This window comes from Macaca mulatta, chromosome X (assembly GCF_049350105.2).
Source record: "Macaca mulatta isolate MMU2019108-1 chromosome X, T2T-MMU8v2.0, whole genome shotgun sequence".
Lineage (NCBI taxonomy): Eukaryota > Metazoa > Chordata > Mammalia > Primates > Cercopithecidae > Macaca > Macaca mulatta.
Window position 1 is genome coordinate 48,162,107 of NC_133426.1, and position 71,208 is coordinate 48,233,314.

The 71,208-nt window shown below is 44.1% G+C and overlaps 2 protein-coding genes and 3 pseudogenes across 5 annotated transcripts; 3 read left to right on the plus strand and 2 right to left on the minus strand.

Moving 5' to 3' along the window:
• Positions 1–3,963: 3,963 nt before the first annotated feature.
• On the plus strand, positions 3,964–4,281 carry LOC708846 (protein S100-A11 pseudogene; annotated as a pseudogene).
• A 17,793-nt stretch (positions 4,282–22,074) lies between these two features.
• Positions 22,075–29,770, minus strand: LOC100424446 (protein SSX3-like). 4 transcript variants are annotated; one of them, XM_015127350.3, is made up of 7 exons: positions 29,702–29,770; positions 29,150–29,265; positions 28,526–28,620; positions 26,636–26,685; positions 24,526–24,661; positions 22,917–23,021; positions 22,075–22,175 (listed from the first exon to the last, which is right to left on the minus strand). In XM_015127350.3, exons 1-7 carry the CDS (start codon positions 29,768–29,770, stop codon positions 22,075–22,077), a joined length of 672 nt encoding a protein of 223 aa, XP_014982836.3. The 4 variants fall into 4 exon arrangements, with proteins under 4 accessions (XP_014982836.3, XP_002806264.3, XP_002806265.3 ...); XM_002806219.4 differs by having other exon boundaries at positions 22,116–22,175; positions 22,876–23,021; XM_002806218.3 differs by lacking the exon at positions 22,917–23,021.
• Positions 29,771–30,203: 433 nt separating this feature from the next.
• Positions 30,204–31,853, plus strand: LOC100430536 (ornithine aminotransferase, mitochondrial-like; annotated as a pseudogene).
• Positions 31,854–42,539: 10,686 nt separating this feature from the next.
• On the plus strand, positions 42,540–54,122 carry LOC708657 (putative protein SSX6). The gene is made up of 7 exons (XM_077988674.1): positions 42,540–42,610; positions 44,679–44,767; positions 45,205–45,319; positions 47,459–47,554; positions 49,623–49,672; positions 51,647–51,782; positions 54,022–54,122. Exons 2-7 carry the CDS (start codon positions 44,699–44,701, stop codon positions 54,120–54,122), a joined length of 567 nt encoding a protein of 188 aa, XP_077844800.1. The 5' UTR covers positions 42,540–42,610; positions 44,679–44,698.
• Positions 54,123–65,709: 11,587 nt separating this feature from the next.
• On the minus strand, positions 65,710–66,010 carry LOC100430635 (protein S100-A11 pseudogene; annotated as a pseudogene).
• Between the last annotated feature and the right edge of the window lie 5,198 nt (positions 66,011–71,208).

Here is a 71,208-nt window from a genome sequence, read left to right on the forward strand (position 1 = left end):
GATGAGCCTTGGGAAGGGAGTCTTATACATGATGAGATTGGTTGGGATTGAAAAGAAATTGTTTATCAGTTTTTCTAAAAATTGAACATTAGTGTCAAGGGTGCACTGAAGCAGGGCGAGTCTGCTCCTCTAGGTTTGAAATGGGTTTTCTTAACATGTTGATCTGTTTTTCTTTACCTTTTAAATAATCAGTCTATAAAAACAGAGATTTCGCATTTTAAGAAAGGTTCTTAACTGTGTTTATTAAGTTTTTGTTTTTGTTTTTGTTTTCTAAGATGGAGTCTCGCTCTGTTGCCCAGGCTGGAGTGCAGTGGTGTGATCCAGCCAGTGCAGTGAGCAAGGTTGCTCACTGCAACCTCCACCTCCCTGGTTCAAGTGATTTTCCTGTCTCAGACCCCCGAGTAGCTGGGACTACAGGCGCCCAACACCACACCCGGCTGATTTTTGTCTTTTTAGTAGAGACGGGGTTTCACCATGTTGGCCAGGCTTGTCTTGAACTCCTGTCCTCAAGTGATCCGCCCTCCTTGGCACCCCAAAATGCTGGGATTACTGACATGAGCCACTGCACCCAGCTATAATTAGCAATAGTATAATAAATTTGGTTTGTACAATGGTTTTGAACCAAGATCCCAAGCCTAGAGGCCACCAGCTAAACAAATCAAAAGACTGTGGGGGAAGTGAATGAGGCCTCTTGTAGTCTTTCAGTAGCATTTTAGGACTGGGTTGAATTAAAGCAGAGTGCCAACTCTATAAAAGGGACCACTAGGTGAATCAAAGGATTTGGGGGTCAGGTTCTGTCAAGTGAAAAATATAGACATTCAGGGGGTAAGAGTCTCATTATGATATGAAAACTTATTCTGATGTCTTCGCAAAAGCTGTCTACATTGTGGAAATATCATCTCCTCACCCTGATTTGTCGTTCAAATGTCTCTGATTATGGCATTGGACAGTTTGGTGAACTTTTTATGTGGTCCATACATCAGGCACGAGACTTCTTGTTTAAAATTTATGCACTTTTGTTTTATAGGACTTGTAAATCAAAAATAAAATCCCAAGCCCCCTGCCCCCAACCATCTGAATGTACTTCCTCCTAAGCCAGGGCTCTTTTAAAATTTAACCTAAGAGACGGTTTCAGGCCATGACAGGAAGTGGGGGTCAGACATGCCTCTCTGGCATCAACATCAACACAGACTTGAAGTCTGATAAGAAACATATTACAGCTGGGCACGGTGGCTCACAACTGTAATCCTAGCACTTTGGGAGGCCAAGGCAGGTGGATCACCTGAAGTCAAGAGTTCGAGACCAGCCTGACCAATATGTTGACACCTCGTCTCTACTAAAACTACAAAAATTAGCCAGATGCGGTGGTGGGCACCTGTAATCCCAGTTACTCAGGAGGCTGAGACAGGCGAATCACTTGAACCCGGGAGGCGGAGGTTGCAGTGAGCTGAGATCACGCCACCGTACTCCAGCCTGAGCAACAGAGTGACACTCCTTCTGATGAAAAAAAAAAAAAAAAAAAAAAGAAAAAAAGAAACATGTTACAACCTATTTTCTCTGTAGCCTAGTACCTGAAGGCTTCCTCTGCAAATAAGAACTTGGGTCTCCACAGTCCTTTATCTTAACTCTGACATTCCTTTCTGTTGATCCTGGGATTTTGTTTTGTTTTGTTTTTGTTTTGAGACAGCGTGTCTCTCTGTCGCCCAGGCTGGCGTGCAATGGCACGATCTCGGCTCACTGCAACCTCCATCTCCTGGGTTCAAGCAATTTTCCTGCCTTGGAGTAGCTGGGACCGCAGGCACAGGCCACAGCACACAGCTAATTATTTTGTCCTTTTAATAGAGACGGGGTTTCACCATGTTGACCAGGCTGGTCTCGAACTCCTGACCTCAAGTGATCTGCCCACCTTGGCATCCCAAGTGCTAGGATTACAGGAATGAGCCACTGCACCCAGCTATAATTAGCAATAGTACAATAAATTTAGTTTGTACAATGGTTTTGAACCAAGATCGCAAGCCTAAGGGCCAACAGCTAAACAAGTCAAAAGACTGTGGAGGAACTGAATGAGGCCTCTTGTAGTCTTTGAGTAGCATTTTAGGACTGGGTTGAATTAAAGCCGAGTGCCAACTCTATAAAAGGGACCACTAGGTGAAGGAAAGGATTTGGGGGTCAGGTTCTGTCAAGTGAAAAATGTAGATATTAAGGGGGTAAGAGTCTCATGATATGAAGACTCATTCTGACGTCTTGGGAAAAGCTGTCTACAGTGTGGAAATATCATCTCCTCAGGCTGATTTGTCGTTCGAATGTCTCTGGTTATGGCATTGGACACTTTGGTGAACTTTTTGTGTGGTCCATACACCAGGCGTGAGACTTGTTCTTTAAAATTTATGCACTTTGATCGTATAGGACTTGTAAATCAAAAATAAAATCCTAACCCCCACTACCCCGCAACCATCTGAATGGATTTCCTCCTCAGCCAGGGCTCTTTTAAAATTTAACCTGAGAGACGGTTTCAGGCCACGACAGGAAACGGGGGTCAGACATGCCTTATTATACTTCTCTGACATCAACATCAACACAGACTTGAAGTCTGACAAGAAACATGTTACAACCTATTCTCTCTGAAGCCTAGTACCTGAAGGCTTCCTCTGCTTATATGAACTTGTGTCTCCACAATCCTTTATCTTAACCCAGGCATTCCTTTCTGTCGAGCCTGGGGTTTTGTTTTGTTTTGTTTTTCTTTTGAGACGGAGTCTCTCTTTCGCCCAGGCTGGAGTGCAACGGCGTGATCTCGGCTCACTGCAACTTCTGTCTTCTGGGTTCAAGCAATTCTCATTCCTCAGAATACCTGGAACCACAGGCGCAGGCCACCACGCACAGCTAATGTTTTGTCCTTTTAATAGAGAAGAGGTTTTACCATGTTGCTCAGGCTGATCTTGAATTCCTGGCCTCAAGTCATCCGCCTGCCTCGGCCTCCCAAAGTGCTGGGATCCCTGGCTTGAACCAATCATCATCATTCTGTTTTTTCACCTACAGTGCTGATTCTTCTCTAAAGGCGTATAGAATCAGAGTCATAAAAAAGATTCTAACAATTACTGTTGAATATAGATTTCTAATAAATTTCAGATCAATGAACTAAATAATTTTTTTTCAAAACTCAAACAGAAACTGATGGGTTCATGCAACTGATCAACAAGATCAAGCAGAACAAAAATTAATTACATGAGGCTAAATAACTGATAAAGCTAATGTATTTTTGACCTTTATTTAAAACTTTATTTGTTCTTGGGCTGGGAGCAGTGGCTCACATCTGTAATCCCAGCACTTTGGGAGGCTAAGACAGGAGGATCCCTTGAGTGCAGGAGTTCAAAACCAACCTGGCAAACATAGTTGACCCATTTCTAAAAAAAAATTAAGAAAATAAAAACTTTGTTTTTTACTTAAATGTTTTGTTTTCCACATATAAGAACATTTTCTAGTGGAATGTGGTGGCTCACTTTGGAAGGCCAAATGGGAGGATCGCTTGAGTCTAGAAGTTCAAGACCACTCTGGGCAATATGGCAAAACCCTGTCTCTAAAAAAAATACAAAATTTAGCTGGGCATGGTAGTGCATGCCTGTGGTCCCAGCTACTTGGGAGGCCGAGGTGGGATGATCAGTTGAGCCAGGAGGCAGCAATTGCAGGGAGCCGTGTTTGCACCACTGCACTCCAACCTGTGCAACAGAGCACAACCCTTTCTCAAAAAGATGAAAAAAAAAAGAGAAAATTTTCTCTGTTAAACTATCTATAGTTTATAACAATTTGGTTAAGTATACTTTTGTAAACTAAGATGGAAGTGTTCAGTTTTTCTTTCTACTCGATTCCTCCAGATTTCGAAAACTATTTGTAAACATTCTTATGGCAATATGGTTATTTACACAGGTCCAGTAAAAACCTGCTCTTGATGCCTCAGTCAACTCCAACATGGCGAAAATCTCCAGCCCTACAGAGACAGAGCAGTGCATCAAGTCCCTGATTGCTATTTTCCAGAAACAGGCTTGAAAGGATAGTTACAACAGCATTCACCCCAAGATGGAGTTCCCAAGCTTCATGAATAGAGAACTGGATGCCTTCACAAAGAACCAGAAGGACCCCAGTGTCCTTGACCACATGATGAAGAAACTGGACCTCACTAGTGATGGGCAACTAGATTTCCAAGAATTTCTGCATCTGATGGATGGCATGACTGTGGCTTACCATGACTCTTTTCTCAAGGCTGCCCATTCCAAGAAGCGGGTCTGAGGATCCCCTGGGCCTGGTTTCCAAGCCACCCCATTTCCTTCCAGCCTCGCCATCACCATCTCCTCACAGCCCACACATCCCCTGGGCCCAGCACACCTACCACCTCAGGCAGGCCCTGCCTGCAGGTAGTAATAAAACCATACTTCTCTTCTCTTCTTTTCTCTTCTCTTTTCCTTTGTTTTTGTTTGTTTGTTTGTTGTTGTTTGATTTTTTTTTTGAGATGGGGGTCTCATTATGTTGGTCAGGCTGGTCCTGAACTCCTGGGCTCAAGTGGCCTCCCAAATTCTGGGAATACAGGTGTGAGGCATTGAAGCTGGCCCACTTTATTTTTTAAGCACAAAAACCAAAAACAAACAAACAAAAAAACACCTCTGCTCTCTGGATCTCACTCCTGGTTCTTTTTCTTATTGGTCAAAATTTACTCTACAGGCACAAACTCCCCCACACTTCTAGATTGCATCATCTGACCCTTTGACAGCTGTCTGGGAAGCCAGATCCCACACTTTGAAGTGTAGTGTTTCATACAATCCAAAAGTGGTAGCAGAGGCCGGGTGCGGTGGCTCACTCCTGTAATCCCATCACTTTGGGAGGCCAAGGCAGGCGATCATGAGGTCAGCCATTCGAGACGAGCTTGGCGAGCATGGTGAAACTCCGTCTCTACTAAAAATACAAAAATTAGCCCAGCATGGTGGCACGCACCTGTAATCCTAACTACTCGGGAGGCTGAGGCAGGAGAATCACTTGACCCCGGGAGGCAGAAGTTATAGTCAGCTGAGACCATACCAGCACTTCAGCCTGGGCGACAGAGCAAGACTCCGCCTCACAAACATACAAAACAAACAAACAATCAAAAAAGTGGTAGCAGAAACCAGAAAGTCCAGATATGTAGCTAACTGGCCTGGTTGTACAGCAGCAGCCAAGGGTGAAAACTACTCCCAGGCAAGTCCTAAGTTCACCGAGTAACTGGAGTACCCATCTGTGTTAGTTAATTGCCTTTATCCAAAGGAAAAATAAAACTCACATCTCTATGACAAGCAGGTGCTTACAGCTTGGAGCAAGTCACCTAGGCTGAACTCCCCTGGTGACAGGGAGACAGGGACATCATCTTCCTCAACGTTCACATTTCAAAGAGATGGCTCCAAGGCCCTGAAGAAAGACATTTCTAGGGACCGGGCATGGTGGCTCACACCTGTTATCCCAACACTTTGGGAGGCTGAGACTGGAGGATCACTTGAGGCCTGGAGTTCCAGTTCAAGACATTCCTGGGTTCTAGGGTAGACAGAGGCTTACAGATCAAAGGAAGAATTTACAAATACAATTTTTCTCAAGGAAATGCTGTAAGGAAAGTGAAATGGGGAAAGGTCTCTTCTTGGCCTTTTGGCAACAGGAAAAACTCAATTTTATGTTTAGTTACCCTTACAATTTCCTCCTGTTGTTATTCTTTTATAGTAACACTGCAATTTTCTAATTGTCTCCACTGCATTTCTATCTTTCTCTGGGTAGTTTACAGCCACCTAGATATCCAACAAGTCCATAGTAAGATGCAAAGCAAAGCAATTATCAAGATTATAATAGAATAATTTTTGGGGGGGTGACGGAGTCGCACTCTTGTTGCCCAGGCTGCAGTGCGATGGTGTGATGTCGGCTCACTGCAATCTCTGTCTCCTGAGTTCGAGTGATTCTCCTGCCTGAGCCTCCCGAGTGGCTGGGATTACAAGCATGGGCCACCTTGCCCAGCTAATTTTGTATTTTTTATAGAGATGGGGTTTCACCATGTTAGCCAGGCTGGTCTTGAACTCCTCATCCCAGGTGATCCACCCACCTTGGCTTCCCAAAGTGTTAGGATTACAGATGTGAGCCACCATGCCCGTCCTAGAATGAGTTTTTAAATTCAGTATAATACTCACCTTGTCTGAGGGCGGGGCGACCTTTAAACACATCATACTGGTTGATTGTGTCAAAGTCAAAATAAATTCTAGAGACAAATCCCTAAATCAAATGCTGTATTCGGGAATTACAAAATTGCAATTCAGAGCATACACACGGACTAGGGTGGTCTTCAATATGTGCAACAAACAAAGAGAAGTTGGAAGTTTTATTAGAAAGAAAAATGTTACATATTGTTTTGAAATGAGGCTCATTGGCCCTGGAGAAGTTGGTTCATTCTCACAATCAGCTTTCACATTCCCTCTTTTGATCAACATCTTTCTTTGAAAACCTCACTGATCAGCCATCTTAAAGTGAGGCTTCATTGTCACTCCTTGCCAGGATGGACCTGGGCCGGTTGTCTTTGTCCCATGTCAAGGGAAAGGTAAGGGAGTCAATATCAGGGACATGGGCCACATATGAGCCACAAAGAGGCCAGAAGGAAAAAAAATCAGGCATGTTTGTCTGGAGTTCAGTATCAAGTTCCATCTTGTTAGTTTCATCTGTATTAGCAATCATCTTGACACCCTGGGCTATCAGTATCCTGTTGGGAGAACTGGCTTAACAAATATTAGACAGGCAACAAGAACGGAGCTCAAAGATCATAATACCAAAATAATTAGCAATTGTTTTATTTTATTTTATTTTATTTTATTTTATTGCGATGGATTCTTGCTCTGTCATCCAGGATGAAGTGCAGTGGCGTGATCCCGGCTCACTGCAACCTCCACCTCCTTGGTTCAAGAGAATCTCCTGCCTCAGCCTCTTAAGTAGCAGAGATTACAGGGGCTTACCATCACGTCCGGCTCATTTTTGTATTTTCAGTGGAGACAGGATTTCACCATGTCGGCCAGGTTGGTTTCTAACTCCTGACCTTAAGTGATCTGCCCGCCTTGCCATCCCAAAGTGCTGGGATTACAGGCGTGAGCTATTGCACCCAGCTATAATTAGCAGTAGGATAATAAATTTAGTTTGTACAATGGTTTTGAACCAAGATCCCAAGACAAATCAAAACACTATGGGGGAATTGAATGAGACCTCTTGTAGTCTTTGAGTAGCCTTTTAGGACTGGGTTGAATTAAAGCAGAGTGCCAGCTCTGTAAAAGAGACCACTAGATGAATCAAAGTATTTGGGGTTCAGGTTCTCTCAAGTGAAAAATGTAGACATTAAGGGGGTAAGAGTCTCATTATGATATGAAGAATTATTCCGACGTCTTGGGAAAAGCTGTCCACAGTGTGGAAACATCAACTTCTCATCCTGATTTGTCGTTGGAATGTCTCTGGTTATGGCATTGGACAGTCTGGTGAACTTTTTGTGTGGTTCATACCTCAGGCACGAGAGTTGTTCCTTAAAATTTATGCACTTTGGCTGGGCGCAGTGGTTCATGCCTGTAATCCCAGCACTTTTGGATGCCAGGGTGGGCGGATCACGAGGTCAAGAGGTCCAGACTGTCCTGGGTAACACAATGAAACCCTGCCTCTACTAAAAACACAACAAATTAACTGGGGATGGCGTCACATGCCTGTGGTCCCAGCTACTCGGGAGGTTGAAGCAGAAGAATCGTGTGAACCCGGGAAGCGGAGGTTGCAGTGAGCCAAGATCTTGCCACTGCACTCCAGCCTTGGCAACAGAGCAAGACTCTGTCTCAAAAAAATAAAATAAAATAAAATAAAATGCAGTTTTATCTTACTGTATTTGTAAACTAAAAATAACATCCTAAGCACCCCCACTCCCCCTTAACCATCTGAATGGACTTCCTCCTCAGCCAGAGTTCTTTTAAAATTAACCTGAGAGACTGTTTTAGGCCATGACAGCACTTGTGGGTCAGACATGCCTCATTATACTTCTCTGGCATCAACATCAACACAGACTTAAATCTCATAAGAAACATGTTACAACCTATTCTCTCTGAAACCTAGTCCCTGAAGGCTTCCTCTGCAAATAAGAACTTAGGTCACCACAATCCTTTGTCTTAACCCAGGCATTCCTTTCTGTTGATGCTAGACAATTTTGTTTGTTTGTTTTTTTTGTTTTTGTTTTGAGGCAGAGTCTAGATCTGTTGCCCAGGCTGGAGTGCAATGGTGCGTTCTTGGCTCACTGTAACCTCTACTGCCCGGATTCAAGGAATTCTCCTGTCTCAGCCTCCTGAGTAGCTGGGATTATAGGCGCCCACCACCACACCTGGCTAATTTTTTTGTATCTTTAATAGAGACGGGGTGTCACCATGTTGGCCAGGCTGGTCTCAAACTCCTGACTTCAGGTGATTCACCGGCCTCAGCCTCCCAAAGTGCTGACATTACAGGCGTGAGCCACCGTGCCCGGCCCATCCTAGGCTTTTAGATAAACCCAACCAACTGTCAACCAGAAAAATGTTTAAATCTACCTATACACTGGTAGCTCCTGCTTTGAGTTGTCCTGCCTTTCTAGACCAAACCAAAGTATTACTTAAAAGTACTTGATTGAGTCTCCATAAAATGTATAAAACCAAGCTGCACCCCGACCTCCTTGGGCAACTCAGGACCTCCTGAGGCCACATCATGGGTCATGGTCACTCCTATTTGGCTCAGGGTAAATCTCTTCAAATGTTTTCCAGAGTTTGACTTTTTTCATCAACAGACTTCAGGAACAGCGCAGTTTCTGTTTTTAATAATTTTATTGAAAAAAATGGATCTAGTCTAGTCTATATGTAGATAACAACAACTCAGTCGGGCAGAGTGGCTCACACCTGTAACCCCACCACTTTGGGAGGCTGAGGTGAGTGGATCACAAGGTCAAGAGATCGAGATCATCTTGGCCAAAGTGGTGAAATACCGTCTCTACTAAAAATACAAAAATTAGCTGAGCATGGTGGAATGCACCTGTTGTCCCAGCTACTCGGGAGGCTGAGGCAGGAAAATCGCTTGAACCCGGGAGACAGAGGTTGCAGCGAGCTGAGATCCTGCCACTGCACTCCTGCCTGCTGACAGAGCCAGACTCTGTCAAACACACACACACACACACACACACACACACACACACACACGCAAAACAAGCAAACAAAAAAACAAGAACTAGAAAAATGCAGAGAGCTACAATCTAATAACTGGTCCGTTAGAGCTTTTCTTTAACAACATAATTTTTCTCTATATATTGATCACTTAGGTATCTCAGATTTAAAAACCTCTTGAGGATAGAAAGTGAAACCAAGGCTGACTTTAGATTTCACCTACATTCTCAAGGTTCCTTGGCCTGCCAGAAAGTGACCATTTTAATTCACCCACTGTAAAGCTAAAAACACTTGAGTCAGGCATTCCATGCATTTTGATGAAAGCCTTGGTAATATAATGTTTTTTTTTTTCTTTTTGAGACAGGGTCTTACTCTGTCACCCAGGCTGGTATGCACTGGTGAGATGTCAGCTCACTGCAGCCTCCACCTCCTGGGTTCAAGCAATTTTCCTGCATCAGCCTCCTGAGTAGCCAGGATTATAGATGTGCGCCACCACACCATGCTACATTTTTAAATATTTTTAGTAGAGATGTGGTTTCACCATGTTGGCCAGGCTGGTCTCAAACTCCTGACCTCAGATGACCCACACGCCTCACCCTCCCAAAGTGCTGGGATTACAGGTGTGAGCCACCATGCCTGGCCCTATAACCAATGTTTTTAATTGTATCCATCTATAAAGAGACAGCAGATTTTTTTTTCTTGTTGAAAAAAAAAATGGGCCTGGTGCAGTGGCTCACACCTATAATCCCAGAACTTTGGGAGACCACTTGAGACCAGGAGTTCAAAGTCAGCCTGGGCAACATAACTAGACTCCCATCTCTGGAAAAAGAAAAGAAGAAAAAGAAAGAGAGAGAGAGAGAGAGAGAAAGAAAGAAAGAAAGAAAGAAAGAAAGAAAGAAAGAAAGAGAAAAGAAGTATGATTTTATTACTACCCGCATGAGGTGGTAGGTGTGCTTGAGAGAATAGAAGAAAGGAAAGGAGGGGAGGAGAGGGGAGGGCAGGGGAGGGGAGTGGGAGGAGGCACAGGGGGCAGAGGGAGTGGGGAGCTGCAGGCAGGAGGGAATGGTCTTATTACTACCCGCAGGCAGGGCCTGCATGAGGTGGTGGATGTGCTGGGCCCAGGGTATGTGTGGGCTGTGAGGAGCTGGTGATGGCAACGCTGGAGGAAATGCGGTGGCTTTGGAAACCAGGCCCAAGGGATCCTCAGATCTACTTCTTGCAATGGGCAGCCTTGAGAAAAGAGTCATGGTAAGCCACAGTCATGCCATCTATCAGATGCAGAAATTCTTGGAAATCTAGCTGCCCATCACTAGTGAGGTCCAGTTGCTTCATCATGTGGTCAAGGACACTGGGGCCCTCTGGTTCTTTGTGAAGGCATCCAGTTCTCTATTCATGAAGCTTAGGAACTCCGTCTTGGAGTGAATGCTATTGTAACCATCCTTTCCAGCCTATTTCTGGAAAACAGCAATCAGGGACTCTCTGTAGGGCTGGAGATTTTTGCCATGTTGGAGTTGAATTAGGCACCAAGAGCAGGTTATTACTGGACCTATGTAAATAACCATATTGTCATAAGAATATTTCCAAACAGTTTTCGAATTCTGGAGGAATTGAGCAGAAAGAAAAAGCAAACCTTTCCATCTTAGTTTACAAAAGTATACTTTACCAAATTGTTATATACTATAGATAGTTTAACAGAGATAATTTTCTCTTTTTTTTTCATCTTTTTGAGAAAGGGTTGTGCCTTGTTGCACGGGCTGATGGCAGTTGTGCAAACACAGCTCCCTGCAACTTCTGCCTCCTGGCTCAAGTGATCCTCCCACCTCGGCCTCCCAAATAGCTGGGACCACAGGTGCATGCCACCATGCCCAGCTAACTTTTCTGTATTTCTTTTTTGGTAGAGACAGGGTTTTGCCATGTTCCCCAGACTGGTCTTGAACTCCTGGGCTCAAGCAATCCTCCTGCCTTGGCTTCCAAAGTGAGCCACCACACCCCACCAGAACATTTTATTAAATATGGAAAACCAAACATTTAAGTAAAAATCAAAGTTTTTTTTTTCTTAATTTCTTTTAGAAACCAGGTCTCCTATGGTGCCCAGGTTGGTCTTGAACTCCTGCACCCCAGGGATCCTCCTGTCTCAGCCTCCGAGAGCACTGGGATTACAGGTGTAAGCCACTGTGTCCAGCCCAAGAATAAATAAAGTTTTAAATAAAGGTCATAAAAACATTATCAGTTATTTAGCCTCATGTAATTAATTTTAGTTCTGCTTGATCTTGATCATCAGTTGCATGAAACCATCAGTTTTCATTAGAGTTTTGAAAAATAATTTATTTAGTTCATGGATCTGAATGTTATTACAAATCTATATTCCAAAGTACTTGTTAAAATGTTTTTTATGAATCTGATTCTGGATGCTTTTAGAGAAGAATCAGCACTGTAGATGATATAGCTTAGAATAGTAATGATTAAGATCTGATGAAAGGTCCAAATTGTGAAAAAATTCAGTTATTTCTATTATATAGAGCATTTTAAGATAACAACCAGAATCATGACTGATAGCATCACACCAGGACCATCAGACCTCTGTAAATTTTATAGGATCTTCAGAACATTAACATCAATAACATATCTATATGAATGTAAACAGCAATTAGTGTTATTGTATTATTTGACATTGCTTTTCATATAATCTAACATATCAAATAAGCCTAATGAGAGACACATTCACTGAGGCTCTCCAGGGGCCTCACTGGTAAATCTCAAAGTCAATTTCATGTTAAAAAGACTTAAATTAGAATTTGATTAGTTCGTTCAACAGCAATAGATAAATTTGAAAAGAATTGGATTTGGGGAAAGTTTGTCAAAGACATTAAAAGGCTCAAAACATTTGTTCAAAACAGGATCATGGGTCACCGTGGAAATAAGTCACTCATTTAACCAGAATGATAGTCAACAGACTTCAAAAGCAATACAGAAAGTTACATGGACTTAAAAACTTAACCCGTCCTCAGAAATAATACCACACATCTACAGCCATCTGATCTTTGACAAACCTGAGAGAAACAAGAAATGGGGAAAGGATTCCCTATTTAATAAATGGTGCTGGGAAAATTGGCTAGCCATAAGTAGAAAGCTGAAACTGGATCCTTTCCTTACTCCTTATACGAAAATTAATTCAAGATGGATTAGAGACTTAAATGTTAGACCTAATACCATAAAAATCCTAGAGGAAAACCTAGGTAGTACCATTCAGGACATAGGCATGGGCAAAGACTTCATGTCTAAAACACCAAAAGCAACGGCAGCAAAAGCCAAAATTGACAAATGGGATCTCATTAAACTAAAGAGCTTCTGCACAGCAAAAGAAACTACCATCAGAGTGAACAGGCAACCTACAGAATGGGAGAAAATTTTTTCAATCTACTCATCTGACAAAGGGCTAATATCCAGAACCTACAAAGAACTCAAACACATTTACAAGAAAAAAACAAACAACCCCATCAAAAAGTGGGCAAAGGATATGAACAGACATTTCTCAAAAGAAGACATTCATACAGCCAACAGACACATGAAAAAATGCTCATCATCACTGGCCATCAGAGAAATGCAAATCAAAACCACAATGAGATACCATCTCACACCAGTTAGAATGGCGATCATTCAAAAGTCAGGAAACAACAGGTGCTGGAGAGGATGTGGAGAAATAGGAACACTTTTACACTGTTGGTGGGATTGTAAACTAGTTCAACCATTATGGAAAACAGTATGGCGATTCCTCAAGGATCTAGAACTAGATGTACCATATGACCCAGCCATCCCATTACTGGGTATATACCCAAAGGATTATAAATTATGCTGCTATAAAGACACATGCACTCGTATGTTTATTGCAGCACTATTCACAATAGCAAAGACTTGGAATCAACCCAAATGTCCATCAGTGACAGATTGGATTAAGAAAATGTGGCACATATACACCATGGAATACTATGCAGCCATAAAAAAGGATGAGTTTGTGTCCTTTGTAGGGACATGGATGCAGCTGGAAACCATCATTCTTAGCAATCTATCACAAGAACAGAAAACCAAACACCACATGTTCTCACTCATAGGTGGGAACTGAACAATGAGATCACTTGGACTCAGGAAGGGGAACATCACACACAGGGGCCTGTCATGGGGAGGGGGGAGGGGGGAGGGATTGCATTGGGAGTTATACCTGATGTAAATGACAAGTTGATGGGTGCAGCACACCAACATGGCACAAGTATACATATGTAACAAACCTGCACGTTATGCACATGTACCCTAGAACTTAAAGTATAATAATAATGAATAAATTAAAAAAAAAAAGAAAAAAAAAACAGTAACAAAAATAAAATAAAGATACAAAAAACAAAAAAAACAAAAAAAACAAAAAAAACTTAACCCGTTCAAAGCTCAGTTCTCCTTAGGAAGAAGAAACCTAATTAGTAGGCCAGGCACGTTGGCTCACGCCTGGAATCCCAGCACTTTGGGAGGCCGAGGCAGATGGGTCACCAGGCCAGAAGTACAAGACCAGGCTGAGCAACATGGCAAAACTCCTCTAAAAAAAGGACATAAAATTAACTGGGCCTGGTGTCCCGCGCCTGTGGTCCCAGCTACTGGAGGCACAAGAATTGATTGATCCCGGGAGACGGAGGTTGCAGTGAAACCGAGATCCTGCCCATTGCACTCCAGCCTAGGCGACACAGGGAAACTCTGTCTCAAAACAAAAACAAAACAAAACAAAACCCTAGGATCAACAGAAAGGAATGTCAGGGTTAAGATAAAGGATTGTGAAAACCCAAGTTCTTACTTGCAGAGGAAGCCTTCAGGTATTAGGCTACAGAGAGATTAGGTTGTAACACGTTTCTTTTTTTTTTCTTTTTTCTTCAGATGGAGCCTTGCTCTGCTGCCCAGGCCAGAGTGCAGTGGCGCGATCTCAGGTCGCTGCAACCTCTGCCTCCCGGGTTCAAGTGATTCTCCTGTCTCAGCCTCCTGAGTAGCTTGGATTACAGGCGCCTGCCACCGCACCCAGCTAACTTTTGTATTTTTAGTAGAGACGGAGTGTCACCACATTGGTCAGGCTGGTCTCGTACTCCTGACTTCAGGTAATCAACTGCCTCGGCCTCCCAAAATACTCAGATTATAGTCATGAGTAACCACACCCAGCCATAACATGTTTCTTATCAGACTTCAAGTCTGTGTTGATGTTGATGCCAGAGAGGTATAATGAGGCATGTCTGACCCTCACTTCCTGTCATGGCCTCAAACCATCTCTCAGGTTAAATTTTAAAAGAGCCCTGGCCGAGGAAGAAGTCCATTCAGATTGTTGCAGTGGGACAGGGGTTAGGATTTTATTTTTGATTTATAAGTCCTATAAGATAAAAGTGCATAAATTTTAAGGAACAAGTCTCAGGCCTGATGTATGGACCACGCAAAGAGTTCTCCAAACTGTCCAATGCCATAACCAGAGACATTCAAACGACAAATCAGGATGAGAAGTTGATGTTTCCACACTGTAGACAGCTTTTCCCAAGACACCAGAATAAGTCTTCACAACATAATGAGACTCTAATCCCCTGAATGTCTAATTTTTCACTTGACAGACCCTGACCCCCAAATCCTATAATTCACCTAGTGGTCCCTTTTATAGAGTTGGCACTCTGTTTTAATTTAACCTAATTCTAAAATGCTAGTCAAAAACTACAAGAGGTCTCATTCAATTCCCCCATAGGTTTTTGATTTGTTTAGCTGGTGGTCCTTAGTCTTGGGATCTTGGTTCAAAACCATTGTACAGACTAAATTTATTATGCTATTACTAATTACACCCAGGTGCAGTGGCTCACGCCTATAATCCCATCTCTTTGGGATGCCAAGGCAGGTGGGTCACTTGAGGTCACGAGTTCTAGACCAGCCTGGACAACATGGTGAAACCCCATCTCTACTGAAAATACAAAAATTAGCCGGGCGTGGTGGTGAGCACCTGTAATCCCAGCTACCCGAGAGGTTGAGGCAGGAGAATCACTTGAACTCAGGAGACAGAGATTGCAGTGAGCCGACATTGTGCCACTGCACTTCAGGCTGGGCAAAAAGAGCAAAACTCTGTCCCGAAAAAAAAAAAGAAAAGCATTCTATTATAATGTTGATAATCGCTTTGCTTTGCGTCTTACTAAGGACTTGTTGGATATTTACGGGACGGTAAACTACCCAGAGAAAGATAGAAACAGCAGTGGAGATAATTAGAAAACTGGGCCGGGCGCGGTGGCTCAAGCCTGTAATCCCAGCACTTTGGGAGGCCGAGGCGGGCGGATCACAAGGTCAGGAGATCGAGACCACAGTGAAACCCCGTCTCTACTAAAAATACAAAAAATTAGCCGGGCGCGGTGGCGGGCGCCTGTAGTCCCAGCTACTCAGGAGGCTGAGGCAGGAGAATGGCGTGAACCCAGGAGGCGGAGCTTGCAGTGAGCCGAGATCGCGCCACTGCACTCCAGCCTGGGCAACAGCGTGAGACTCCGTCTCAAAAAAAAAAAAAAAAAAAAAAAAAGAAAACTGCAGTGTTACCATAAAAGAATAACAATAGGGGGAAATTGTAAGGGTAACTAAATATAAAATTGAGTTTTTCCTGTTGCCAAAAGGTCGAGAAGAGACCTTTCCCCATTTCACTTTCCTTACAGCATTTCCTTGAGAAAAATTGTATTTGTAAATTCTTCCTTTGATCTGTAAGCCTCTGTCCACCGTAGAACCCAGGAATGTCTTGAACTCCAGGCCTCAAGTGATCCTCCAGCCTCAGCCTCCCAAAGTGTTGGGATTACAGGCGTGAGCCACCATGCCCAGCCCCTAGGAATGTCTTCAGGGCCTTGGAACCATCTCTTTGAAATGTGAACCTCGAGGAAGATGATGTCCCTGTCTCCCTGTCACCCGGGGAGTTTAGCCTAGGTGACTTGCTCCAAGCTGTAAGCACCTGCTTGTCTTGGAGATATGAGTTTTATTTTTCCTTTGGATAAAGGCAATTAACTAGCACAGATGGGTACTCCAGTTACTCGGTGAACTTAGGACATGCCTGGGAGTATTTAGTTTTCACCCTTGGTTGCTGTTGTACAACCAGGCCAGTTAGCTACATACCTGGACTTTCTGGTTTCTGTACCACTTTTTATTTTTTGTTTGTTTGGCTTTTTTGTTTGTTTGTTTGTTTTTGAGAGGGAGTCTCCCTCTGTTGCCCAGGCTGGAGTGTAGTGGTGTGATCTCAGCTCATTTCAACCTCCACCTCCCTGGTTCAAGCGATACTCCTACCTCCGCCCACCAAGTAGCTGGGATTACAAGCACGGCCACCATGCCAAGCGAAATTTGTATTTTTAGTAGAGATGGGATTTCACCATGCTCGCCAGGCTAGTCTCGAACTCCTGACCTCATGATCTGCCTGCCTTGGCCTCTCAAAGTGCTAGGATTAGAGGTGTGAGCCACCACACCTCGCCTCTACTACCAGTTTTGGATTGTATGAAACACTACACTTCAAAGTGTGGGATGTGGCTTCCCAGACAGCTGCCAAAGGGGCAGGTGATGCAGTCTAGAAGTGTGGAGGAGTTTGTGCTGGTGGGGTAAATTTTGACCAATAAGAAAAAGAACCAGGAGTGAGAGCCAGGTACGTAAATTCCCTCTCCTCTCCCCATGCACGGTTCCAAGCATGGTTTCTCAGTGTAGTCTGTCTAGAGGTGTCCTGTATGGCCCAAAGCCTGTTTCTTTGGGAACCTGAGCCAAAGTAATGGGAATTCACACACTCGAAGACAGTGCTAAGTATTGCGGAGGACCCAGATCTGGGCAGAGGATAATTACCCCAATAAGGAAAAGGACTATTTGAGGATTTGGAATAGAGGGAAGGACTAGAAGAACCAGTAGTAGAATAGCTCATGGATAATATTTTTGGAGAAAAGGGCAGTTCTGGTGATTTTTGCAGTGAACTGCCCAGGTCGGTAAAATGTATACTTCCTTTCTTTCCATCAATCTCCCCTATGAAATCGTCCATAAATTATCCTTTTATAGCTATCTATTGCCTGTGAAGTGAATTTTCTTTTTTTTCTTTTTCTTTTTTGTTTAGAGATAGAGTCTCTGTCGCCCATGTTGGAGTGTAGTGACAAGATCTCGGCTCACTGCAATCTCTGCCTCCCGAGTTCAAGTGATCCTGCCGCCTCTGCTGCCCTAGTAGCTGGGAATACAGGTGCGCACCACCAATGCCTGGCTACTTTTTTTTTTTTTTTTTTTGGATTTTTAGTAGAGATGGGGTGTCGCCATCTTGGCCAGGCTGGTCTCGAACTCCTGACCTCAGGTGATCCACCCACCTCAGTCTCCCAAAATGCTGGGATTACACGTATGAGCCATCACACCCAGCCTGTCAGTTTTCTTTTGGAGAATAAACAGCTTGAGCCTCGTGCCGAAATGCAGGGGAAGCTGCACCCAGACAGGTAACAAAGTATTATATACAATAACAGATAGGTTTTCTACATACCAATAACAACCATTTAGAAAACCAAATTGAGAAAAATTACACTTATATAGCCACAAATATACATAAAATATCTAAAACCAGATGATTGGAGCAAGATGGCAGATAGATCCTGTGCCCGACTCAACATTCCATTGAACTGGGAAGAAAATGTTTTCAAGGGTCAATTCTTAACAGTAGAGGAAAATAAGAAAACGTGTCAGTGGTCCACCAGAAATATTGAGGCATTCCTGGGAGATAGAGTAGATGGGATCAGACTGATAGAGAAACCCAAGGAGACAAGACCACAGCTCAAATCACTGTAGGCAAGAGATGCTGTTTGTTTTTTGAGATAGACTTACTCTGTCGCCCAGGCTGGAGTGCAGTGGTGTGATCTCGGGTCATTGCACCCTCTGTCTCCTGCCTCAGCCCCTACAGTAACTGGGATTCACAGGGACCCGCCACCACGGCCGGCTAATTTTGGTATTTTTAGTAGAGATGGGGGTTTCGCCATGTAGGCCAGGCTGGTCTCGAACTCCTGACCTCAAGTGATCTGCTTGCCTCAACTGCCCAAAGTGCTGGGATTACAGCCTGAGTCACGGTTCCTGGCCAAGAGATGCTCCTTGTAACAAAGCATCTGAAAAACTCCAAACCCAGAATTTAAAAAACACGGAGCAGGAAAGGGCCTTAGGATAATCATCAGGTAGGTTAATTTAACATTTCATTGGAAACATCTGAATCAGCCAGATTCCCCTCCAACACCACACTCAGATTGTCAGGTAGTACCCACTTTTTCCTCTAAGATGAAACTCTGATAATTGTTCATTAAAGAAAGTGAAGGCCTGGCGAGGTGGCTCATACTTGTCATCCCAGCCCTTGGGAGGCTGAGGCAGGAGGATTGTCTGAAACCAGGAGATCTAGACCAGCCTGGGCAACATAGTGGGTCCCGTCTCTAGAAAAAATACAAAAACTAGCTGGGTGTGGTGGCGTGTGCCTGTAGTCCCAGCTAGTTCGGAAGCTGAAGTGGAAAAATCCCTTGAGCCTGGGAAATTGAGGTTGCAGTGAACTGTAATTGTATCACTGCACTCCAACCGGGGTGACAGAGTGTGATCCTGTCTCACAAAAACCCAAAAAGTGATGTATCAGAACTTGGTGTAACTTCAGCCCTTCACAGTAATAATGGAGAGAAACACATTTGTGGAGAGGGGACCGTGTTCACTCTTTATCTGTACATGATAGACAGATAGTCAGGAGCTTTATATAACCAAGGAACCTAAGTAAAAATGTTCCCTGTCACGACTCACAATCTTCCAGCCACCCTTCCTTGCACCTGTATTGTGGGCTGGGGGACCCAACTTATGGATTCCATCTTCCCAGGGAGAAAGAAAAATCAAATCCTTCAGCGTCTCTTTTAGGGTATCCTCTCTTCTATTTGCATGGAGGATAAGGCTCTCGATATCTAGTAGCCGAATGTTTCATTTGTGTAATACAGAACTATATTGGTATAAAATAGAATTTGTTTCCTCTGAGACACAGGTAGAGGTACGTCCACACTGACCTGAGTGGCAGCCACCTCTTCCTGCAGTGCCAGGCAGGGCATGCTCACAGATCTGGGGAAACTCTGCTGCTCCTGGAGCCCCACAACCTCCTTCCTGGCACCCTCTCCCTCTGGTGGCTGTGACAGCCCACACTTGGCCTTGGGTCTCCCTGCTTCTTTGCCTCCCCCTCTTCTGCCCACCCTGCATATCTCTGTCTCCCACTGTCCCCACTATGACCATGATTGCCTCTCCCTCCCTGCACTCTCCCTCTCTGAGTGCTCCTAGTCTTAGGAAAATGAACCCACAGCCTCTACCTTGCGACTGGGGACAGAACCCGGGGCTTGTTCAATTCTCCCTCCCTCCATCACACACACTTGTCCTCCTTAATGTTTCTAGAGTCAGTGAGCTCCAAACTCAGCCCCTCCTGCACCTGCCAGCTGTAGGACCTGTGACAAGATGCCTACCATTTGTCTGGGACTCCGTCTCTCATCTATCATATAGGCTTAATGACGATAGTGTCCTCCTTCCAAGGCTGGGGAGAACTAGGAGGCCAAGGTGATGGACTATGGACTGCCAAAACAGCTCCAATCCTGCCTCCACCTGGAGCTGGTGTTTCAAGTCCAACAATGATGTGTTCTAAAATAGACTCCCCTCTGCCCTTCCCTTCCCCACAACTGTTTCCCCTCTGCACCGTGCAGTGGTACCTGTGAGAAAGAACTGTCCCATTCCCCAATCATCGTCCCCACCCCAGCCCCCAGGCCCTTGGTTGGTGAGACCCTTGATGGGCAGTCTCATGCTTCTGTCCAGGGGACTTACCCACCGTTGCTCCCCTGCATGGAGACTAAGTGGACTCTTCTATTCCCTGTCCATCACAGGGTGTACAGTGCACGCATCTTCCTCATTCCTCCACGTTCCCCAGATGACGATTTCATCTGTGTCTCCTCCCACATACTCCCAAAAGGACCGTCCCAGACCTTGAACCCGAAAATTGTTCAGAGAGTGAAGGCCAAGATGCCCAACCACCTGCTGCAGAATCCTGCTCCAGGACTGAAGTGTATAGTCTCCATCAAAATAAAAACTGGAGGCCAGGCACGGCGGCTCACGCCTGAATCCTAGTACTTTACAAGGCCAAGATGAGAGTATTGCTTGAGCCCAGGAGTTCAAGGCTGCATTGAGCTATGATCATGCCACTGCACTCCAGCCTGGACAGAGCAAGGACCCCGTCTCTGGAAAAAACAAACAAACAAACAAAACCAATGGACAAAACCAACAACTGGAAACATCCTCCTCTAGAATGGTGGTCAGGAACATCTGTCTGCCTTCTTCCCTGATGTCTCTCCAGCACCTAGAACAGCGCTCAGCACGAGGATGCACTCATTAGGTTTTTGTTGAATAAATGACTCCTTTGACACAGCAATTCCACTTCTAAGAATCTCTCCTAAAGAAATATTCAAACACGTACACAGAGCTGTGTGCACAATAATGAGAGCAGCAAACAACTGGGGAATGTTTGTAAATGTTTATTAACTGTCAGTGACTGATATGGGGAATCGGATGAGGGGAGTACATGCTGAACAGGAAACAAAGATGGGAGATGCTTATAGTACTTGGTGTGTGTTTGTGTGTGTGTGTGTTGTGTGTGTGTATGTGTGTGTGTGTGTATAAGTGCAGAGGAAAATCGGAAATTAAACACTCAGACCTGCCCTCAGTAGTCACATCTAGGTAGGGAGGAGGGTAGTGCTGTTCTATGCAGAGAATACCTGACTATACTTGTTTCCTAAGGGAGGTGCATGGACATACAAACCAAAATACGCATTAAGTATGTCTTACTTGTCAATGAAAATGCTAATATCTAACAGAATGGCACACTGCAAGAAAAAACAATGGAAATGCTAACATTGAACTCTTGGCACACTAAGGAAAATGATGCTCAACTTTTCACTGTTGTAAACACTTGCTTTCACTTGCTATACACCTGATGACGAGGGGTCCACAGCCATGCCCATGTTCGTGAAAGGTCACCACGTTCTGCTTCTCATTGTGGGCATGCGTCATATCACCGACACTGAGGCAAGAAGAGAGAAAGAAAGTAAGTGACAGTGAGTTCCCACTGCCCAATAACTCAATCTCAACTCCTCCTGACCTGCAGACCCTGCACACTCTGATTCTGCCCTACCTCAGGACCAGCACAAGCCTTCCACGGTTCCTCAAAGTGAACCATCTGCTCATGCCACAGTGACTTCCTCGCCTGGATTATCAATTCCTAGGCTAGAGGAAGGTGTGGCCCACATATCAGGGCTGACCTGGAGTTTGGGAGCCCACAGCATCCTGGGTAGGGAGCATCTCTGGATATACAGTGCAGGGAGTAGAAAGAGCATGGGAAATCACCCGGGCATGGTGACTCATGCCTGTAAACCCAGCACTTTGGGAGGCAGAGGTGGGTGGCTCACAAGCTCAGTAGTTCAAGAGCAGCCTGACTAACATGGTGAAACCCCGTCTCTACTAAAAATCTAAAAATTAGCCTGGTGTGGTGGTGCACACCTGTAATCCCAGTTACTCAGGAGACTGAGGCAGGAGAATCATTTGAACCCGGGAGCTGGAGGTTGCAGTGAGCCCAGATCATGCCACTACACTCCAGCCTAGGCAACAGAGCAAGACTCCCTCTCAAAACAAAAGAAAAAGAAAGAGCATGAGAAATCTCTTCACTCAGCCTCAATGCTGTACCCTAGAAAATTATGAGAAGGGAATGATTTGGTGAACAAGTGACAAGATGGGATACCAGTACCATAACAGAATAGCACATCTGCAGGGATGTGGGGGATGAGCCGAAGGTTCACTTATGGAGTTACTCTTCATCTTCCTCAGGGTCGCTGATCTCTTCATAAATCACCAGCTGCTTTCTCTCACGCAGTCTGTGGGTCCAGGCATGTTTCCCCCTTTTGGGTCCTATGATGGAGAAGAGTTGGAAGATGAGGGTTGGGTAGGCTGGAGAGTGTTAGGCTCTGTTTTCTCCAAAAAAGGAGATGCCTCCCCAGTCCCAAGTGCCCATGGGCCTTCTTCATCCAGTTTTTCACATTCGCTGGCTTACAGAGGCTGACAGCTTAGACCCACACCAATACAGGCCAAATGCCAATGAAAATTTTAGTTTCTGCCTCCTTCCGTTGTCAGGTTTAGATTCCCAACATCTTCACTTACGGGAACATTCACCCATTCTTCCTTTCATTCAGCACGTATTTAAGGGCATGCAGTCATACCTTGTTTTATGGCACCGCATTTTCATAGTGCTTCGCATATGCTGCAATTTTTTTTTTTGGAAATTCTCATCAATTTTACACTTTTCCATTATTATTATATCTGTTATGGTGATCTGTTATCAGTGAGCTTTGATATTATGACTGCACTTGTTTTGTTGTTCTTTAGTGTTTTAAAGTAATTTTTGTTTTTTATTTTGTGGTTCCACAGTAGGTGTATATTCTTATGGGGTACGTGAGATGCTTTGACACAGGCATGCCATGCGTAATAATCACATCATGGCAAATAGGGTCTCCATGCCCTCAACCATTTATCCTTGTGTTACAAACAATCCAATTACACTCTTTTAGTTTTTTTGTAAATGTACAATTAAGTTATTATTGACTATAATCACCCTGTTGTGTGAAATCGTTTTGGGGGTAACAAGAACTGCACCCATAGACGATGACAAACTTAATAGATGAATGTTATGTGTGTTCTGACTGCTCCACGGATGAGCTCTTCCCTGCCTCTCTTCCTGTTCTTGGGCCTCCCTATTTCCTGAGACACAGCAATACTGAAATTAGGACAGTGAACAACCCTACAATGGCCACTAAGTGTTCAAATGAAAGGAAGAGTCGCATGTCTCTCACTTTAAATCAGAAGCTAGAAATGGCTAAGCTGAGTGAGAAAGGCATGCGGAAAGCCAAGACAGGCTGAAAGCTCCGCCTCTTGCACCAAACAGCCAAGCCGTGAATGCAAAGGAAAAGTTCTTGAAGAAAATAATAATACTAATACTCCAGTGAACACAAGAAGAGGAAAGCAAAACTGCCTTACTGCTCACATAGAGAAAGTGTGTGTGGTCTGGACACAAGATGAAACCAGCCACAACATTCCCTTAAGCCAAAGTCTAATCCAGAGCAAGACCAGAATGCTCTTCAAGTCCGTGAAAGCTGAGAGAGGTGAAGAAGCTGCAGAAGAAAGGTGTGAAGCTAGCAGAGGTTGGTTCATGAGGTTTAAGGAAAGAAGCCGTCTCCATAACATAAAAGTGCAAGGTGAAGCAGCAAACCCTGATGCGGAAGCTGAAGCAAGATATCCAGAAGATCTAGCTAAGATCACTGATGGAGGTGGCTACACTAAGCAGCAGATTTTCAATACAAATAAACTAGCCTTCTATTGGATGAGATGCCATCTAGGACTTTCATAGCTAGAGAGGATTGACTCCAACTTTGAAGAAGTTCTACTGTGGGTAAAATGCTGTCCAATAGCATCACATACTACAGAGAAATCTTTCATGAAAGGGAGAGCTAATTGATGTGGCAAATTTCATTGTCGTCTTCTTTTAAGAAACTGCCACAGCCACTCCACCCTTCAGCAACCACCACCTTGATCAGCCAGCAGCCATCAACACCGAGGCAAGACCCTCCCTCCACCAGCAAAAAGAGTGTGGCTCACTGAAGGCTCAGAAGATTGTTAGCATTTTTAACAATGAATTGTTTTAAAATTAAGGTATGTACATTTTTAGACATAATGCTACGGCACACTTAGTAGACTACAGTATAGTGAAAACGTGATTTTATGCACTACGAAATAAAAAAATATGTGTGTGTGACTCTCTTTATCGCAGTGATCTGAAACTGAACCTGCAATATCTCTGAAGTACACATGTACTGCGTATCAGGCATTGAGCTGAGTAAGATATGATCCCAGGTTATCACAGATAGAATTGCTTGAGCACCTTTCATGTCATCTGGCCTTCTAGATTTAATTTAACGCCTCCAAACAATTTATGAACTCTGACTCTTTATTTCCATCTTATGGACTAGGAGTCTGGAATTGAGAAAATTTGGAAGACTTGCCCCAAGTCACGTGGTTTTTTTATATGGATGACAACTCCAGTCTGTGTCTCTGGAAGTCATGTCTAACGTCTCATCTGGAGCTGGGTGAGCTCCTCAGCCCAGCCTGGACCCAGGCTTGTCTGGGATCCATGCCACACACCCAGTCCCCACACCTGAACATAGCCAGGGAAGCCAGAGGGGTTGTTCCCGAAATTGTTTCCTCTTACCAGATCTCTTGTTAATCTTCTCAGAGGTATTTGGTTTTCCCGGGGGGCACAGCTGTTTCCCATGGTTTTGTGGGCCAGATGCTTCTGGCACTCCCTTCCAATAATTTCCTTCCTCTGCTGGCTTCTTGGGCATGATCTTTATAATGTGAAGGTCACAGATAAACAGTATCAGTGACATTTCTATAGTGCTTTAGAGCTTACAAAGTGTCTTCACATGCATTACCTTAATCAATGTTCTCAACAATGCTGGGAGAGTCACACTTGCCTAAATTAGGAAAAACCTGGGAGATTAGAAGGGAAATGAATAGCCTAAGTGAATGGGGTTTCCAGGGCTAGAATGCTTATCTTCACACTCTTTTAAGACTGGCATTTTGCAAACAGCAAAAATCTCCATGTAATTGAGAGTTTGGTATACAGAAGATTTGGAGAAAAATAGCATTCTAAGAATTCACAAGGTCTACACAGGGAACAGCTTCAATAAAATACAAGGGATCCCATATAAGCTTTTAGAAAGCTGCTGGGAGAGTAAATGTAAAAACATAGAGAGGCAACAAAACACTGCTGAGAAAGATGGTGTGGGGAGATGAATAAAGGGAAGTGAGAGGGAAAGAAATGATTTCCTGAAATTAATCTAGGCAGCAAAGAAAGCAGTACCAGATATGGCATACCACCCTACCGAGGCACCAACACTGAATGTGGAATTCAGTGAGGTGGTACCCATGCCAATTCTGCTTGCATTGGGATGTGTCACTGACCAACAGTCTTACGCTACCTTTTTTTTTTTTTTTTTTTTTTTGAGACAGAGTCTCGCTCTGTCACCAGGCTTGAGTGCAGTGGCATGATCTCGGCTCCCTGCAACATCCGGCTCCCATGTTTAAGCCTGCCACAGCCTCCAGAGTATCTGGGACTAGAGGCAGGTGCTACCACAGCCTGCTAAGTTTTGTATTTTTAGTAGAGACGAGGTTTCACCATGTTGGTCAGGATGGTCTCGATCACTTGACCTCGTGATCTGTCTGCCTCGGCCTCCTAAAGTGCTGGGATTACAATCGTGAGCCACCGCGTCCAGTCCTTAAGCTACTTTTTATTCAGCTCCCTCACTTATGAAATAGTGAACAATACATGTAAAATAGGCTAAGGGAAAGTACTCTCTGAGCTTGTAAACACTGTTTAAATGTAATAATAATAACAATTAATAGCTTTCTGGATCCTTCTTTGAATTTGGTCTCCACACTGGCAACCCAACTCCCAGATCCCTTTACCCTCTAAACCAGACTTGAATCTGCACTTGTGGGATCAATCATTCAGGGGCCTCCGAGGGATCCCCTGGACTGGGACTAGGGCTTCCCAGATGCCCCAGGTGCAGACAAGCCCTCAAGGAGCTCACAGTAGGGAGGGATCAACAGTCAAAGGGACTCTTAGGCCATGTGAGTGGCCCCAGTTACAGAGCAAAGGCCAGCTGATCCTTCCTGTTGCGAGAGTGGGTGTCTCAATGGAAGCACCAGCAGGCCCTATGGGGTAAAGCCCTAGTGAGCAACATCTGAACTTCATAAACAAATGCAAACATGAATGAGCTTTAAATGGCTTGGAGTTCTGTATTAAACTACCACTGCCACAGTGCCCCAGGAAATTCTTTAACATCTCTGTACCCCGATAGCCTCATTTTATTATTATGTTGCTGACAACTAGGATCTATAACATGAACTATGATTCTTTGCTTCTATTGCATGCACCAGGAATCTGGAGCTCAGAGAACTTAGAAGATTTGCGCCAAGTCACATGGCTTTTGTATGGATGACAACCGAAGTATGTGACTCATTATTATTTGGAGATAATAATAGAAACAGTGTCATAGAGATCTTTTTAAGGATTAAATAAATTAATCCATGTGAACTGCTTAAAATAGTATCTGGCATCACTATGAAAACAAAAGTAAGTATTAAGGATCACAACTCTTAGTATTATCAAGCTGTCGATGCTACATCAGTTGCTGTGATAGACATGGGGAGAAGGAGGCAATGAGGGCATTTTTTATATTCTCCCACTCTTACCAGTGTTCACATCCATGAAGGGACAAAGGTTCTCTGGTCCTTTAGATTTGAGAGATACTCACCTTCGGGAAGATTCCCTGGAGCCTGCCGGAAGTCATCTGAGGACGTTCAACTGAAAGAGAATACATCAGAATTTTTCTTTGTTGGTAAAGATTTCCAAACTCTAGAGAGACTTCTGTGGCATGAGGGCATTCTGCAGCGGAGGGTTATGAGTCCACTCACTGTTAAGGAGTTGAGATTTGCTTCTGAATTATGTTTAGTCATGGTTGGTGCATTTGTCTGTGGCATCAATTCAGACTTTTCTATCTCATGGTTTATCAAATGGGGGTTAAACCCCATCACAGTCTCAACTTATATCATTACATATCTTCTACTTTTGCACAAATAATTAAGTTGATTGGTTGGGAATCTGAACTCTATCCACTCAAGATGTACAATAACTGAAAATCATTGTACACTTGAAATGGGTGAATCTTATGGTATGTGAATTAAGCTGTTAAATGTGTGATGAACCATGGATGATTTATTCCAGTGGCTCTGAAATATTTTCAGTATAAAGACACTCCTTTAATGTCAAAAACTTGGCAGATACTCAAGCACTGGATTTTCAGATCTCTTATAGTGATGGTGGGAGATTGTAGAACCTGGCCTGTTTAGTTGGGGAGTAATAGGTCTATTGGAGACGGTTTGGATATTCTGACCTTGTCTTATAATTGTGTTGCCAGAGCAGAAGGGCCAGTAAACACATACGTCCTCTTTATATTCCTGAAATGTACAAAGCTCTCTACCCAGTAACCTGTCTTTTTTTCACCCTATGTTATCTCTGCTCTCTGAGAAGTGGGAAAGCTCTCTGTGTGTTGGATGAGGGATCACTCTTTCAAACTCTCTTCCAAGCTCATCACGGAGAATCGGGGTTGGTTGGGAATGAGAAGACTATTTGGTTTTGACAACATACAGAAAAACAGCGATCTTTATTACCTAATGGGTCATCACTCTCACTCCTAAGATACTTATCCAATACCTACATGCTGTTAATGAGACAAACTCTGGAAGTTTTTGGCGGATCTATAGTTTTAATAGTTTCTTTCTTTTTTTTTTTTTTTTCACTTGTAACACTTTCTTAACTATCCTTTGATTCATTAACAGTGCTTAGAAGAACAATACATCCTTTAAAAAAGAAATATTTCAAACACACAGAAAAGTATAGGGAATAATATTGAGTTCAGTCGGGTCTCAACATTACTACACAGCTATGTTAGGTCTGATTTATTTATTCAGAATATTAGAAATACTACAAACAGGCCGGGTGTGGTAGCTCACACTTGTAATCCCAGCACTTTAAGAGGCTGAGGCAGGTGGATCACCTGAGGTCAGGAAGTTTGAGACCAGCCTGGCCAACATGGTGAAACCCCATCTCTATCAAAAATTTAAAAATCAGCTGGGTGTGGGGGCGCATAACTATAACTCCAGCTACTTGGGAGGCTGAGGCAGGAGAATCACTTGAACCCAGCAGGTGAAAGTTGGAGTGAGCTGAGATTGCCTTATTGCACTCCAACCTGGGCGACAAGAGCTAAACTCCATCTCGAAAACAAAAACAAACAAAACACACTATCAAGAAGTCACGGCTGTAGCTATCTGTGCAGCACTCACCAATCGCTGCCCTCCCTCCTCCACTTACAGCCAGTCACCTTAACTTGATGACTTTTTATTCACATTCATGTTTCTATACATTTACCATTTACTTATTTTCCAAAAAATATATATTCTTATTTTGCATGTTTTAAAATTTTATATGAATAGCCTCTGTAGTTAACTTTCTGTATGCATTTTTTTTTTTCACTCAGCCCTGATGTGTATAAGGGAACAAACGCCTGAGGATCTTTCCCAGGTAGCTGAGCTGAAAAGCTGCTGGGCTTGAGGAGAGCCTTTCCAGCCCCTTCCCATCTACTCACCCTGATTCCCATGGTTACAGTCATTATCAGAATCATTCCCCTGGAAGTCTGTGGCCCGTTTATTACGCATGAAAGGTGGGAGGGTGACCTTGAAATGTAGAAAGAAGCAAAGTGTTTACTGCTTAAGAGAGAAGCTTAGGCCTGGAATGGTGGCTCACGTCTATAGTACCAGCACTTTGGGAGGCTGAGGTGGGAGGATTACTTGAGGCCAGGAATTCAAGGCTGCAGTGAGCTATGATTGCACTACTGCACTCTAGGCTAGGTGACAGACTGAGACTCTGACTCAAAAAAAAAAAAAAAAAAAAGAGAGAGACAAACCGAGAGAAGGACGGTGGGGGTGGGGAGCAGTGGGGGGTGCCGGGATGCCACAGAGACGGTTGGGCTCATCAGAACAGACGTCTATGGGAGAGAAACATGCAGGATCTAGGTACGAGCTCCACTCTGGCCAGCCCCTGCCCTCAGCCCTGACAGGATACAGAAGAGCAGAACACCCAGAAGCTGCCTTGTGACTTTTCCCTGAACAAAGGAAAATGTGGGGTACTTTCTGCAGCCTAAGAAGTAGCCAAAGCAGAAAAAGGGATGCTCATGTGTCCCCAGACTTGTCGTACCTAGAACTTTCTGTTACCTAGTTTAGTCATGGCCTCATACTTTCTCTTCATATACACATAGATGATTTTCTCTGAGGTTTTCATCTTTTCCCACTCTTTCTTAGGGAAGTATTTGGCAATATCATCAAAGGCCTAGAAAAAAAAAAAAAAGGAATTCTGGCAGTGACTCAGCTAGGCATGTCTGCCATTCAGCTGGAGCCGCTTCCTGTGTGCTGGATCTGGGAAGTGGAGATGATAATCCGTCCTGGTTGATGCCATGGCTAACTGAGACAACATCGGGGACCCACCCTAGCTTCTTTCCTGCCACACAGTAGGGCTTTAATACTGCTGGCTGGCTCTCTTCCCACCTTCCAGAATGGACTGAGAGTCCATTCTGGAAATGAAGTGCAAGATCACAGACTTGTCTCCAGGATGCTAGGTGATGACAGAGTGAGGGTAGGGGGCTCCAAAGGCTCCAGATCTCCCTGAGACCCTGCTCCTTGTCTCCAGTATCTCTGTTCACCCCTCCTCAGAAACCTGGTCACCCCACACTGTCCCCTGGGTCACTACTCTGCCCCCTCCAGGTCACCTTTTGTATCTTCTCTGGTGTTTGAGCATCATCCCTAGCTCTCTTTGCACAGTCTTCATCTCTGTTCATGCCACCGGGACCAGTCTGACCTGCAAGAGAAACTGCCTGAGTCTTTCCAGCTGCAGGACCTTTGGTCCTGTGTAGGGAGAAATCTGTAAAGGCCGGTCACACTCAGTCACCTGGAATCAGGTGCTGCATTTCTCCATCCGGGGCTTATCTGTCTGTGAGTAAGGGGAGAAGTCAGATGAAAACAGGGAACCAGGGGTCTCTGGGAGAAGTATTGATTGGGGATAACAGGTTTCCTATGGGCGAAGCAGCCTTGAGCCTTTAGGAGGAGGTTGGCTACTCTTGTTAGTAGTTTCCCTAGAGCTAGGCTTACCCTGAAAGCTGTGCAGACCCTTGTTGTGGAGGCAGGGATGTGACTGTGCAATTGTATTGAGTGGGGGCGTTCTGACCCTGCCACTCAATAAATAAAGGAAGGGAAGTGAGTCCCAGAGATAACATGGTCTCTCTGGTGATGGATCTGATCAGGCAGACGGATGGGGGGTTCTGTTCTGTTGAAGAGAATTGAGCATGACTACTATGAATGGATTTAGAGGCTATTACTGGGTGATTTGTAAATTATTAGAATGAAGAGAGCTAGAATTTCTGAGACTAAAAGAGCCCACCAACACTTAGAATGTGGGGCATTTCAAGATGTAACAATCCGCCAGGAGTGGTGGTTCATGCCTGTAATCCCAGCACATTGGCCAATCCTCCCACCTTGATCTCAGGAGTACGGGTATGCACCACTCCGCCCCCACTAATATTTTTATTTTTGTTTTTTAGTAGAGATAGTTTTGCTATGTTGACAAGTTGGTCTTGACCTCCTGGGCTCAAGCAATACTCCCGCCTTGGCTTTGGGACTACAGGCATGCACCACCTTGCCTTTTGCTATATTTCCCAGGCTGGTCTTGACCTCCTGGGCTCACTCAATGATTTGAACCCGGGAAGCAGAGGTTGCATAGAGCTGACATCATACCACTGCACTCCAGCTTGGGCGACAGAGCAAGATTGTCAAATAAATAAATAAATGGAAGAAAGAAAGAAAGAAAGAAAGAAAGAAAGAAAGAAAGAAAGAAAGAAAGAAAGAAAGAAAGAAAGAAGGGAGAGAGAGAAAGAAAAAAGGAAAGAAAGAAGGAAAGAAAGAAAGAAGAAAGAAAGACCAGTTGAAACTCTATAAGAACAATAAGCTTTGTGGTATTTTTACTTACCCTCGTCCCATCTCATGTTCCCAGCTTGGTACTGTTCATTGCTGATGAAATACAGATAGGACTGGCCAAAAATGGTAGATGGCTGGCTATTGATCATGAAAATGTCAGACCTGATATAGTCTTCCTTGGAAAGGCCCTTTCTAGGGGTTGATACTCTGTGACTGCGGTGCTGTGGGACAATGGCATAATACTGACCATTAAACCAGGGGAACATGGTTACACATATGGTGGCAATACACTAGGCTGCTGAGTGGCCATTGCAGCCCTTGAGGTTTTAGAAGAAGAAAACCGTGCTGAAAATGCAGAAAAAAATGGATATTATCTTGAGAAATGAACCCATGAAGCTACCTTCTGATGCTGTAACTGCCGTAAGAGGAAAATGATTGCTTTATTTATTCATTTAGTTATTTTTTTGAGTCAGAGGTTCACTCTGGTTACCCAGGCTGGAGTGCAATGGTGCGATCTTGGCTCACTGCAGCCTCTGCCTCCTGGGTTCAAGCGATTCTCCTGCCTCAGCCTCCTGAGTAGCTGGGATTACAGGCATATGCCCCTATGCCCAGCTAATTTTTGTATTTTTAGTAGAGACGGGGTTTCGCCATGTTGGCCAAGCTGGTCTTGAACTCCTGACCTCAGGTAATGCACCTGCCTCAGCCTACCAAAATGTTGGGATTACAGGCATGAGCTACTGTGCCCAGGAGGAAAAGAATTTTAAATGCAATTGTTATTCAAGACAACAAAGGTTGTGATGCTTGGAAGGTATGTCTACGACTTCGAGATTGTGGACTTCTGGCCAAGCCAATCCATGATGACATCATGAGGTTTCGCCTCTGCTAGTAGTCAAGGAGGATGACATTCGAGAGTCCAGAGAAATCATTAACAAGACTATCTTGTCGTTCTAAGTGTAGCAGCTGTTTTCAGTGGTGCTTGGGAGCTGGCTGCAGACAGGTGGTCCTGTAAAAGCTCTGCTCTTAATGCAGGCACATTCCACTCCCTTGTGTCTTCAAAACCTTTTTCTGGAATATATGTTTTTTTTTTTCAGTTGATACATAATAGAACAATGTTTGTGAAGCTCCCTTTTGCTTTGTAACATAATAGAATGTAATGGCATCTACATTCAGTGAAAGTGTTTTGATGTGCAGAACATGGCCGGTTACAGTGGTTCATGCTTGTAATCCCAGCATTTTGGGAGGGCGAGGTGGGTGGATCACTTGAGGTCAGGAGTTTGAGACCAGCCTGGCCAACATGGAGAAACCCCATCTCTACTAAAAATACAAAAATTAGCTAGGTGAGTTGGTGGGTGCCTGTAGTCCTAGCTACATGGGAGGCTGAGACAGGTGAATCACTGGAACCCGAAAGGCAGATGTCGCAATGAGCCGAGATCATGCCACTGCATTCCAGCCTAGGTGACAGAGGGAGAATCCCTCTTGGGGGAGAAAATAAAAGGTACAGAACATTTCCATCACCACAATGCTATCTCTTGTGCTACTCATTTTTAGTAATACTCACTCTCCTCCCATCCACCATCCCTACCCCCTGGCAACCACTAACCTGTTTTTCATTTCCACAATTTTGTCTTTTCTACAATGCTGTACAAATGAAATATATAGTATATGACATTTTAAGGGCTTATTTCACTCAGCACAAATACCTGGAGATTCACCCAAGATATTAATATTTGTGTATCAATAGTTCATTGTTGCTGTTGTTGTTGAGACAGAGTCTCACTCTGTCTCCTAGGCTGGAGTGTGGTGGTAGATTACAGGCATGCATCATCATGTCGGTCTAATTTTTGTATTTTTAGTAGAGATGGGTTTCCCATGTTGCCCAGACTGGTCTCGAACTCCAGGCCTCAAGGGATCTGCCCTCCATCCACCTTGACCTTTCAGTGCGCTGGGATTACAACACTCAGCCTACCATTGAGTTTTGAGAGTATTATACATATCCATTATATATTCTGAATGTGAGTCCTGTCTTGGATATGTGGTTTGCAAATATTTTCTCCTAGTCAAGACCCTGTTTTTTCATCCTTTTAACAGGGTTTCTTGCAGAGCACAAGTTTTAAATTGAGTGAAATCTAATTTATTTGTTTTCCTTATGGATTATGCTTTTTGTATCGTTCACTATGCCCTAGACCTCAGACGTTTGTCCTATGCTTTCTTGTAAAAGTTTTTTTTTTTTTTAGTTTTATATTTTAGATTTAAATTTATGACCCACTTCAGGTTTTTTTTGTATAAAAACATGAAGATTAGGTCTTGTTTTTTTTTTTTTTTTTTTTTTTTTTTTCAGCCTATGGCTCTGCAACTGCTCCAGGACCATTTGTTCAGCAGATGATCTTTCCTTCTTTTTGTCTCTTTGTAAAAAATCAGTGTGGGGATATTCATAGGTTCTCTATTTTGTTACAGTGATCTGAGTGTCTATTCTTCTCCCAATACTATACAGTCTTGATTCCTGTAGCTATATAAGAAATATTGAAATATGGTAGAGCCATTCCTCCCACCTTATTCTTCCTTTTCAAAAATTGTCTTAGCTATATATATATATACACACACACACACACACACATACAAACATATATATATATATATTTGAGATGCAGTCTGACTTGTGTTGCCGAAGCTGGAGTGCAGTAGGGTGATCTCGGCTCACTGCAACCTCCGCCTCCTGGGTTCAAGTGATTCTCCTCTCTCGGCCTCCCTAGTAGCTGGGATTACAGGCGTGTGCCACCAAACCTGGCTAATTTTTGTATTTTTAGTAGAGAGGGGGTTTTGCCATGTTGGCCAGGCTGTCCTTGAACTCCTGACCTCAAGCAATCTGCCCGTCTCAGCCCTCCAAAGTGCTGGGATTACAGGCATGAGCCACCGGGCCCAGCATTGTCTAAGCTATTGAAAATTTGTTACAGCAGCAATCAAAAATGAAAACACATGGAAACATTTATTAGTGAAACAAAAGAGAAAGTTAAGAAACAGACTAATCTATATGCAAACTTCAGCATGCATTTCCAAATGGGGCAAAAGATGATGGGTTGTATAATAAATGATTGCTTGACAAGTGTCTATCCATTTGAAAAAACGAAGATTAAATCCTTACTTTGAACCACATAAAATAATAAATTCTAAAAATTCAGTGACGTAAATGTGAAAACATGAAATCATAAAGAACTAGATGAAAATGTGGTAAAATATTACAGTGTAAGACATCTTGAGTTGGCATAGGCACTTCCTGACATTACACCAACGCTATAAACAATGAATCTGACATAAAGATGTAAAAATTAAAGTATCGTCTAATTCAGAAGACACCATAAACAACTGTTTAAAAAGGCAAATTTTGGGGAAATTGGTGAAGCATCCACAATAAATCAACAGTAACCATCTCTAATATAAAACAAAGCTTTTGCATATCAACAAGAGAAACCGGAACAACCCAATGAAAAAATGTGTTCAGGCATGGCACTACTTCACCGTATAGCAGAAAAGGATTACAAAATAGGAAGTATGAAAGGAAAATAATAAAGGAAATGGAGAATAGATCCCAGAAGTTTCAACATTCATCCAATAGAAGTTCCAGAGATAGGCCAGGCGCAGTGACTCATGCCTATAATCCCAGCCCTTTGGGAGGCTGAGGTGGGCAGATCACCTCAGGTCACAAATTTGAGACCAGCCTGGCCAACATGGTGAAACTACATCTCTACCAAAAATACAAAAATTAGCTGGGCATGGTGGCACATGCCTGTAATCCTAGCTATTAGCAGCACTGAGGCAGGAGGATCACTTGGACCTGGGAGGCAGAGGTTGCAGTGAGCCGAGATCATGCCACTGCACTCCAACCTGGGCAACAGAGTAAGACTCCATCTCGAAAATAAAAAAGTTCCAGAGGTAGAGACAGAGAATAGAAGGACTGGGCCTGGCACCATGGCTCAGGCCTGTAATCCTAGCATTTTGGGACGCTGAGGCAGGCAGATCACCTGAGGTCGGGAGTTTGAGACCTGCATGGCCAACAGGGTGAAACCCCGTCTTTACTAGGGGTTGGTGGTGGGCGCCTGAAATCCCAGCTATTGAGGAGTTCAGAGCAGTTCCCAGTAAGAAAACCCTTGATGGTTTGGCCCCACTGGGGGATGGCATGTCTTCAAGTGGGAAAAGGTCAGAGGCCACAGATGGAGGATCAGCCCAGGTGGAGCTTTCTAAGTTGCATTCTTTTTTCTCCTTGTTTTCTGGAAGGCTTATTACCTGTTCTGTGAACATATAGAGCAGACACTTGGCAGGGCTGGCCCAGTGCTAGCCCAAAGTGGCGTGATAACATGAAGGAACAGGGGACTTGGAAAGCTCCTAGAAAAAGTGCAGACTCATCAAAGCTGGCCAGTAACTGAGCATTCCTTTCCTACCTCTCCCTCTGCCCTCTGAGCTACGCAATTACAACCAATATCACTCACCCATAGACTCCCTCCACACTGTAAGGCAGAAATCCTGTAAGCGTCCCTGGGGGCTCATAGTCTAGGGACTGGAGAGAAGAATTGGCTCAGTTCAGCTCTAGAGGCTCCGTATCCTACGACCTATCAATCCAGAAACCCTGAAACTCACGTGGAGTGTCTGGGCTGACACATCTTCCCAGGCACAAAGAGTTATATAGAAAAACTGTCAGATAGGCCAGGCGCAATGGCTCATGCCTGTAATCCCAGTACTTTGGAAGGCTGAGGCGGGAGGATCCCCTGAGGTCAGCAGTTTGAGACCAGCCTGGTCAACATGTCGAAATCCCATCTCTACTAAAAATACAAAATTAGCTGGGCATGGAGGTGCACGCCTGTAACCCCAGCTACTCAGGAGGCTGGGGCAGGAGAATCACTTGAACCTGGGAGGCGGAGGTTGCAGTGAGGTGAGATCACACCATTGCACTTCAGCCTGGGCAATAGTGAAACCGTCTTAACAACAACAACAACAAAAGGCTGGGCATGGTGGCTCACGCCTGTAATCCCAGCACTTTGAGAGGCTGAGGCAGGCGGCTCGTCTGAGATCAGGAGTTCGAGACCAGCCTGGCCAACATGGTGAAACCCCGTCTCTATTAAAAATACAAAAATTAGCCTGGCCTACTGTCACACGCCTGTGGTCCCAGCTACTCAAAGGGCCAAGGCAGGAGAATTGCTTGGACTCAGGAGGCAGAGGTGCAGTGAGCCAAGATCGAGTCACTGCACTCCAGCCTGGGCGAAACAGCAAGACTCTGTCTCAAATAAATAAATAGAAAGAAAACCTATTGGATAGATTTGATATGAAAACATTAACTGCTCAAATAAATAATTCAGTGGAATAGATTCGATATTAAAACGGATATAGTTGAAAAGGCAATTACTGAGCTGAGGAAGTGAGTCTGAAGAATTCATAAAAGTAATGGTAATGGATAGAGATGAAGTAAATGAAAGAAAAGTTAATTAATAGGGAGGATAGAAGAATAAATGTTGAAACACATCTAATAGTAGCCTTATAAGAAGAGAATATAGTCATTAAAAAGGAGAGTGTACTTTAATAAGTAATGGATGAGAATTTCTCAGATTTAGACAAATGTCTTAAGATTTAAAGGGATCATCATACACACACACACAGATACACACACACACAGGAACAGTGAAACGAAAAATTGTGGAAGACAAAGAAAAAATATTTTTAAAATGATCAGAGAAATAGCAGGTTACTTACAAGGAAAAATATTTAAACCTTCATCCTATCTCTCAAACACCACACTGGAGGCAAGGATATAATGGTGTAATAACTCCAAAGTGTTGAACGAAAGGAATTTTTATTTTTTTTTAGACAGAGTCTCACTTTGCCACCCAGGCTGACTTGCAGTGGCATGATCTCGGCTCACTGCAACCTCTACCTCCCAGTTTCAAGCGATTCTCCTCCACAGCCTCCTGAGTAGCTGGGACTATGGGTGCACAGCACCACGCCCGGCTAATTTTTGTACTTTTAGTAGAGATGGGGTTTCGCCATGTTGGAGAGGCTGATCTCGAACTCCTGACCTGAGGTGATCTGCCCGCCTTGGCCTCCCAATGTGCTGGGATTATAGGGTCAAGCCACTGTGCCCAGCGAAAGAAAGGAATTTTAATATTTGCTGGAATACGGCAATGTCAAGCATATAACACTTTAGGAGACTGAAGACATAGGGAAATGTTAAAGCAAACAAGTATTTATTGCACTTATTAAAGACTGTAAGGAAGGGCCAGCTGCAGTGACTCATGCCTGTAATCCCAGCACTTTGGGAGCCCGAGGCAAGAGGATTGGCTGAGCCCAGGAATTCAAGACCAACCTGGGCAACACGGCGAAACCCAGTCTGTACAAAAAATACAAAAATTAGGCGGGCATATCAAGTTCCTGGGTCTGTAGAGAATTAAAAAAAAAAAAAATAGCTGGTTTTGGTGGTGCGTACCTGTAGCCCCAGCTAGTCGGGAGGCTGGAGCGGGAAGATTGCTTGGACCCTGGAGTTTGAGGCTGCAGTGAGCTAGGATTGGGTCACTGCACTCCAGCCCGAGTGACAGAGTGAGACTTTGTCTCACAAAATATAAAAAAGATCCTAAGGACGATTTTACTCAGAGGGGGGACTACTGTGATAGGTACAGGGATCACTGCAATGGGCTCTTGCGGTGGGATCGTGATATTAGGATCGACTTCAACTCCACCAAGGACAAGTGGGGATTTGTAGTCAGGGAGTAGGAGCAGGGGGTCAGAAGATGAGAAATTACTTGGAGGAAATCTCAGGTGCAGGGGGATTCTGGCTAAACTGACTTGACAGGATTTTTGCTGAAACCGGCTAAATGGGCAGAGTCTCTGGATGAAGGACAGAGTCTGAGGTTGGGACCTAGTCAGAAACAGGACTCAGAGGAGCCTCACTCAAGTTTGGTCAAAGGAGGGTGACTCTCTCTGAAAGCGTAAGCAATAAAGTCAATAGCAGTAAAATGAACGGATCACAAAGGAGAATTTTTGTGCAATGCTAAGCAGGACTCTGCTTTAACCATTGTGAAGGTTGATTATGTGAAGTGAGTTGTTCTTAGTTTTTTATAAATTCTTATTTGCAGAGAAAGCCTTCAGGTACTATGCTTCAGAGAGAATAGGTTGTAACATGTTTTGTTTTTGTTTTGTTTTGCTTTTGTCTCAGAAACAAAAAAAAAAACCTAATAAATGCAGTTAAGACACTATCTTAAAACAAATTCCCCGTTTTCTTACACTGATTATTTAAAAGATAAAGAAAAACAGATCAACACGTTAAGAAAACCTAATTCAAACCTAGAGGAGGAGACTCGTCCTGCTCCAGTGTACCCTTGACACTAATGTTCGATTTTTAGAAAAACTGATAAAAAATTTATTTTCAATACTAACCAATCTGATCATATATAAGACTGCCTTCTCAAAGCTCATCCCTCATAAACCCTCAACAACTTGTCTAGAGACTCTATCATTTTCTCACCCCCAGTCTTAGTCCCATAATTTTTCATTTTTATATTGGACTCCAATCTAGGTACCAGTAAAATGTTAGAGGAAAGGCATAAACTGAGGAAAGGACTCTTAAGCAAAAAGAGTCCAGGAAAATTCTAAGCCTATCAAGATTACAAAAGACTCTAAAATTAGGAGAGGCACTGTCAGGAAGGTATGCTCTATCAGGAAGGTATGCTCTAGAGAGAAAGTCAAGAATGGGGCCATGTTTGCTAGTGCTGAAGAGATTGGGCACGTGACTCAAGGAGCTCTTCCACTATGCTCAGCCATAGCTGGTAATAGAAATGATATTACCTGGGAAAGATCCACAAAGGACCTGCTGGTCTAAAGGTGTGAATCACTATGACATACATTCTGAGAGGAGGGCTATGGGACCAGAGGAGAGAGCTTCAAGCTACAGAGGATTTTTCTGAATCCTAGAAGCCAAATGGAATTTGTCCTGCTAGATTTCAAAATGGTTGGAAGCAGCGACTCCTTCCTTTCTTCCATTTTCTCCCATTTGAAATGGAAACATCTGTAACTATTATCCTACACCTGTCCCACCACTGTATTTTTGGAACAGATAACTTGTTTTCTAGTGTCACGAATTCACAGCAGGAGAATTTTGCCCCAGGATGTTTCATAACCAGAGTCTCATCCATATCTGTTTTAGATGAGGAGACTTGGTACTTCTGAGCTGATCTTATTTGGATAAGATGTTGGACTTCTGCGAATGTTGCATGGTTTGAGACATTTGAGGATTTGGGGATGGGGTGCATGTATTTTGCATGTGGGAGAGATGTGAATCCTCGGGGGCCAGAGGGCAAACTGTGGTAGACTGAACAATGTCCCTCCAAAAGATAGCCACATGGTAACCCCTGGAACCCGTGAGTGTTAACTTACAACAAAAAAAGTGATTATGTTGGTCAGGTGTGGTGGCTCACACCTGTAATCCCAGCACTTTGGGAGGGCGAGGTGGGTGGGTCACGAGGTCAGGAGTTCAAGACCAGCCTGGCCGAGATGGTGAAACCCCATCTCCACTAAAACTACAAAAATTAGCTGGGCATGGTGGTGGGCATCTGTAATCCCAGCTACTCAGAAGGCTGAGGCAGAGAATTGCTTGAACTCGGGAGGCAGAGGTTGCAGTGAGCCGAGATCACACCACTGCACTCCAGCCTGGGTGACAGAGTGAGACTCCATCTCAAAAAAAAAAAAAAAAGTAATTATGCTAAAGATCCTGAGATGGGGGAGATTCTCCTGGATTATCTGGGTGGGCCCTAAATGTAATAATGAGTGTCCTTATCAGATTGAGGCAGGGAGATCTGACACAGACAGAAGAGAAGAAGGCAGTATGACTGCCATGGTTTGAATGTCCCCACCAAAACTTGTGCTGAAATGTAATTGCCATTGTAACAATATTAAGAGGTGGGCTGTCGGGAAGTGATTAATGCCATTGTCATAAGAGTGGATTAGTTATCATGAGACTGGGTTTGTTATAAAAGGGAGTTTAGCCACATTTTCTCTGTCTGTCTCCTGCACTTGCTTTTACCTTTCATCCTTCCACCGTGGCACAACCCTCACCAGATGCCAGCGCCATGCTCTTGGACTCCTAGCCTCTAGAACTGTACACCAAATAAACGTCTCTCCTTTATAAATTATCCAGTTTGTGGTATTCCATTATAGTAACAGAAAACAAATGAAGGCAATGACCATGGAAATAGAGATTAGAGTGATGCAGCCATGTATTAGTCTGTTCTCACACTGCTATAAAGAACGGCCCGAGACTGGGCAATTTATAAAGGAAAGAGATTTAGTTGACTCACAGTTCTGCATGGCCTCATTGAAATTTTTCCTTCTTTCTTTGGCCTCAGGAAACAATCATGGCCAAAGGTGAAGAGGAAGCAAAGACTTTCTTCACATGGTGGCTGGAGACAGAAGTGCAAGCAGGGGAAATGCCAGATGCTTATAAAACCATCAGATCTCCTGAGAACTCACTGTCACAAGAACAGCATGGGGAAAACCGCTCCCATGGGGATTTTTAATCCGTGGGGATTGCAATTCGAGATGAGATTTGGGTGGAGACACAGAGCCAAACCATATCAAGCCACAAGCCAAGAAATGCTGGCAATCACCGGAAGCTGGAAGAGGCAAGGAACAGATTCTCTCCTAGAGCCTCTAGAAGAGTACAGCCCTGCTGACACCAACTTGATTTCAACTCAGTGAAACTGATTTCAGATTTCTGGCCTCCAGACTTGTGAGAGAATAAATTTATGTTGTTTATGCTACAAAGTTTGTGGTAACTTGTTACAGCAGCCAGAGGGAATTTGGGGTGATTGTAAGGAGTGATGTAAATTATGTTAAAGAACCTTTGCAGTTGTAAGGTACATTCATTCATTCAACAAATAGTCGAGGCAATATAGAAGAGTAATTAAAAGCCCAGACTTTGAGGCTGGGCGTGGGGTGATTCACACCTGTAATCCCAGTGTTTTGGGAAGCCAAGGCAGGAGGATTGCTTGAGGCCAGGAGTTACTTCCAGATCAGCGGGGGCAACACAGCAAGACCCAATCTCTTAAAAAAATTGTTTTAATGAAAAATAAATACATACATTTAAAATTGTATACATTTTAATGTATACATTAAAAATACATACATCCAAAGCACAGACTTTGGACTCAATTCACCTTGGGGGTGAATCCCAGCTCTGTCACCCACTCACTATGTGACCTTGAGCAGACTGCTTAATTCTCTGAGCCTCAGTCTCAACATCTGCACACTGGGGATGATAATAGTATTTAACTCAAGAGAAGGTTGTGAAAATTAATGGGAAGATGCACATAAAGGGCTTTGTGCTGGGCTCAAGGGCCATTGCCCTGTCCCTGCCTTAATAGAGCTCGCTGTCATTTTGGGAGGATCTTAGAGAGATCAGGGCTGTAGATGGAAAGCCCAGAGAGGAACAGGGACATGTTGGAGGTACTAGGGATGGGGGTATGGGAAACTTCTTAAGAGAACTTGACTTATGAGCTCCCTGAAGAACACAGTGGGCCCAAATTACATACTCTTTTTACTACTATTATTGCAAATATTATTAATATCAATAGGTAAAACATATTTCTCGTTCTTTGGTCTTCTAGAAAAAATATATAGAAGTGTTTTTTTAGTTTAAATTTATTTTTAAAAACTTTTTTTTTATAGAAGTGGGGGTCTCACTACGTAGCCCAGATTGTTCTGGAACTCCTGGCCTCAAGTGACCCTACTATCTCCTGCCTCAGCCCCTCAAAGTGTTGGGATTACAGGCGTGAGCCACTGGGACTGGCTCATTGAAATTTTTCTTTTTTTCTTTCTCTCTCTCTGTCTTCTTTTTTTTTAGACAAGATCTTGCTCTGTGGCCCAGGTAGGCAACAGTGGCCGGATCATGGCTCACTGCAACCTCGTACTCCTGGGCTCAAGCAATCCTCCTACCTCAGCCTCCTGAGTAACTAAGACTACAGGCACACTACCTCGTTAATTTTATTATTATTTTTTATTGTAGAGATAAGAGACAGGGTATCGCTCTGTTGCCCAGGCTGGGGTGCACCACGTGATCGTGCCTCACTGCAACCTCTGCCTCCCGGGTTCAAGCAATCCACCAGCTGTGGCCTCCCAAAGTGCTGGGATTATAAGGGTGAGCCACCGTGCACGGCCCAAATTTCTTACGTTAGTAAAGAGTTCCTAGGAAAAATCCCATACATGAAAAAGTTAGAAACTGACAGGAGGGATTTGAGATGGCGACCTGCTTCGTATACACTGCTTATTAAAACTGGATAACAAATGCACCACAGGGGGTGGTGGGGGGGATAGGAAAAATGGCAAGACAAAACCAGCCCATGCGTACTCTGATTTAGAAAGAATTTAAAGAGAAAATCAGAGCATGCGTACTCTGAACTTGGAGTAGCCAATCCCAGGGGACGCTTTAGGCGGGAAAATCAGAGTCTCTGCCCTCGCTTTGAGAAGGTTCTGTCCCTGGAGCCTGGACTGAGAGACCCCACGTCAGCTTGGCTTGTCCCGCCTACTGTTCTGACTTCTAATTGGCCAGATGGAGTTCACTGACTGCCCTGATTGGTCCATCATCCTGGGGCAGTGACATCACAGAATATTTTCTCCTCCTCCAGCCACACTTTGTCGCCAACTGCTGCCGACGTCGCCACCACTGCTTTGTCTCTGAGGTAGGTTCTCTTGAAGGGACACCCTAGATGGGCCAATGGGGGCAGATAGAAAAGGAGGAAGCCTCCGTAGGGGCCTCAAGTGCTTGGGCTTCCCAAAATCTTGAGGACTGAAAGACAACTAATGCCTTTCAGGGCGATCATCATGGAGGAGCCTCCCGCCTCGGCCTCGCGCCTACAGGCCTGTGCCATCCCACCCCTGGAAATATTTTTTCATTTTTGTATTTTAGTAGAGACGGGGATTCGTTATGTCGGCCAGGCTGGCCTCGACTGCCTGGGCTCAAGTAATCCTCCCACCTCGGCCTCGGGACTACAGGCACGCACCACCCCGCCCTCACTAGTATTTTTTATTTTTTAATTTTTTTTTTAGTAGAGACAGTTTCGCCATGTTGGCCAGGCTGGCCTCAATCGGCAGGGCTCAAGCAATCCTCGTGTCTCTGCCTCGGGACTACAGGCACGCACCACCCCGCCCCCACTAATATTTTTTATTTTTCATTTTTTTTAGTAGAGACAGTTTCGCCATGTCGGCCAGGCTGGCCTCAACCGCCTGGGCTCAAGCAGTCCTCCTGTCTCTGCCTCGGGACTACAGGCACGCACCACCCCGCCCCCACTAATATTTTTTATTTTTCCTTTTTTAGTTCAGACGGCTTTGCTGTGTTGGCCAGGCTGGCCTAGACCACCTGGGCTTAAGCAATCCTTCTGCCTTGGCCGCGGGACTACAGAAGGGCACCAGCCTGCCCACGCTTTTTTTTCTTTTTTTTTTTTTTCTTTTAGTAGAAACCGGGTTTCACTATGTTGGCCAGGCTGGCCTCAACCTCCTGGGCTCAAGCGATCCTCCCACCTTGGCCTCAAGTCTACAGGTGTATGCCATTCCACCCCTGCTAGGTTTTTTTTTGGTAGGTATTTTTATTTTTATATTTATTTATTTACTCTTTTTAGAGATGGGGTTTCATTATGTTGGCCAGGTCGGTATTGACCTCCTGGCCTCAAGCAATCCTGCCACCTCGGCCTCAGAACTACAGGCAGGAACCACCTTGCCCATGCTATTTTCTTGTTACTGTTGTTAGTAGGAATGGGGTTTTGCTGTGTTGGCCAGGCTGACCTCGACCTCCTGGGCTCCAGAGATCCTCTTACCTCAGCCTCGGGACTACAGGCATGCACCACCTCACCCCCACTAATACTTTTTATTATTATTTTTTTTTGTAGAGGGTTTCACTAGGTTGGCTAGGCTGGTATCCACCTCGTGGGCTCAAGCGATCCTCCCACCTTGGCCAGCCAAAGTGCTGAGATGTTACAGGCTTGCGCCACCAACCCCAGCTAATTTTTTGTGCTTTTTTTTTTTTTTTTTGTAGAAATGGGAGTTTTGCTATGTTTCCCAGGCTGGTCTTGACCTTGTGGGCTCAAGCGATCTGCACGCCTCGGCCTCCCAAAATGCTGGGATTACAGGCATGAGCAACCGTGCCTGGTCAATTGCTGCAACCTGAAATGCCCCACATTCTCTCTAAGGGATGGCGGGCTCTTCCTTCTTATAATTTACAAATAACCCGGTAATAGCTTCCAAATCCATTCATATTAGCGAAGGTCGTTTGTCTTCAACAGAACAGAACCCCCCATCCCTCTGCCTGATCAAATCCATCACCAAAGAGACCACGTTGTCTCTGGGACTCACTTCCTTTCCTTCATTTATTGAGTGGGGGTGTCAGAACGCCCCCACTCAATAAAATTATACAGTTACGTCCCTGCCTCCCCAACAAGGGTCTGTACATCTTCCAGGGTAAGCCTAGCTCCAGGGAAACTACTAACAACATTAGCTAACCCCCTCCCAAAGACTCAAGGCTGTTTTGCCCATAGGAAACCTGTCATCCCCAATCAGTACTTCTCCCAGAGAGCCCCTGGCTCCCTGTTTTCATCTGACTTCTCCCCATGTCCTTACTCAGGGACAGATAAGCCCTGGATGGAGAAATGCAGCACCTGATTCCAGGTGACTGAATGTGGCCGGCCTTCAGAGATTTCTCCCTCTACAGGACCAAAGGTGCTGTGGCTGGAAAGTCTCAGGCTGTTTCTCTTGCAGGTCAGACTGCTCCCGGTGCCATGAACAGAGACAACGCCTTTGCAAAGAGACCCAGGGATGATGCTAAAACATCAGAGAAGAGAAGCATGGTGAGGTGACCTGGAGGGGGCATAGCAGTAGTTCAGGGCATAGAGTAGGCTGACCAGATTTCTGAGGAGGGGAGGACAGAGGTACTGGGGAAAAGGAGCAGGATCCCAGGGAGATCTGGACCGCTGGGAGCATCCCATCTTCGCTCCGTCATCACCTAGCATCCCTGGAGACAGGTCTGTGGCCGTGCACTGCATTTGGTGAATCTCAGTCCATTCTGCAAGGTGGGAAGAGAGCCAGCCAGCAGCATTAAAGTCTTACTGTGTGGCAGGGGAGAAGCTAGGGAAGGTCCCCATGTTCTCTCAGTTAGCCATGGCATCAACCAGGATGGATTATCATCCCCACTTCCCAGATCCAGCACACAGGAAGCGGCTCCAGCTGAATGGCAGACATGCCTAGCTGAGTCACTGCCAGAATTTCTTTCTTTTTTTTTTCCTAGGCCTTCATTGGTATTACCAAATACTTCTCTAAGAAAGAGTGGGAAAAGATGAAATACTCGGAGAAAATCAACTGTGTGCATATGAAGAGAAAGTATGAGGCCATGACTAAACTAGGTAACAGAAAGTTCTAGGTACAGACAAGTCTGGGGACACATGAGCATCCCTTTTCCTGCTTTGCCTAGTTCTTTTTTTTTTTTTTAATTTATTTATTATTATTATACTTTAAGTTGTAGGGTACATGTGCATAACGTGCAGGTTTGTTACATATGTATACTTGTGCCATGTTGCTGTGCTGCACCCATCAACTCGTCATTTACATCAGGTATAACTCCCAATGCAATCCCTCCCCCCTCCCCCCTCCCCATGATAGGCCCTGGTGTGTGATGTTCCCCTTCCTGAGTCCGAGTGATCTCATTGTTCAGTTCCCACCTATGAGTGAGAACATGCGGTGTTTGGTTTTCTGTTCTTGTGATAGTTTGCTAAGAATGATGGATTCCAGCTGCATCCAAGTCCCTACAAAGGACTCAAACTCATCCTTTTTTATGGCTGCATAGTATTCCATGGTGTATATGTGCCACATTTTCTTAATCCAATCTGTCACTGATGGACATTTGGGTTGATTCCAAGTCTTTGCTATTGTGAATAGTGCTGCAATAAACATACGTGTGCATGTGTCTTTATAGCAGCATAATTTATAATCCTTTGGGTATATGCCCAGTAATGGGATGGCTGGGTCATATGGTACATCTAGTTCTAGATCCTTGAGGAATTGCCATACTGTTTTCCATAATGGTTGAACTAGTTTACAATCCCACCAACAGTGTAAAAGTGTTCCTATTTCTCCACATCCTCTCCAGCACCTGTTGTTTCCTGACTTTTTAATGATCGCCATTCTAACTGGTGTGAGATGGTATCTCATTGTGGTTTTGATTTGCATTTCTCTGATGGCCAGTGATGATGAGCATTTTTTCATGTGTCTGTTGGCTGTATGAATGTCTTCTTTTGAGAAATGTCTGTTCATATCCTTCACCCACTTTTTGATGGGGTTGTTTGTTTTTTTCTTGTAAATGTGTTTGAGTTCTTTGTAGGTTCTGGATATGAGCCCTTTGTCAGATGAGTAGATTGAAAAAATTTTCTCCCATTCTGTAGGTTGCCTGTTCACTCTGATGGTAGTTTCTTTTGCTGTGCAGAAGCTCTTTAGTTTAATGAGATCCCATTTGTCAATTTTGGCTTTTGCTGCCGTTGCTTTTGGTGTTTTAGACATGAAGTCTTTGCCCATGCCTATGTCCTGAATGGTACTACCTAGGTTTTCCTCTAGGATTTTTATGGTATTAGGTCTAACATTTAAGTCTCTAATCCATCTTGAATTAATTTTCGTATAAGGAGTAAGGAAAGGATCCAGTTTCAGCTTTCTACTTATGGCTAGCCAATTTTCCCAGCACCATTTATTAAATAAGGAATCCTTTCCCCATTTCTTGTTTCTCTCAGGTTTGTCAAAGATCAAATGGCTGTAGATGTGTGGTATTATTTCTGAGGACTCTGTTCTGTTCCATTGGTCTATATCTCTGTTTTGGTACCAGTACCGTGCTGTTTTGGTTACTGTAGCCTTGTAGTATAGTTTGAAGTCAGGTAGCGTGATGCCTCCAGCTTTGTTCTTTTGACTTAGGATTGTCTTGTTCTTAGGCTGCAGAAAGTACCCCACATTTTCCTTTTGTGCAGGGAAAAATTGCGAGGCAGCTTCTGGGTGTTCTGCTCTTCCTATCCTGTCAGGGCTGAGGACAGGGGCTGGCCACAGTGGAGCTTATACCTGGATCCTGCACGTTTCTCTCCCATAGGCGTCTTTTCTGATGAGCCTAACTGTCTCTGTGGCATCGCAGCACATCTCCCACCCTACCATCCTTCTCTCGGCTTCTCTCTCTCTCTCTCTTTTGGAGTCAGAGTCTCACTGTTACCTAGGCTAGAGTATAGCAGTGCAATCATAGCTCAATGCAGCCTCGAACTCCAGGGCTCAAGCAATCCTCCTGCCCAGCCTATGGAGTAGCTGAGGCTACAGGCACATGCCACCATGCCCAACTAATTTTATTTTATATTTTGTAGATATGGGGGTCTCTCTGTGTTACCCAGGCTCGTCTTGAACTCCCGGCCTCAAGCAATCCTCCCGCCTCAGCCTCCCAAAGTGCTGGTACTACAGACATGAGCCACCATGCCAGGCCTAAGTTCGTCTTAAGAAAGAAACATTTTGCTTCTTTCTAGGTTTCAATGTCACCCTCCCACCTTTCATGCGTAATAAACGGGCCACAGACTTCCAGGGGAATGATATTGATAATGACCATAACCGCAGGAATGAGGGTGAGTAGATGGGAAGGGGCTGGAAAGGGTCTCCTGAAGCCCAACTGCTTTTCAGCTCAGCTATCTGGGAAGGATCCTCAGGCATTTGTTCCCTCATACACATCAGGGCTGAGTGAAAAAAAAAAATTGCATACAGAAAGTTAACTACAGAGATCATTCATAAAATTATAAAACATGTAAAACAAGAATATGAATATTTATGGATAATAAGCAAATGGAAAATGCATAAAACATGAATGTGAATAAAAAGCCATCAAATTGAGGAGACTGGCTGTAAATGGAGAAGGAGCGGGGGCATGGATTGGTGAGTGCTGCACAGACAGCTTCAGTCATGACTTATTGATAGTGTTTTTATTTGTTTTTGTTTTGTTTTTGTTTTGTTTTGTTTTGTTTTGTTTTTTGAACCGGAGATTCGCTCTTGTTGCCCAGGCTGGAGTGCAGTGGCACAGTCTCAGCCCACTACAACCTCTGCCTCCTGGGTTGAAGAGATTCTCCTGTCTCAGCCTCCTGAGTAGATGGGATTACAGGCGCCGGCCACCATGCCCACCTAGTTTTTGTATTTTTAGTAGAGACGGGGTTTCACCGTGTTGGCCAGGCTGGTCTCAAACTCCTGACCTCAAGTGATCCACCCTCCTCAGCCTCCCAAAGTGCTGGGATTTCAGGCATGAACTATTGCACCCAGCCCGTTAATAGTGTTTCTAACATTCTGAATAAATAAATCAGATCTAACATAGTCATGGGGTAATGTTGAGATGCGACTGAATTCAATATTATTCCCCATACTTTTCTGTGTGTTTGAAATATTTCTTTTTTAAAGGACATGTTGTTCTTGCTAAACACTGTTAATGAATCAAAGCACAGTTAAGAAAATTTTAAGGCCGGACGCTGTGGTTCACGCCTATAATCCCAGCACTTTGGGAGGCCGAGGAGGGCAGATCACCTGAGGTCAGGAGTCCGAGACCAGCCTGACCAACATGGAGAAACCCCGTCTCTACTAAAAAAAAAAGCACAAAATTAGCCGGGCATGGTGGCACATGCCTCTAATCCCAGCGACTAAGGAGGGTGAGGCAGGAGAATCGCTTGAACCTGGGAGACGGAGGTTGCGGTGAGCTGAGATCGCATCATTGCACTCCAGCCTAGGCCACAAGAGCAAAACTCCGTCTCAAAAAAAAAAAAAAAAAAAAAAAATTAAAAGTGAAAAAAAAGAAAATGTTAAAAGTGTAGATTTGCCAAAAACTTCCAGTGATTGTTTCATTAACAGCATGTAGATATTGGATAAATATCATAAGAGAAATGGTGATGAACACATTATGTAATGAAGATTGCTGTTTCTCTGTATTTTATTAAAACCGTAGATAACATAGGGTGAAAAAAAGACAGCTCCTTAGGTAGAGATCTTTGTGCATTTCAGGAATATAAAGGGGACATATGTGTTTACTGGCTCTTCTGCACTGACAATGCAATCATAAGATAAGGTCAGAATGTCCAAACCATCTCTAATAGACCTATTACTCCCCAACTAAACAGGCCAGATTCTACCATCTCCCACAATCACTATAAGAGGTCTGACAATCCAGTGCTTGAGTATCTGCCAAGTTTTTGACATTAAAGGAGTGTCTTTATACTGAAAATATTTCAGAGCCACTGAACTAAATCATCCATGGTTCATCACACATTTAACAGCTTAATATGCATACCATAAGATTCACCCATTTGAAGTGTACAGTGATTTTTAGTTGTTGTACATCTTGAGTGGATACAGTTCAGATTCCCAACTAATCAATTTAATTATTTGGGAAAAAGTAAAAGATACGTAATGACATAAGATGAGACTGTGATGGGGTTTAACCCCCATTTGATAAACCATGAGATGGAAAATTCTGAATTGATGCCACAGATAAATGCACCAACCATGACTAAACATAATTCAGAAGCAAATCTCAAATAACTCCTCAACAGTGAGTGGACTCATAACCCTCTGCTACAGAATTCCCTCATGCAACAGAAGTCTCTCTAGAGTTTGGAAATCTTTACCAACAAAGAAAAATGCTGATGTATTCTCTTTCAGTTGGACGTCCTCAGATGACTTTTGGCAAGCTCCAGAGAATCATCCCGAAGGTGAGTATCTCTCAAATCCAAAGGACCAGAGAACCTTTGTCCCTTCACGGATGTGAACACTGGTAAGAGTGGGAGAATATCAAAAATGCCCTCATTGCCTCCTTCTCCCCATGTCTATCACAACACCTGATGTAGCATCGACAGCTTAATAATACTGAGTTGTGATTCTTAATACTTCCTTTGTTTTCATAGTGATGCCAGATACTATTTTAATAACTTCACATGAAGTAATGTAGTGAATCCATGAGAAGACCTCTATGATGTTGTGTCTGTTATTATCTCCAAATAATAATGAGTCACACACTTCAGTGTTTATAAAAGCCATGTGACTTGGCGCAAATCTTCTAAGTTCTCTGAGCTCCAGATTCCTGGTCCATGAAATGGAAGTGAAGAATCATAGTTCATGTTATAGATCATAATTATCAGCAAAATAATGAAATGAGGCTATCATGGTACAGAGATGTTAAAGAATTTTCCTGAGGCGGAGTGGCAGGGGTAGTTTAATCCAGAGCTCCAAGCCATTTAAAGCTCATTCACGTTTGCATTTATTTATGAAGTTCAGATGTTGCTCACTAGGGATTTACCCCATAGGACTTGCTGGTGCTTCCGTTGAGACACCCATTCTCGCAACAGGAAGGACCAGCTGGCCTCTCCTCTGTTACCAGGGCCGCTTGCATGGCTTAGGAATTGCTTTGACTGTTGGCCCCTCCTTGAGCTCCTTGAGGGCCTTGTCTGCACCTGGGGCATCTGGGAAGCCCCAATCCCAGCCCAGGGGATCCCTCGGAGGTGCCTGAATGAGTGATCCCACAAGTGCAGATTCAACTCTGGTTTAGAGGGTAAAGGAATGTGGGAGTTGGGTTGCCAGTGTGGAGACCAAATTCAAAGAAGTAAACAGAAAGGTGTTAATTGTTGTTATTATTATTATTACATTTAAACAGTATTTACAAGCTCAGAGAGTACTTTCCCTTAGCCTATTTTACATGTATTGTTCACTATTTCATAAGTGAGGAGGCTGAGTAAAAAGTAGCTTAAGGGCCAGGCCCGATGGCTCACGAGTGTAATCCCAGCATTTTGGGAGGCCGAGGTGGGCAGATCATGAGGTCAAGAGATAGCATCCTGCCCAACATGGTGAAACCTCATCTTTACTAAAAATACAAAACTTAGTGGGGCGTGGTAGTGCCTGCCTGTAGTCCCAGCTACTCAGGAGGCTAAGACAGGGGAATCACTTGACCCGGGGGAGGGGGAGATTGCAGTGAGCTGAGATCTCGCTACTGCACTCTAGCCTGGTGACAGAGCGATACTTTGTCTCAAAAAGAAAAAAGAAAAGCAAAGAAAAAAGTAGCTTAAGATTGTTGGTCAGTGACATATCCCAATGTAACCAGAATTGGTATGGGTACCATCTCACTGAATTCCACATTCAATGTTGGTGCCTCTCTAGGGTGGTATGCCATATCTGGTACTGCTTTGTTTGCTGCCTAGATTAATTTCAGCAAACCATTTCTTTCCCTCTCCCTTCCTTGTATTCATCTCCCCACAGTATCTTTCCCAGCAGTGTTTTGTCCCCTCGCTACGTATTTACATTTAGACTCCCAGCAACTGACTACAAGCCTTTATGGGATCCCTTGTATTTTATAGAAGCTCTTCCATTTGTAGACCTTTTGAATTCTTAGAATGCTATTTTTCTCCAAATCTTCTGTATACCACACTCTCAATTACATGGAGATTTCTGCTGTTTGCACAAATGTCAGTCTTAAAAGAGTGTGAAGATAAGCATTCTAGCCCTGGAAGCCCCATTCATTTAGGCCATTCCTTTCACTTCTAACCTCCCAGTTTCTCCTTATTTAGGTAAGTGTAACTCTCCCAGCGTTGCTGAGAATATTGATTAAAGTAATGCATGTGAAGACGCTTTGTAAACTCTAAAGCACTATAGAAATTTCACTGATACTGTTTATCTGTGACCTTCACATTGTAAAGATAATGCTCAAGAAGCCAGCAGAGGAAGGACATGATTCAAAGGGAGTACCAGAAGCATCTGGCCCACAAAATGATGGGAAACAGCTGTGCCCCCCGGGAAAACCAAATACCTCTGAGAAGATTAACAAGAGATCTGGTAAGAGGAAACAATTCAGGAGCAACCACTATAGCTTCCCTGGCTATGTTCAGGTGTGTGGACTGGGTGCGTGGCATGGATCCCAGACAAGCCTGGGTCCAGGCTGGGCTGAGGAGCTCACCCAGCTCCAGATGAGATGTTAGAGATGACTTTCAGAGACACAGACTGGAGTTGTAAAAAACCACGTGTCTTGGGGCAAGTCTTCCAAATTTTCTCAGTTCCAGATTCGTAGTCCGTAAGATAGAAATAAAGAATCATAGTTCATAAATTGTTTGGAGGCATTAAATTAAATCTAGAAGCCCGATGACGTGAAAGGTGCTCAAGCAATTTTATCTGTGATTACCTGGGATCATATCTTAGTCAGCTCAATGCCTGATACCCAACACATGTGTACTTCAGAGATATTGCAGGTTCCGTTCCAGACCACTGCAATAAAGTGGGTCACACACATTGTTTTTTGTTTGTTTCACAGTGCATAAAAACATTATGTTTACACTATAGTGTAGTCTACTAAGTGTGCAATAGCGTTATGTGTAAAAATGTACATACCTTAATTTTAAAATAATTCGTTGTTAAAAATGCAAACAATCTTCTGAGCCTTCAGTGAGTCACACTCTTTTTGCTGGTGGAGGGTCTTGCCTCGGTGTTGATGGCTGCTGGCTGATCAAGGTGGTGGTTGCTGAAGGGTGGAGTGGCTGTGGCAGTTTCTTAAAAGAAGACAACAATGAAATTTGCCACATTGATTAGCTCTCCCTTTCATGAAAGATTTCTCTGTACTATGTGATGCTATTGGATAGCATTTTACTCACAGTAGAACTTCTTTCAAAGTTAGAGTCAATCCTCTCTAGCTATGAAAGTTTTAGATGGCATCACCTTCCAATAGAAGGCTATTTTATCTATATTGAAAATCTGTTGTTTAGTGTAGCCACCTTTATCAGTGATCTTAGCTAGATCTTCTGCATAGGTTGCTTCAGCTTCTCCATCAGGGTTTGCTGCTTCACCTTGCACTTTTATGTTACAGAGACGGCTTCTTTCCTTAAATCTCACGAACCAACCTCTGCTAGCATCCGACATTTCTTTTGCAACTTCGTCACCCTCTCAGCTTTCATGGACTTGAAGAGAGTTCGGGTCTTGCTCTGAATTAGACTTTGGTTTAAGGGAATGTTGTGGCTGGTTTCATCTTCTATCCTGACCACTCAACTTTTCTCTATTTCAGCAGCTTGGCTGTTTGGTTCAAGAGGCCTAGCTTTCAGCCTATCTTGGCCTTCCTCAATAACCTTGGCCATTTCTAGCTTCTGATTTAATGTGAGAGACATGTGACTCTTCCTTTCATTTGAACACATAGCCACCATTGTAGGGTTCTTCATCATCCTAATTTCAGTGTTGCTGTGTCTCAGGAAATAGGGAGGCCCAAGAGGAGGAGAGATGGGGAACAGCTCATCAATGGAGCAGTCAGAACACACACAACATTGATCAATTACGTTCCTCATCTTCTGTAGGGGCAGTTCCTGGTACCCCCAAAACATTTACACACAACAGCGTGACTGTAGTCAATAATAAGTTAATCACACATTTAAAAATAACTAAAAGAGTGTAAATGGATTGTTTGTAACACAAGGATAAATGGTTGAGGGCATGGAGACCCTATTTTCCATGATGTGATTATTACGCATGGCATGCCTGTGTCAAAGCATCTTACATACCCCATAAGAATATACACCTACTGTGTACCCACAAAAATAAAAAACAAAAATTACTTTAAAAGACCAAAAAACAACAAAAACATTTGCAATAATAATATCAAAGCTCACAGATCACAGATCACAACAGACATAATAATAGTTGAAAAGTGTAAAATTGGTGAGAATTCCCCCCAAAAAGTTGCACTATCTGCGAAGCACTATAAAAATGAGGTGCAATAAAACAAGGTATGCCTGTGTGCCCTTAGCAAATATGTGCAGAACGAAAGGAGGTATGGTTGAATGTTCCTGTAAGTGAAGAGGTTGGGAATCTAAACCTCACAACGGAAGGAGCCAGAAGCTAAAACTTTAATTGGCATTTGGCCTGTATTGGTGTGGGTCTAAGGTCTCAGCCTCTCTAAGCCAGAGAATGTGAAAAACTGGAAAAAGAAGACCCATGGGCACTTGGGAGAGGGGAGGCATCTCCACTTTTGGAGAAAACAGAACCTAACACTCTCCAGCCTACCCAACCCTCATCTTCCAACTCTTCTCCATTATAGGACCCAAAAGGGGGAAACATGCCTGGACCCACAGGCTGCGTGAGAGAAAGCAGTTGGTGATTTATGAAGAGATCAGCGACCCTGAGGAAGATGACGAGTAACTCCGTAAGTGAACTTTCAGCTCATCCACCACATCCCTGCAGATGTGCTATTCTGTTACAGTACCAGTATCCCATCTTGTCACTTGTTCCCCGAATCATTCCCTTCTCATAATTTTCTAGGGTACAGCATTGAGGCTGAATGATGAGATTTCCCATGCTCTTTCTACTCCCTGCCCTGTATATCCAGGGTTCCTCCCTACCCAGGATGCTGTGGGTTCCCAAACCCCAGGTCAGTCCTGATACGTGGGCCACACCTTCCTCTAGCCTAGAAATGGATAAACCAGGCAAGGAAGTTACTGTGGCATGTGCAGATGGTTCACTTCGAGGAACCGTGGAAAGCGTGTGCAGGTCCTGAGGTAGGGCAGAATCGGAGTGTACAGGGTCTGCACATCAGGAGGAGTTGAGATTGAGTTATCAGGCAGTGGCAACTCACTGCCACTTACTTTCCTTCTCTCTTCTTGCCTCAGCCTCAGAGATATGACACATGCCCATGATGAGAAGCAGAATTTGGTGACCTTTCAAGAACATGGGCATGGCTGCGGACCCCTCGTCATCAGGTGTATAGCAAGTGAAAGCGAGTGTTTACAACAGTGAAAAGTTGAGCATCATTTTTCTTAGTGTGCCAAGACTTCGTTGTTAGCATTTCCGTTGTATTTTCTTACAGTATGCCATTCTGTTAGATATTAGCATTTTCATTGATGAGCAAGACATACTTAATGCATATTTTGGTCTGTGTATCCATGTACCTACCTCAGAAAACAAGTATTGTCAGGTATTCTCTGCATAGAATAGCAAAGCACTTCCCTCCTCTCTCTCCAGATGTGGCGATTGACAGCAGGTCTGAGTGTTTAATTTCAGATTTTTCCTCTGCATTTACACACCACACACACACACACACACACACACACACACACACCCCACACACCAAGTACCACTATAAGTATCTCCCATCTGCATTTCCCTATTGCCATGTGTCCTGGTCAAGTCCCTCCACACCCTGTTTTCTTTTCAGCCTGTACTCCCCTCATCCGATTCCCCTATATCAGTTACTGACAGTTAATAAACATTTGCAAACGTTACCCGGTTGTTTGCTTCTCCCATTATTGTGCACACAGCTCTTTGCAAGTGTGTGAATATTTATTAGGAAAGATTCTTAGAAGTGGAATGGCTGTATCAAAGGAGTCATTTATTCAACAAAACCCTAATGAGTGCATCCTCGTGCTGAGCGCTGTTCTAGGTGCTGGAGAGACATCAGGGAAGAAGGCAGGCAGATGTTCCTGACCACCATTCTAGAGGAGGATGTTTCCAGTTGTTGGTTTTGTCTGTTTGTTTGTTTGTCTGTTTTTTCTACAGATGGGGTCTTCCTCTGTCCAGGCTGGAGTGCAGTAGCATCATCATAGCTCAATGCAGCCTTGAACTCCTGGGCTCAAGCGATCCTTCCACCTTGGCCTCCTAAAGTGCTAGGATTCAGGTGTGAGCCTCTGTGCCTGGCCTCCAGTTTTTATTTTGATAGAGACCATACACTTAATTCCTGGAGCAGAATTCTGCAGCAGGTGGTTGGGCATCTTGGCCTTTGCTCTCTGAACGAATTTCAAGTTCAAGGTCTGGGATGGTCCATTTGGGAGTATGTGGGAGGAGACACAGATGAAATCGTCATCTGGGGAACGTGGAGGAATGAGGAAGATGCGTGCACGGTAGACCCTGTGATGGACAGGGAATAGAAGAGTCCACTTAGTCTCCATGCAGGGGAGCAATGGTGGGAAATTCCCCTGGACAGAAGCATGAGACTGCCCATCAAGGGTCTCACCAACCAAGGGTCTGGGGGCTGGGGTGGGGACGATGATTGGGGAATGGGACAGTTCTTTCTCACAGGTACCACTGCACGGTGCAGAGGGGAAACAGTTGTTGGGAAGGAAAGGGCAGAGGGGAATCTATTTTAGAACAAACCATTGTGTGTGAATGGAGACATTAAAGCTCCATTCACACGCAACAGACTTGAAACACCAGCCCCAGGTGGAGGCAGGATTGGAGCTGTTTTGGCAGTCCATAGCCCATCACCTTGGCCTCCTGGTTCTCCCCAGCCTTGGAAGGAGGACACTATCATCATTATGCCTATATGATAGATGAGAGACGGAGTCCCAGACAGATGGTAGGCATCTTGTCACAGGTCCTATAGCTGGCAGGGGCAGGAGGGGCTGAGTTTGGAGTTCACTGACTTCAGAAACATTAAGGAGGACAGATGTGTGTGATGGAGGGAGGGAGAATTGAACAAGCCCGGGGTTCTGTCCCCATTCGCAAGGTAGAGGCTGTGGGTTCATTTTCCCAAGACAAGGAGCCGTAGGAGAGAGAGAGTGCAGGGAGAGAGAGGCAATCGTGGTCATAGTGGGGACAGTGGGAGACAGAGATATGCAGGGTGGGCAGAAGAGGGGCAGGCAAGGAAACAGGGGAGACCAAGGCCATGTGTGGGCTGCCACAACCACTAGAGGGACAGGGTGCCAGGAAGGAGGTTGTGGGGCTCCAGGAGCAGCAGAGGTTTCCCAGATCTGTGAGCATGTCCTGCCTGGCACTGCAGGAAGAGGTGGCTGCCACCCGGGTCAGTGTGGACGTACCTCTACCTGTGTCTCAGAGGAAACAAATTCTCTTTTATTCCAATATAGTTCTATATTATGCAAATGTAACATTCGACTACTAGATATCAAGAGCCTTATCCTCCAGGCAAATAGAGGAGAGGATACCCTAGGAGAGATACTGAAGGATTTGATTTTTCTTTCTCCCTGGGAAGATGGAATCCATAAGCTGGGTCCCCCAGCCCACAAGACAGGTGCAAGGAGGGGTGGCTGGAAGATTGTGAGTCATGACGGAATATTTTTCCTTAGGTTCCTTGGTTATATAAAGCTCCTGACTATCTGTCTATTATGGATGGATAAAGAGTGAACATGGTCCTCTCTCCACAAATGTGTTTCTCTGCTTTATTATTACTGTGAAGGGCTGAAGTTACCTCAAGTTCTGATACATAACTTTTTTTTTTTTTTTGAGACAGAGTCTCGCTGTGTCGCCCAGGCTGGAGTGTAGTGGTGAGATCTTGGCTCACTGCAACCTCCGCCTGCCAGGTTCAAGTGATTCTCCTGCCTCAGCCTCCCGAATCACCAGGAATACAGGCGCCTGCCACCATGCCCAGCTAATTTTTGTATTTTTAGTAGAGGTTGGGTTTCACCGTGTTAGCCAGGATGGTCTCAATCTGCTGAACTCATGATTCCCTGGCCTCAGCCTCCCAAAGTGCTGGGATTACAGGCATGAGCCACCATGCCCAGTGATGCATTACTTTTTTGTGTTATTTTTTGAGACAGGATCACACTCTTGTCTCCCAGGCTGGAGTGCAGTGCTGCAATTTCAGCTCACTGCAGCCTCGATATCCCAGGCTCAAGGGATTCTCCCACTTCAGCTTCCGAACTAGCTGGGACTACAGGCACACACCACCATACCCAGCTAATTTTTGTATTTTCTGCAGAGACAGGATCCCACTAGGTTGCCCAGGCTGGTCTCTATATACTGGATTCAGGCAATCCTTCTGCCTCAGCCTTCCAAAGTGCTGGGATGACAAGTATGAGCCACCTCGCCAGGCCTTCACTTTCTTTAATGAACGATTATCAGAGTATCATCTTAGAGGCAAAAGTGGCTACTGCCAGGCAATCTATTGGTGATGTTGGAGGGGAATCTGGCTGATTCAGATGCTTCAAATGAACTTTTAAATTAACCTACCTGATGATTATCCTAAGGCCCTTTCCAGCTCCCTGTTTTTTTGTTGATTCTGGGTTTGGAGTTTTTCAGAAGCTTTGTTACAAAGAGCATCTCTTGGCCGGACGCAGTGACTCACGCTGTAATCCCAGCAGTTCGGGAGGCCAAGGCAGGCAGATCACTTGATGTCAGGAGTTCGATACTAGCCTGGCCAATATGGTGAAACCCCTGTCTCTACTAAAAATACAAAAATTAGCTTGCCATGGTGGGGGCCACCTGTGAATTCCAGTTACTGCGGGGGCTGAGGCGGGAGAATCACTTGGACCCGGGAGACAGAGCATGCAGTGAGATGAGATCATGCCACTGCACTCCAGCCTGGGTGACAGAATAAGTCTCTGTCTCAAAAAACAAAAAGCATCTCTTGCCTACAGTGATTTGAGCTGTGGTCTTCTCTCCTTGGCTTTCTCTATCAGTCTGATCCCACCTACTCTATCTCCCAAGAATGCCTCCATATATCTGGTGGACCACTGACACATTTTCTTATTTTCCTCTACTGTTAAGAATTGACCCTTGAAAACATTTTCTTCCCAATTCGATGGAATGTTGAGTGGGGCACGGGATCTATCTGCCATCTTGCTCCAATAATCTGGTTTTAGATATTTTATGTATTTTTGTCACAATATAAGTGTGATTTTTCTCAATTTGGTTTTCTAAATGGTTAATATTGGTATGTAGAAACCCTATCTATTATTGTATATAATACTTTGTTACCTGTTTGGGTGCACCTTTCCCTGTATTTTGGCACAAGACTCAATCTGTTTTATTCTCCAAAAGAAATCTAAGAGGCTGGGTGTTGTGGCTCACACCTGTAATCCTAGCACTTTGGGAGACTTAGGCGTGTGGATCACCTGAGGTCAGGAGTTCAAGACCAGCCTGGCCAAGATGGTGAAACCCCATCTCTACTAAAAATCCAAAAAAAAAAAAAGTTAGCTGGGCATTGGTGATGCGCACCTGTAGTCACAGCTACTAGGGCAGCTCAGGCGGGAGGATCATTTGAATCGGGAGGCAGAGATTGCAGTGAGCCAAGGTGGCACCACTACATACCCAGCCTGGTGGACAGAGACTCTATCTCTAAATAAAAAGAAAAACAAAAAAAGAAAATTCACCCCACAGGCAATAGATAGTTATAAAAGGACACTTTATGGACGATTTCATAGGGGAGACTGATGGAAAGAAAGGAAGTATACATTTTACAGAGCTGAGCAGTTCACTGCAAAAATCACCAGAACTGCCTTTTCTCCTAAAATATTACCCATAAGCTATTCTACTACTGGTTCTTCTAATCCATCCATCCCTCTATTCCAAATCCTCAAATTGTCCGTTTCCTTATTGGGGTGATTTTCCTCTGTCCAGATCTGGGTCCTCCACAACACTTAACACTGTCTTCGGGTGTGTGAATTCCCATTGTTTTAGCTCAGGTTCCCAAGGAAACAGGTTTTGGGCCATACAGGACACCTCTAGACAGACTATACTGAGAAACCATGCTTGGAACAGGGCATGGGGAGAGGAGAGGAGAGGGAATTTACTACCTGTCTCTCACTCCTGGCTATTTTCTTATTGGTCAAAATTTACCCCACGCACATGAACTCCCCTACACTTCCAGATTGCATCACCTGCCCCTTTGGCAGCTGTCTGGGAAGCCAGATCCCACACTTTGAAGTGTAGTATTTCATACAACCCAAAAGTGGTAGCAGAGGCCAGGCGTGGTGGCTCACGCCTATAATCCCAGCTACTCAGAAGGCTGAGGTAGGAGAATCACTTTACCCTGGGAGGCAGAGGTTGCAGTGAGCTGAGATCACACCACTACACTTCAGCCTGAGTGACAGAGCAAGACTCCGTCTCAAAAACAAGACAACAAAAAACAAGCAAACAAACAAAAACGTGGTAGGAAAAACCAGAAAGTCCAGGTATGTAGTGAATTGGCCTGGTTGTACAGCAGCAGCCAAGGGTGAAAACTAAATACTCCCAGGCAAGTCCTAAGTTCACCAAGTAATTAGAGTACCCACCTGTGTTAGTTAATTGCCTTTATCTGAAGGAAAAATAAAACTCATATCTCTATGACAAGCAGGTGCTTACAGCTTGGAGCAAGGCACCTAGGCTAAACTCCCCTGGCGACAGGGAGACAAGGACATCATCTTCCTCAATGTTCACATTTGAAAGAGACGGCTCCAAGGCCCTGAAGAAAGACATTTCTAGGGACTGGGCTTGATGGCTTACACCTGTAATCCCAACACTTTGGGAGGCTGAGGCTGGAGGATCACTTGAGGCCTGGAGTTCAAGTTCAAGACCCTCTTGGGTTCTAGGATGGCCAGAGGCTTACAGATCAAAGGAAGAATTTACAAATACAAATTTTCTCAAGGATATGCTCTAAGGAAAGTGAGGTCTCTTCTTGCCATTTTGGCAACAGGAAAAATTTAACTTTATGTTTAGTTACCTTTACAATTTCCCCCGTTTGTTATTCTTTTATAGGAACACTGCAATTTTCTAATTATTTCCCCTGCTGTTTCTTTCTCTGGGTAGTTTACAGCCACTTAGATATCCAAAGTCCATAGTAAGATGCAAAGCAAAACAATTATCAAGATTATAATAGGATAATTTTCTTTTTCAGGATGGAGTTTCTCTCTTGTTGTCCAGGCTGGAGTGCAGTGGTGCAATGTCGGCTCACTGCAACCTGTCTCCTGTGTTCAAGCGATTCTCCTGCCTCAGCCTCCCAAGTAGCTAGGGTTACAGGCATGCACCACCAGGCCCAGCTAATTTTGTATTTTTTGTAGAGATGCAGTGTCACCATTTTAGCCAGGCTGGTCTTGAACTCCTTACCCCAGGTGATCCGCCCACCTCGGCCTCCCAAAGTGTTAGGATTACAGACTTAAGCCACCATGCCCTGCCTAGAAAGAATTCTTAAATTCAGTATAATACTCACCTTGTCGGGGGCGGAGCGACCTTTAAACACATCATACTGGTTAATTGTGTCAAAGTCAAAATAAATTATAGAGATAAATCCCTAAATCAAATGCTCTATTTGGGAATCACAAAATTGCAATTCAGGGCATACACATGGGCTGGGGTGGTCTTCAGTATGTCCAACAAACAAAGAGAAGTTGGAAGTTTTATTAGAAAGAAAAATGTTACATATTGTTTTGGAATGAGGCTCATTGGCCCTGGAGAAGCTGGTTCATTCTCACAATCAGCTTTCACATTCCCTCTTTTGATCAACATCTTTCTTTGAAAACCTCACTGATCAGCCACCTTAAAGAGAGGCTTCATTGTCACTCCATGCCAGGATGGACCTGGGCCGGTTGTCTTTGTCCCATGTCAAGGGAAAGGTAAGGGAGTCGATATCAGGGACATGGGCCACATTTGAGCCACAAAGAGGTCAGAAGGAATAAAAATACAGGCATATTTGTCTGGAGTTCAGCATCAAATTCCATCTTATTAGTCCCATCTATGTTAGCATTCATCTTGAAGCACTAGGCCAACATTATCCTGTTGGGAGAACTGGCTTAACAAGTATTAGGCAACAAGAATGGAGCTCAAAGATTATAATACCAAAATAATTAGCAATTATTTTATTTTATTTTATATTTTATTTTATTTTATTCTATTCTATTTTATATTTTATTTTATTTTATTATTTTATTGCGATGGAGTCTTGCTCTGTCACCCAGGATGAAGTGCAGTGGCGTGATCCCAGCTCACTGCAAGCTCCACCTCCTCGGTTCAACTGAATCTCCTGCCTCAGCCTCTTAAGTAGCTGGTATTACAGGTGCTCACCACCACGCCCGACTAACTTTTTTATTTTCAGGGGAGATGGAGTTTCACCATGTTGGCCAGGCTGATCTCAATCTCCTCACCTCAAGTGATCTGCCCGCCTTGGCATCCCAAAGTGCTGGGTATACAGGCATGAGCTACTGCACCCAGCTATAATTAGGAATAGTATAATAAATTTAGTTTGTACAATGGTTTTGAACCAAAATCTCAAGACAAGTCAAGGACTATGGGGGAACTGAATGAGACCTCTTGCTGTCTTTAAGTATCATTTTAGTACTGGGTTGAATTAAAGCAGAGTGCCAACTCTATAAAAGAGACCACTAGATGAATCAAAGGCTTTGGGAGTTAGGTTATGACAAGTGAAAAATGTAGACATTAAGGGGGTAAGAGTCTCTTTATGATATGAAGACTTATTCTGGCGTTTTGGGAAAAGCCATCTACAGTGTGGAAACATCAACTTCTTATCCTGATTTGTCACTGGAATGTATCTGGTTATGGCACTGGACAGTTTGGTGAACTTTTTCTGTGGTCCAAACATCAGGCACAAGACTTGTTCCATAAAAGAAAAAAAATTTTTTTTGAGACAGAGTCTCGCTCTGTCACCCAGTTTGGACTGCAGTGGTGCAATCTCGGTTCACTGCAAGCTCCACCTCCCGGGTTCATGCCATTCTCCTGCCTCAGCCTCCCAAGTAGCTGGGACTACAGGCGCCCACCACCGCGCCCGGCTAATTTTTTGTATTTTTAGTAGAGACGGGGTTTCACTGTGTTACACAGGATGGTCTCGATCTCCTGACCTCATGATCTGCCCCCCTCGGCCTCCCAAAGTGCTGGGATTACAGGCGTGAGCCACCGTGCCCGGCCTCGTTCCATAAAATTTATGCACTTTGTCTAGGCTCGGTGGTTCACGCCTGTAATCCCAGCACTTTGGGAGGCCGAGGTGGGTGGATCACGAGGTCAGGAGATCAAGACCATCCTGGGTAACACGGTGAAACCCCGCCTCCACTAAAAATACAAAATATTAGCCAGGGATGGTGTCACGTGCCTGTAGTCCCAGCCACTCGGGAGGTTAGGCAGGAGAATCGCTTGAACTCGGGAAGCGGAGGTTGCAGTGAGCCGAGATCTCGCCACTGCACTTCCAGACTTGGTGACAGAGCAAGACTGCCTCAAAAACAAAAAAAAAAGAAAAGAAAAGAAAGAGAAAGAAAAAGAAAGAAAAAGAAAGAAAGGAAAGAAAGAAAGAAAGAAAGAAAAAGAAAGAAAGAAAATTATGCAGCTTTATCTTAAAGGATTTGTAAACCAAAAATAACATCCTAAGCAACCCCCTGTTCCCCCACCACCCTTAACCATCTGAATGGACTTCCTCCTCAGCCAGAGCTCTTTTAAAATTAACCTAAGTGACCATTTTAGGCCATGACAGGATGTGTGGTTGAGACATGCCTCATTATACCTCTCTGGCATCAACATTAACACAGACTTAAATCTCATAAGAAACATGTTACAACCTAGTCTCTCTGAAGCTGAGTCCCTGAAGGCTTCCTCTGGAAATAAGAACTTGGGTCACCACAATCCTCTATCTTAACCCAGACATTCCTTTCTGTTGATCCTAGGCATTTTTGTTTGTTTCTTTGTTTTTGTTTTGAGGCAGAGTCTAGATCTGTTGCCCAGGCTGGAGTGCAATGGTGTGCTCTCGGCTCACTGTAACCTCTGCTGCCCGGATTCAAGGAATTCTCCTGTCTCAACCTCCTGAGTAGCTGGGATTACAGGCGCCCTCCACCATATCCAGCTAATTTTTTTGTATCTTTAGTAGAGACGGGGTTTCACCATGTTGGCCAGGCTGGTCTCGATCTCTGATCTCAGGTGATTCACTGGCCTCAGCCTCCCAAAGTGCTAGGATTACAGGCGTGAACCACCGTGCCCAGCCCATGCTAGGTTTTCAGATAAATCCAACCAATTGTCAACCAGAAAATTTTTAAATCTACGTATACACTGGAAGCCCCTGCTTCGAGTTGTCCTGCCTTTCTAGATCAAACCAAAGTATTACTTAAAAGTATTTGATAGACCGGGCGCGGTGGCTCAAGCCTGTAATCCCAGCACTTTGGGAGGCCGAGACGGGTGGATCACGAGGTCAGGAGATCGAGACCATCCTGGCTAACACAGTGAAACCCCGTCTCTACTAAAAAAATACAAAAAACTAGCCGGGCGAGGTGGTGGGCGCCTGTAGTCCCAGCTACTCGGGAGGCTGAGACCGGAGAATGGCGTGAACCTGGGAGGCGGAGCTTGCAGTGAGCTGAGATCCAGCCACTGCACTCCAGCCTGGGCGACAGAGCGAGACTCCATCTCAAAAAAAAAAAAAAAGGATTTGATTGAGTCTCCATATAACGTATAAAACCAAGCTGCACCCCGACCTCCTTGGGCAACTCAGGACCTCCTAAGGCCGAGTCATGGGCCATGGTCACTCCATTTGTCTCAGAATAAATCTCTTCAAATGTTTTCCAGAGTTTATCTGTTTTCATCAGCAGACTTCAGGAACAGAGCCATTTCTGTTTTTAGTAATTTTATGGGAAAAAGTTGGATCTAGTCTAGTCTATATTTAGATAACAAGAACTCGGTCGGGCGCAGTGGCTCATGCTTATAATCCCACCATTTTGGGAGGCTGAGGCGAGCAGATCACTAGGTCAAGAGATCGAGACCATCCTGGCCAACATGGTGAAACCTGTCTCTACTAAAAATACAAAAATTAGCTGGACATGGTGGCGTGAGCCCGTAGTCCCAGCTACTTAGGAGACTGAGGCAGGAGAATCGCTTGAATGCGGGAGGTGGAGGTTGCAGTGAGCTAAGATCCGGCCACTGCACTCCTGCCTGGTGACAGAGCAAGACTCTGTCTTAAAAACAAAGAAATAAGAAAAAAAAAAAAAAAACCAAGACAACTATAATCTAATAACAGATCTATTACAGCAATTTTTAGCAACATAATTTTTCTCTATATATTGATCACTTGGGAATCTTAGATTTAAAAACCTCTTGAGGATAGAAAGTGAAATCAAGGCCGACTTTAGATTTCACCTACGTTCTTCAGGTTCCTAGACCTGCCAGAAAGTGACCATTTTATTTACCCACTGTAAAGCTAAAAACACTTGAAGTCAGGCATTCCATGCATTTTGATGAAAGCTTTGGTAATATAACCAATTTTTTTTTCTTTTTGAGACAGAGTCTTGCTCTATCACCCAGGCTGGTATGCAGTGGTGAGATCTCAGCTCACTGCAGCCTCCACCTCCTGGGTTCAAGCAATTCTCCTGTCTCAGTCTCCTGAGTAGCCAGGATTACAAATGTGTGCCACCACTCCCTGCTACGTATTTTTGTATTTTTAGTAGAGATGTGGTTTCACCATGTTGGCCAGGCTGGTCTCAGACTCCTGACCTCAGATGATCCATGCGCCTCAGCCTCCCAAAGTGCTGGGATTATAGGTGTGAGCCACCGTGCCCGGCCCTATAACCAATGTTTTTAATTGTATCCATCTATAAAGAGAGAGCAGATTTTTTTTTTATTTTCGTGTTTAAAAAAAAATGGGCCTGGTGCAATGACTCATACCTATAATCCCAGAAGGTTGGGAGAGCACTTGAGCCCAGGAGTTCAAGATCAGCCTGGGCAACATAACTAGACCCCCGTCTCTGAAAAAAACATAAGAAAAGAAAAAAAAAAGGGAAGAAAAGAAAGAGAAGAGAAAAGTAAAGTATGGTTTTATTATTACCTGCATGAGGTGGTAGGTGTGCTTGAGAGAAGAGAGGAAAGGAGGGGAGGAGAGGGGAGGGCAGGGGAGGGCAGGAGAGGGGAGGGGGAGGAGGGGCAGTGGGGAGAGGGAGTGGGGAGCTGCAGGCAGGAAGGAATGGTTTTATTACTACCTGCAGGCAAGGCCTGCATGAGGTGGTGGGTGTGCTGGGCCCAGGGGACGTGTGGGTTGTGAGGAGATGGTGATGGTGAGGCTGGAAGGAAAGGGGGTGGTTTGGAAACCAGGCCCAAGGGATCCTCAGATCCACTTCTTGGAATGGGCAGCCTTGAGAAAAGAGTCACGGTAAGCCACAGTCATGCCATCCATCAGATGCAGAAATTCTTGGAAATCTAGCTGCCCATCACTAGTGAGATCCAGTTTCTTCAACATGTGGTCAAGGACACTGGGGCCCTCTGGTTCTTCGTGAAGGCATCCAGTTCTCTATTCATGAAGTTTGGGAACTCCATCTTGGAGTGCATGCTATTATAACCATCCTTTCCAGTTTATTTCTGGAAAACAGCAATCAGGGACTCTCTGTAGGGCTGGAGATTTTTGCCATGTTGGAGTTGAATGAGTCACCAAGAGCAGGTTTTTACTGGACCTGTGTAAATAGCCATATTGCCATAAGAATATTTACAAATAGTTTCTGAATTTTGGAAGAATGGAGCAGAAAGAGAAAGCAAACCTTTCCATCTTAGTTTACAAAAGTATACTTTACCAAATTGTTATAAACTATAGATAGTTTAACAGAGAAAATTTTCTCTTTGTTTCATTTTTTTGAGAAAGTGTTGTGCCCTGTTGCACAGGCTAGAGTGCAGTGGTACAAACGCAGCTCCCTGCAACCTCTGCCTCCTGGCTGAAGTGATCCTCCCACCTCGGCCTCCCAAGTAGCTGGGACCACAGGCGCACACCACCATGCCCAGCTAATTGTTTTTTTTTTTTTTTTTTTTTTTTTTTGAGACAGGCTTTTGCCATGTTGCCCAGACTGGTCTTGAACTCCTGGGCTCAAGCAATCCTCCTGCCTTGGCTTCCAAAGTGAGCCGCCACACCCCACCAGAAAATTTTATTAAATGTGGAAAACCAAACATTTAAGTAAAAAACAAAGCTTTTTTTCCCCTTAATTTCTTTTAGAAACCAGGTCTCCTATGTTGCCCAGGTTTGTCCTGAAGTCCTGCGCTCAATGGATCCTCCTGTCTCAGCCCGAGAATGCTGGGATTACAGGTGTGAACCACTGTGCCAAGCCCAAGAATAAATAAAGTTTTAAATAGAGGTCATAGAAACATTATCAGTTATTTAGCCTCACGTAATTTTGTTCTGCTTGATCTTGATGATCAGTTGCATGAAACCATCAGTTTTAATTAGAGTTTTGAAAAATAATTTATTTAGTTCATTGATCTGAAAGTTATTACAAATCTATATTCAATAGTACTTGTTAAAATCTTTTTTTATGAATCTGATTCTGGATGCCTTTAGAGAAGAATCAGCACTGTAGATGATAAAGCTTAGAATAGTAATGATTAAGATCTGATGAAAGGTCCACAATTGAGAAAAAATTCAGTTATTTCTATTATATAGAACATTTTAAGATAACAACCAGAATCATGACTGATAGCGTTACACCAGGACCATCAGAACTCTGTAAAATTTATGTGATCTTCAGAACATTAACATGAATAACATATCTATATAGATGTAAACAGCAATTAGTGTTTTTTTTTATTTGACATTGCTTTTCATATAATCTAACATATCAAATAAGCCTAATGAGAGACACATTCTTTGAGGCTCTCCAGGGGCCTCACTGGTAAATCTCAAAGTCAATTTCAGGTTAAAAAGACTTAGAATATGATTAGTTTGTTCGACAGCAATAGATAAATTAAAAAAGAATTGGATTTTGGGAAAGTTTGTCAAAGATGTTAAAAGGCTCAAAACATTTGTTCAAAACAGGATCACGGGTCACTGTGGAAATAAGTCACTCATTTAACCAGAGTGATAGTCAACAGACTTCAAAAGCAATACAGAAAGTTACACGGACTTAAAAACTTAACCCTTTCAAAGCTCAGTTTTCCTAAGCAAAAAGAAACCTAATTAGTAGGCCGGACACGTTGGCTCATGCCTGGAATCCCAGCACTTTGGGAAGCCGAGGCAGATGGATCACATGAGGCCAGAAGTTCAAGACCAGGCTGAGCAATATGACAAAACCCCTTTTCTACTAAAAGGACAAAAAATTAGCTGGATGTGGTGGCCCGCACCTGTGGTCCCAGCTAGTGGAGGTTGAAGAGTTGCTTGAACCCGAGAGATGGAGGTTGCAGTGACCTGAGATCCCGCCCCTTGCACTCCAACCTGGGCAATAGAGAGAGACTCCATCTCAAAACAAAAACAAAACAAAACAAAACTCTAGGAACAACAGAAAGGAATGCCAGGGTTAAGATAAAGGATTGTGGAGACCCAAGTTCTCATTTGCAGAGGAAGCCTTCGGGTACTAGGCTACAGAGAGAATAGGTTGTAACATGTTTCTTATCAGACTTCAAGTCTGTGTTGATGTTGATGCCAGAAAGGTATAATAAGGCATGTCTGACCCCCATTTCCTGTCATGGCATGAAACCATCTCTCAGGTTAAATTTTAAAAGAGCCCTTACGGAGGAAGAAGTCCATTCAGATAGTTGTGGGGTGGCAGGGTTAGGATTTTATTTTTGATTTACAAGTCCTATAAGATAAAAGTGCATAAATGTTAAGGAACAATTGTCGTGCCTGATGTATGGACCATGCAAAAAGTTCACCAAACTGTCCAATGCCGTAACCAGAGACATTTGAACGACAAATCAGGGTGAGGGGATGATGTTTCCACACTGTAGACAGCTTTTCCCAAGACGTCGGAATGAGTCTTCATATCATAATGGGGCTCTTACCCCCTTAATGTCTACATTTTTATTTGACAGAACCTGACCCCCAAATCCCATAATTCACCTAGTGGTCCCTTTTATAGAGTTGGCACTCTGCTTTAATTGAACCAGTCCTAAAATGCTACTCAAAGACTACAAGAAGCCTCATTCAATTCCCCCATAGGTTTTTGATTTGTTTAGCTGGTGGTCCTTAGGCTTGGGATCTTGGTTCAAAACCATTGTACAAATTAAATTTATTATACTATTGCTAATTATAGCTGGGTGCGGTGGCTTACGCCTGTAATCCCAGCACTTTGGGATGCCAAGGTGGGCAGATCACTTGACGTCATGAGTTCTAGACCAGCCTGGGTAACATGGTGAAACCCTGTCTCTACTGAAAATAAAAAAAGTAGCCGGGCATGGTCGTGAGCACCTGTAATTCCAGCTGCTTAAAAGGCTGAGGCAGGAGAATTGCTTGAATCCGGGAGATGTAGGTTGCAGTGAGCCGGGATCACGCCACTGCACTTCATCCTGGGCAACAGAGCAGGAATCCATCTGAATAAAATAAATAAAATAAAATAAAATAAAATAAAATAAAATAAAGCAAAACAATTGTTAATTATTTTTGGATTATGATCTTTGAGCTCTGTTCTTGTTGCCTGTCCAATATTTGTTAAGCCAGTTCTTCCAACAAGATAATGTTAGCCCAGGGCATCAAGAAGTTTGCTAATACAGATGGCACTAACTAGATGAAACTTGATGCTGAACTCCAGATAAATCTCCCTGAATTTTTTTTTCTTCTGACCTCTTTGTGGCTCAAATGTGGCCCATGTCCCTGATATCGACTCCCTTACCTTTCTCTTGACATGGGACAAAGACAACCGGCCCAGGTCCATCCTGACATGGAGTGACAATGAAGCTTCACTGTAAGATGGCTGATCAGTGAGGTTTTCAAAGAAAGATGTTGATCAAAACGGGGAATGTGAAAGCTGATTGTGCAAATGAACCAGCTTCTCCAGTGCCAATGGGGTTCATTTCAAAACAATATGTAACATTTTTCTTTCTAATAAAACTTCCAACTTCTGCTTCTTCTTTGCACATACTGAAGACCACCCTAGTCCGTGTGTATGCCCTGAATTGCAATTTTGTGATTCCCAAATAAAGCATTTGATTTAGGGATTTCTCTCTATAATTTATTTTGACTTTCACACAATTAACCAGTATGATGTGTTGAATGGTTGCCCCGCCCCCTGGCAAGGTGCATATTATACTGAATTTAAAAATTCACTCTAGACTGAGCATGGTGGCTCACGTCTGTAATCCTAACACTTTGGGAGGCTGAGGTGGGTGGATCACGTCGGGTGAGGAGTTCAAGACCAGCCTGGCTAACACGATGAAGCCCCATCTCTACAAAAAATACAAAATTAGCTGGGCCTGGTGCCGCATGCCTGTAATCCCAGCTACTTGGGAGACTGAGGCAGTAGAATCGCTTGAACTCAGGAGACAGAGGTTGCAGTGAGCCGAGATCCCACCATTGCACTCCAGCCAGGGCAACGAGAGTGAAACTCTGTCCCGAAAAAAAAAGAAATCATTCTATTATAATCCTGATAATTGCTTTGCTTTGCATCTTACTGTGGACTTGCTGGCAATCTAGGTGGCTGTAAACTACCCAGAGAAAGACAGAAATAGCAGCGGTGATAATTAGAAAATTGTATTGTTACTATAAAAGAATAACAAAAGGGGGAAATTGTAAGGGTAACTAAACATAAAATTGAATTTTTCCTGTTGCCAAAACCGCAAGAAGATACCTTTCCCCATTTCACTTTCCCTAGAGCATTTCCTCGAGAAAATTTGTATTTGTAAGTTCTTCCTTTGATCTGTAGGCCTCTGGCCATCCTAGAACCCAGGAGGGTGTTGAACTTGAACTCCAGGCCTCAAGTGATCCTCCAGCCTCAGCCTCCCAAAGTGTTGGGATTACAGGCATGAGCCACCACACTTGTACCCTAGGAATGTCTTTCTTCAGGGCCTTGGAGCCATCTCTTTGAAATGTGAACATCGAGGAAGATGATGTCCCTGTCTCCCTGTCACCAGGGGAGTTCAGCCTAGGTGCCTTGCTCCAAGCTGTAAGCACCTGCTTGTCATAGAGATATGAGTTTTATTTTTCTTTCAGATAAAGGCAATTAACTAATGCAGATGGGTACTCCAATTACTTGGTGAACTTAGGACTTGCCTGGGAGTATTTAGTTTTCACCCCTGGCTGCTGCTGTACAAGCAGGTCAGTTAGCTACATATCCAAACTTTCTGTTTTCTGCTACCATTTTTTATTGTTTCTTTGTTTGGCTTTTGTTTGTTTGTTTTTGAGAGGGAGTCTCCCTCTGTTGCCCAGGCTGGAGTGCAGTGATGCGATCTCGGCTCATCGCAACCTCTGCCTCCCTGGTTCAAGCAATGCTCCTACCTCAGCCCATGGAGTAGCTGGGATTACAAGCACGGGCCACCATGCCAGGCTAAATTTGGACTTTTAGTGGAGACGGGGTTTCACCATGCTCAGCAGGCTAGTCTCAAACTCCTGAACTCATGATTTACCTGTCTTGGCTTCCCAAAGTGCTGGGATTACAGGCATGAGCCACCACACCTGGCCTCTATGACCACTTTTGGATTGTATGAAACACTACACTTCAAAGTGTGGGATCTGGCTCCCCAGACAGCTGCCAAAGGGGCAGGTGATGCAATCTGGAAGTGTAGGGGAGTTCATGTGCATGGGGTAAATTTTGACCAATAAGAAAATAGCCAGGAGTGAGAGACAGGTAGTAAATTCCCTCTCCTCTCCTCCGGCCATGCACCGTTCCAAGCATGGTTTCTCAGTATAGTCTGTCTA

What these genes read in the sequence shown, in the direction of transcription:
- LOC100424446 (XM_015127350.3), bottom strand. Translation starts at nt 29,770, where the DNA reads ATGAACAGAGATGAAGACTGTGCAAAGAGAGCTAGGGATGATGCTCAA. An exon ending in CTGTAACCATGGGAATCAGG is followed by an intron (nt 26,686 to 28,525) that starts GTGAGTAGATGG and finishes ATTCTCTTTCAG; the next exon opens with TTGAACGTCCTCAGATGACT. An exon ending in GAAGATTAACAAGAGATCTG is followed by an intron (nt 23,022 to 24,525) that starts GTAAGAGGAAAC and finishes GCTGTGTCTCAG; the next exon opens with GAAATAGGGAGGCCCAAGAA.
- LOC708657 (XM_077988674.1), top strand. Translation starts at nt 44,699, where the DNA reads ATGAACAGAGACAACGCCTTTGCAAAGAGACCCAGGGATGATGCTAAA. An exon ending in CCATAACCGCAGGAATGAGG is followed by an intron (nt 47,555 to 49,622) that starts GTGAGTAGATGG and finishes ATTCTCTTTCAG; the next exon opens with TTGGACGTCCTCAGATGACT. An exon ending in TCCAGAGAATCATCCCGAAG is followed by an intron (nt 49,673 to 51,646) that starts GTGAGTATCTCT and finishes CACATTGTAAAG; the next exon opens with ATAATGCTCAAGAAGCCAGC.